The sequence below is a fragment of the Miniopterus natalensis genome, chromosome 12, assembly GCF_054644295.1.
Source record: "Miniopterus natalensis isolate mMinNat1 chromosome 12, mMinNat1.hap1, whole genome shotgun sequence".
Taxonomy (NCBI): Eukaryota; Metazoa; Chordata; class Mammalia; order Chiroptera; family Miniopteridae; genus Miniopterus; species Miniopterus natalensis.
The window spans coordinates 42,890,023-42,962,111 of record NC_142092.1 but is presented as its reverse complement, the minus strand read 5'-3'; positions in this window follow the sequence as shown (position 1 = coordinate 42,962,111).

The window sequence follows — 72,089 nt, the reverse complement described above, 5'->3', positions numbered from 1 at the left end:
GAAAATTTTTTTAAATAATACCTCTTTATAAATTCAAAAACTATTCAATAATATGTAATTTCATACTTTCCATTCTTTACATTAAGCTATCTCAGATCATTTAGACTTTTCTCAACGGGATGTTTTCCAACCCTTTAATCATTTGGGTAATCTCATCCAAGTGATGTCATCCCCCCAGAGAGTAATTTATTCTATCCTCAGTTTAAAAACATCCATCCTCTCCTTTGTTTTCATTCTTTCAATCCCTAATGGCCTACTTCTTTTCAAGAACTTCTATATCATCTTTATGGATCATTATCATCTTCTTAAGATCTTTTGGTGAGTAATAGCCAAAATCTGTTAAGTTATCCATTTGTAAAGTAATTGTACACAACTGGTGCACAAAATTATCACTGTGCTGCACCTCTGATGTTTTTGTGCTTTGTTATTTGGCTCTGACATAATCTAATTGTTTTCAAAGTAGTTCCTATGTTATCCACATATAAGACACATGAACTAAGCTAAATATAGGGACTTTTAAGAGAAAATAATGATATCCTATATTTACCTTTTTAAAAAAATCTTTTTTAAGTATAATATACAATATACTGCACATATATAAATACACAATTGAATGCATTTTTTTACCATAATAACCATTTTTAAATGGCAGTTGAATAATGTTAACTATATTCACATTGTTGTACATTTAGCTTTTTAAAACTCACAAAACTTAGCATCGTGTGAGCATTCAATAAGTAAAATGTGTATCAGGCACAATTAGATACAAATCATACAAATCCCTATTTTACCTCTTACTAGCTCTATGATTTTAGGCAAGTTAACATCTTGGAATAAATGTTTTCTTATTTTTAAAACAAAAAAAATAATAATACCTACTTTATAACTAGCTATTCATACAAATTAAATTAGATAACATACAGTATGTGTCTAGCAAAGATGGGGTATTCAGTAAACAATTATTTCACTCTTCTCTATGAAATAAAACAACATTTACACCATCATTACTACATGGAATAGCACTCCTCACACCGTAAGCATTCAATAAATGTGTTGGCTGAATGAATTGAAATCTAGCAACAATCAAGTTCACTGGCTGGCCAAAAAGAACAAAATCACTGGATTTGGTTAAATCCCACTTTTATTATATTGATAAAGTCCTATCAATTCCTCAGACTTAGCCTTCAAATGTTCCATTCCCAGGGTTAAACAATATAACAAAAATAACATATGAGGTTTAGATAAGACTAGTATCTATCTAGGTCATGAGAATATATTGGTATAAAAAGCTATAAAACTCTTAGAAGAAAACATAGGGAGTAAATTATCTCACTTCCGTCTAAGTAATATCTTTTTGGACAGGTCCCTACAAGCAAGAGAAACAAAAGAAAAAAATAAACAAATGGGACTACATCAAACTAAAAAGCTTCAGTACAGCAAAGGAAACCTTCAACAAAACAAAAAGGCAACTTACTGAATGGGAGACTATATTTGCAAATGATATATCCAATAAGGGGTTGATATCCAAAACGTATAAGAAACTCATATTACTCATTAACAAAAAAAATAAATAATCCGATTGAAAAATGGGCAGAGGACATTAAAAGACATTTCTCCAAAGAAGGCATATAGCTGGCCAATAGACATGAAAAGATGCTCAACATCCCAAAGTCAGTACCCTGACAATCCTCCTGTTTGGTGTGAAACTTTACCCCCAGCTGTGCCCGATGTGTCCCAGTGCAGGGAGCCTGTTTTGCTTCTCCAAAGAATACACCTCCAAGCCTCTGCTCACAATGGGGAACAGAGCCTTGGGGCTTACTTATCTTAAATATTCTTTCAACCAATCCTTCTTTTTTTTAAAACTGCACCTTTACCTTCCACATCCAGAGTTACTTAGCATCACACATTCCTAAGAATACAAAGAATTTTATAGTGTAAATCAGATTTTTCCCCTTTTCTCATTGACAGTTTAGGATTTTGTTTTCTCAGATTTGCTATATTATGCCATTTTATCTATCTGCATGTTATTTTTACAATTATGCTCCTGTTGTCTCTTCTCTTTTTGTTTTCTCCTTGTGGATTTACTGTTGGTTTAGCAGAGGAGTAGGAAGGAAGGAAAGTATGTGTTCAACCCACCTCTTTTAATTGAAAATCTCCATAACTGTTGGTAACTATATATTGAAATGGGATTTTAAAAAATCTCCTCCTGTTAAAGTTCTATAGTCCCGAAAAATCCACCTCCTGTTTGTTTTTCTTACATTTAACAAGACACCTTATAGTGTCATTGTCCTATGTGGAAAAAAGGACCAGTGCCAGAGGCGGCCATACTGTCCCACAACATCTCTACATTTTCCAAGCTTATTGACTTGCTGCTCAATAAATAGTTAACAAAGACCTGTTGAGATTTTGAGCGCTCTTAAACCTAGGCTTTCCAATAAAACCAATCACAGGGACACTCAGCTGGCTCCTCCCAAGTCACAGTGATTAGACTTTGTTGGTTTTTAGCTACCAAGAACTGTCCTGGTATGGAGCATCCTTTGCTTTATAAAGTCACAGTCCTAGGAAATCAGCACTATTCCAACGTCTTAGAAAAGATGAGACAAAACGTTACTTAGGAAGAAAAACACTTTGACAAATGCTTTCACTTTGCCTACTTGCCCTCTCTAAATGGCTCCCTTGGGCCCCTGCATTTCTGAGGGGCAAGTATAAGGAAATCCTATTTTCTCTTGAGCGTCACTGTTTATGACTTTCCTGTGGCATCAGGTCCTAGTATAACTTGCTGAAAGGTCCACAGGTAAACATAAAAAATCAAATCAAATATAGATTGACCTTCTGCTGGATTGCAATTCATGAGGCAACTTGAAGTCAGATGATTTCCAGGTTCATACTACAGGCTTTTTTAGTTTTATCTAATGCTCTGTTCTCCTCTCAATCTATACTCTACATATCTATCTTGTTTACCAACATCTCAAGTGTGGTTTCACAGATCTATCAAAATTTACAGTAAATTAGAAAGGTAATGTTTCCAAGAAGATTTAAAATTACTGGTAGTAAAACAGTGACCACAACTCAAATTGGACCCTCTGGAGAAGGCTGAGGTTTGCTGTTCCTGAAATGGTCAATTTTAGATTGCGACTGAGGCAGCTTCCTGAGTGATGAGTGAGTTCAGGAGAAAGAGTTTAACAAGCCCATATGTTTCAGGTTATGTAATTTTTTCCTGCTGCTATAGATCCATCATGTTTTCTGCAGTTATTTTTATGTCTTTTTTTTCCCCCTTAAGCACCATAAAATACAAAACAACACAAAACATTGTAGTGTTTGTTTTGTTGTTGTTGTTAATTACAATTAAACATTTGTTAAAATAAGTCTGCTGTCTTGTAAAGGCAATTTGAGAAAATGTTTTACATGACAAATTTTAGAGGTTTAACTATCTTAGTGTTGAATATATAAAGGCCTCTCTCAAGCCCTCTCCATTAAAAACAAAACAAAAACCCTACACTAAACTATTCCTCCATCTCCCGTCTATCACCAAAATAGGGTCACACATTGCTTTCAATTAAAAGAGGCAGAAAGCTTTAAGGGTACGTCAATTATTTGTTAATTTATAGTGAGGCAGAAGAAAGAAAACAAGGCTGAGGTAAGGGCTGCAGTCCAAGTTTGCCAGTTTCCCAGGTGAGCGCTCTATTTGAATTAAAATATTGGTTTTGCTAGCTCAGGTCAATAGAGACTGCGCTCCCCACAATTCCATACAGCATATAAAGTGCAAACCTCAAAGCAATTCAGTGGGCACATATTTGGTGGTTGACTTGCCCCTCTTTCTTGCAAGGCACATTAAAAGAAAAAAACAGAACTTACTGCATTCAGGCCCGGCTCCTTACCATCTGAATATAATATGACCGCAGTCAGGAGTACAGAAACTAGTTACAGGTGAGCCTCAGAGGCTTCACTGTTAGGCCAGTATGGGCTCATTCAACTCCTCCGCCTCCATGGTCTGTGACATCGAATTGACTCCTCAGTAAAGTAGGAGGCTAAGCACCAAATTAACGGGAAATGTTTCTTGTGCTCCATCCCACTCAGTTTTGAAGTTAAATCAGTAAAAGAGGAATCTAATCTTTAGAATTCTTTATAATAAAACTTATTTAAACTTTAAAGTGGGGAAAATATGTCTTGAATTTTTCCACCCCCCTCCTATAAATAATATTGCCCTATAACAAATGTTCTGTGCAAAATTATACATAAGGTTATTTTCTAAACATTTGATTAAAAAAATCGCCTTAGTGAGGATTCGAAATATTGATCAAAATTGCCCCTAGTCATTCTTAAAGGAGAATAAATTCCAGACATAACTTGTGAGCAGTATTTTAGCTTAATTAGATGCATATGTCCCGCTTTGTTCTCTGTCTAAATGCTAGGCGTATTTCCAGCTTTGGATTTACAGAATTATTACATTTACAAACACAAAATGCAAACTTAGGCTTGCTTTAATATTGGAATGGCATAAAACAGTCTGAGTAGACACAAAGATTTTTGGCCAGATGTTTCCAGACCACCAGTTTTCTCACATATGTCCAGTGGGTGGGAGGCAGGAATGAGACTCTGGTCCCTAGACCTGGTTCCCAGTTCCTCAGGACGAGCACACAGAAGACTGGTCCACACAGGAGGCTGCCCTCTGCACCTTCTGGTGTCTATCTCTGGAACAGTATGTAAATAACATACACTTTTTCTTTCCTGCAGTGGATATAGTCAGCTGAGACCAGCATCATAGGGAAAACTCACTCGGAGCCTTTAGACCCGCGAGAAGGAGAAATACCCGTGCAAAGGCTGCCCTCAACTCTTCGAGCAATGCTTTATGAGGCCAGTGATGTACAGCATTAACCTTCAAGGAACTCGAGGCAGAGCACATCAGAATGCTGAAAAGGTCAGGCCTTCACACCGTAATTACTACCAAAAATTCATAGGACACTTTCAGTGTTAAAATGTTCCAATTATTCACACTTAGAAGAATATCCAACAGCATTAAAGAGGGAAATGACTTCCTCTTCCAGGTTTTAGTTAATCGGGCAATGCCAGTTGTGCCTGTTAGCAAATAAGCAGGATACACTCTGCATTCTTTTTCTGCCATGAATTTTAAGTAAACAGTGGCAAGAGTGGTTTTATTTGGTCTATTATAAAAGCTTTTACATTTCTTTAGGGCATAAAAACAGAAGTCTAAGACAAAAGATTTGGAGACCACCTGGATTTTCTATCCAGATATATGTTCATCCCACAGTGTTTGCAACTATGTGGCTTGAAGTGGTTTTGTTTTAATGAACTTGTTCCTTCCCGTTTAGAAGACCTCCTGTTTTATAAGACTCCCTGACACCAGTTTGAATTCTCTCCCTCTTTTTTGTCCAATACTCTCAAGAAACTGGACCTGTTTCAGCAGAAGTAAAACTGTGCCCTGGTTTTCACATGAGATTGCATTTTCCATATACCCAGGACACAAACAGTAGGGATACAATTTATATCACCAATATCCAAGGAATGGCAGGAAGTAAATCTGTTTGACTTCTTGTGTCCTTGTGGACCATGCAGGAGAAGCTTAGACCAGGATTACATAGTTACTATGACCTACAAGGCAATTTGGGCTTTTTCACTGGTGGAAAGGGCAAGAAGGGTTCCAAAAAACAAAACAGAGCAGAACATGTACTTCTATTACAATTTAAAAAGCACCTAGGCTTCACCTGAAGATGGAGCTTACTATTCCAGTGTGTGTGTGTGTGTGTGTGTGTGTGTGTGTGTGTGTGGTACTTGCCTTCAAAGAAATTATAATCCATTAGAGAAGATAGATACTGATAATGCTCTATCATGCAAGACAAAAATACAAACCCACTGTGATCCATTTATAACAAAAACTATGAGGGAGGCTGGGGTGTGGGTAGAAAAATTTTATGTAGGGGATTCAGAGAGACTTCCAAGAGGAGGTGAAATTTTGGCTGAGTGGGATTTTGAAAGGTGGAAACAGGGGTGCAAGGAGTTAATTACCTGAAACCCTGCAACTCAGTATAAAAGCCACACTTGCGCACAGGAGAGTTCTGCTGTTCTGGTCGTCAAATACCCTCACAGTGGCCACCAACTTGGCCAGACTCATGAGTCTGCTACTGTTGTTGTTTCTGAAAAACGTTACTGCTCCTATCTACAAAGGTAAGAAAGCAAAATTACAGTCCTTGCTATTTATAAAATATAAGAGCAATTCTTATCAGATTGGAGCTACAAGAAGAAAAATTTAATATTTGTAATGTTTATATAGAGATTTATCTCCAAGACGCTCCTCTCATATACATTATTTCCTGGTATAATCTAATATTTGCTAGGGATCTTCCTCGTGTTCAATACTTTTTAGAACTGTAATAAATAATCCAATTCAATTTAAAAAATAATAATGTTTTCCTCCAAATTCTAATAACCCTGTGATACAATCTGTCCCCAGTTGTGGTTACATGTAGTAATTTCCCTTCCTTTTCAATTTCTTTGTCAACTTCTTTTCTTTGTCCCATTAATTTTTTTTTTATATATATGTGGTCTTTTGGTTCAAAGAGGTCACAGGAGGTTGGTCGGGTTCTTTAGAATTCATAGTTTCATGAGATCTTTTCAATTTATTTATTTAATGTTCCAGATATTCCTTTCCTGAAATATTACATAAAACAACTAATGGACATCATTGCTGACTGGGTCAGATGTTTCATTTGTACATTTAAACTTAGCTGTTATAAATCTTGTGTGAGCCTATCTTACTTTTCTTGGTGCTAGAGGGGTAGGCATGGGGGAGGCAATACTGCTCATACATATTAAAACTATCTGCAATACAAACCTCTTTTCTGAAGTGAATTTTCTTTTTAAGAAAATGGACCCTTCTTCTGAAATAAGTATTTAATCCACGAGCATTTGCATTTATGATTCAGGGAACCGATTTTAGCTGTGATCATATTCAGATTTTACTGTCAGTCTTTTGCAAATTCACATAGGCGATATTCACATATCTAATTTAATATGAGTTGTTTGTTTTTCTTGCCAATGAATGTACAAGTGCACCATTCCTCAACTTCCCCTAGTTGCCTTACAGGAAGTTGACCTTCCTCTGCTCCATGCATGGTCCTGGGGGTTAGATATCGGCCAGACCAACCTTCCGCTGTAGCCTCTCCCTCCTGACAAAGCTAGAAGATGAACGCATATCCTAAACATGGACAATGAGATGGAGACCTAGAACCCTGGGGCGTGATGCAAAGACACAGGAAAGATGGGTGGTCAGCACTGCCGGGCAGGGTGCTGATCTGGCGGTGAGAAGAGTGGCTCCAGTGACAACGCCTCACCAGACGCACCTGTGCTGAGAACTTAGCCATGGTCCTGGCTGGGCGACTGTCTTTGTTTCCCGTGTATTTTTACATTTTGGTTCTCCGGTCTTTTACTAATTCTGAGTCTTAATATAGTCCTTACACTCTTCTTTTAATTTTGATATTTTACTTAAGATAGCCAGAAATAGTTCGAGTGGTTTGTGTCTGAGAACCAGACAGATTGGAGGTATCATTATAAAAGCAAATTTACAGAAAAAAGGAATGATATCACATTGTATGCGGGAAACGTATGTACACGTTTTATGTTGACTGGTAGTAGAGCGCGCGATAAAAACTACCCGCAAACGATGTGATATCAAGTCCTGTTGAGAGGTTAGCAGCACAATATAAAGAACAATCTACTTTTAATAATTTGATTTGAAATTAAAAATCCTTAAAGCAACCATAGCATACATAATAATTGTGTATCTGGTATTTATAATTATGCTGTGGAATGTGAAAGAATTCCTTGCCTTTAGGAACTGTACACTGAAGTATTTAGGAATTAGGGGCATTGTGTCTATAACCTATTCAAATAATTCAGAAAAAAATATAGATCGAAAGAAAACAAATGTAGTAAAATATTAACATTTATAGATTTGGCATAACAAGTATTGGTATCTGAGATTTCTTTGTATTATTAAAACTTTTTGATAAATTTGAATATTATCAAAATAATAAAAATTTAAAGACCCTTAAAGTTATCCCCCCTCCCTTTCTTTCACCTTTGATGAAACATCCCTGAGCCATTAAGCAAGTTGCTCAAGTCACAGTGCTTAACAGTGGTAAAGTATCAGTAAAACAAATTAGCGTTAACAAATATTCATTCTGCAAGGAGATAAAAGGACTCAATGTTGAATGCTAAACTTTAAAAAATACTCGAATGCTTGCTTTGTAATTTGGGCAGTTTTCTTAGAAAACTATTTCATGTAAGCATTGCTCATCCTGGTGTCATTTACCTAGAATTAGTTCTTCCTTAGTGATTATGTAGACTTAAACATTAATTATGAGTCAGGAACTATCTATCCACACATCCTTAAAAAGATGTTATTTGGATTGCAACTGAAATAAAATATCTTTTGAAAGAGGATTCATCTTTGATATGTTGTGCGCATGCTATGTCTGTGGTTTTTGTGTGTGTTATATGTATTTTCTATGTGGTATATATTCTATAATTTGTGTGTGCTATGTTTGTGTAGTAACCATGTATTTTGCATGTGTGGTATGATCACTAAGTATATGTGTTGGGTATGTTTGTGTTACATGTATTTGTGTGTTGTGTGTATGAAGTGTTCTACGTGAGTTTTATTTGTATTTTGTGTGTGTAGTGTGTTGTGTATGTCGTAGTTATCTGTGTCAATCTGTGTGTACTAGGGGAGCTGGGTCAAATAGAGACTGCAGAGCCCAAGAAAAGGAAAAGAAGATGTTGACACTCTGGCCACATATCAAACATTTAAGTTGCATGTATATCCACGGAGATTGCAAACAGCATTAATAATAAGATTCAGCGTGAAGGACGGGATTTTAAATGCACCGTGTGATGTGTGGGAGAGCACACATGCGCGAGCTCCCATGCAGGCCAAATGTTCAGAACCTGAAAGCGGACTGAGCCGTTTTACAAGGATCATTAATCTCATGGGCTCCTCCGGGCTTCCTTTTGCGTGAATCTGGCTTCCTGAGCTGGCTAACAGTGTGGTAGGTGTGGATTTCTGGTAAGAAATTAATAGTCTCTGATCTCTGACCTATCTGTTGTCGATGAGGGAATTGGGAGTAACCGTTCTCTCCCATGCTTTCTCCATATTGTGATAAAAACTTACCGTTGAATGATGAACTATAGTTGGAAAGTAATTTCACGATCATTTATGTATTTTCCCTACAATCCTGGGAGGAAAGGTAGTCTTCCCCAAAAAACTTGAAAAGAAGATAATACAGTTAAAGTTATTCAAAAAAGAAAATGAGGCTCAGAAAGGTTAAAGAGTGTGCCTTTATTTTTATTATTATTTTTTTGGTAGCTGTGCATTTAACTTTTTTTTAAAGGAGTGTGCCTTTAAATGTGACTTAAAACATCTGACTCTCAGTGGCAAAGCTGAGATTAGAAACCACACTTTATGGTTCCTAACCAAGTGCAAAAAATACCGTAATACATTAACCATGTTTCTCATCCTGGGTGCATTTTTACTACCATTTTAGAATATCTGATAATAAGGAATGTCCTTTAAATTATCCTTGAAAGAGTTCAGTCACTTTGTATATTAATGCTTCCTTCTCTGGCAGACATAAGACCTGGCAGGAAAATATGCTGAGTAAAATGCTGTGCATACAATGCTCTCATCTTGGTTCAAACCCTTATAATTAGGGTTTGGATCACTACATACATACACTTCATGACTTGGTTTCCTTGCCTTTAGTCATGCTTTTTTTCTGCAGCATCATTCCAAACACTGTCAGGAGTATCTTTCAAAAATGCAAAGATTACCCATCTTCTTAGGTTAAAACCATTTCATTGTCCCCACTGCCCCAGCAAGAAATCTAATGCCATTAGCAGGCCTCTCTTAAGGAGCGTGGAGACAACCGATCTTTCCACCCTCATTACTTACTATGTGCCATTTCCATACTATGCCTCAGCCATACTAAATCCTTGTTTAGTATTAAAACTTAGCATTCATGCCTCTGGAACTTTTTCACAATTTCCTTTTCCCAAAGAGTTATGCCTCCTCTTGTATACCTGAAGAAATTGTTACTATGCTCCTAAATTAAAAATTATGCCCCTGCTTCTACAATTTACACATGTCATGCTACCCTAAATTTAAAATTTTTGATACCATTACTGGTTTTTTATTTGCTTACTTTATAAATTTAAGAGCGAGGTATGTTTAAGTCTTTTCCTCTAACTGTGGATTTGTCTCTTTCCCATTCTGTCATTTTTTGCTTTATATATTTTGACACTATGTTATTAGTTGCATATAAATTTAGAAATCCATCTTCCTGGCATATTACATTTATATCAACATTAAATGCCTCTCTCAATCTGTAGTAATGCTTTTTATCCTAAAATCTACCTTGTCACATATTTGTATAGTTACACTTCACTTTCTTTTCGTTATTGTTTTATGGCATAGATCTTTCCATTCTTTTACTTTCATCATACAGTGTCATTATTTTTAAGGTATGGCTCTTGTAAGCAACTTAATTTGCCAGTTTGAAAAATATCTGTATTACTTTTAATGCCATTACAAATATATTTGGGTTAATATCTAGCCTCTTATTATTTGTTTTCTATTTGTCTCATTTTATATTCTTTTATAAAGAATATATTTCTCCTGGATTAATCAATGTATTTATTATTCCATTTTCCCCAGCTATTAGCTAATTAATTACATAATATTTCACTATTCTTTTCATTATTACTACACACACCTTTCACTCATGTCAGTCTGATATAACTTAGTAATTTTACCAGTTGCCAGACAATGTTAGGACCTTAGAACACTTCAACTCCATCTGTCCCCACACCTCTTTAATGTTGTTACATATTTAAATTCTATGAGATTGAGACTCCCAAATGACAGGAGTGTTGTTCTGTTCAGATGATATTAATATATACCTGTCCATGTATTTTCACTTTCTGTTACTCTTTTTTCTTTCTTTTTTAAAAATTTATTTATTTTTAATTTTAAATTTTTATTTTTGTTTAAAATATTATAGATGTCCCTTTTTCTCCCCAATGACCTGTTCCACACCATCCCACCCCCCTCCCCAGTCCCTCTCCCCACCATTGTCCGTATCCTTGGGTTGTGCATATATGCATATAAATTCTTTAGTTACTCTCTCCCCCTCCACCCACCCACCCTCCTCCATCCCTCTGACATTCATCAGTCTCATCTATGCTTCCATGTCATTGAATCTATTCTGTTCATCAGTTTATTAAGTTCTTTAGATTCCATGTATAAGCAAGATCATGTGATGTTTGTCTTTCTCTGCCTGGCTTATTTCACTTAGCATAATATTCTCCAGGTCCATCCATACCGTCCCAAAGGGTACGAGATTCTTTTGTTACTCTTCATTCCTTTCAATTCTCTGTTTCAATTTGGAATTATCTTTTCTTCTTGAAGACCTCCTTTTGTAGTTCAATGAATGCAGATTTGATGAAGATAACATTTTTCAGTTTTGTTTGTCTTTCTATTGCCAGCACGATTAAAGGAAATGTTCAGTAAGTATAAGTTCTAGGTTAGCAGATTTTTTCTCTAGCACCTTCAAGATAATCATCACATTATTTTCTTATGGCCAAGATTTCAACCCCTCAGTTCTGAATGGCCTTGGCAGTGGCAGCATTCTATAGGATCATAATTCCTGTTCAGGCAGCCCCTCCTCCCCAACTCTGGAAGCATTACTCTTTCCGTTTGCCATTCAGGCTTAGGAGGGTAATGGCTTTTCATTGTCGCTGGTCTCAGGATGCAGCACCCTCTGTTGTTGGCTACTTTAATCATACCTGCACTTCTTAAATACTGTCTTCATTAAAATATTTTTAGTCAAACCCCTGGAGTAGGTTATCCTTCACCTTCCAGTATGTAACTCTCCAAAAAAGGCTGATGCTCTGAGGCATTAGTGCTTCAAAAAAATCAGTAACTTTATGCAAACTTTGTGCTTTAATTGGATGCTTTGAGGTATATTGAAGAGCTTTTGTTTGTTTTTTAATCAATTTGATTCTTAGAATTTACAAGTAAAGGGGCTACTTATATAAAACAAATAAAAATAAATTTTATACAAATTTTTCGTTTGAACTAATCTACAGAGTCTCAGCGTCGGCTTGAATAAGATATGTTCTTCCTCTCTGTTTCACTTCCTTTTTATAAATATATAGACCTGTTTATAGAGCCTTCTCACCAGCATCCTCATTAACCACCAGACATGGATGAAAAATTAGTGTTTATATATTGTTGAATATATTGTTTCATCAAGGGCGATGAAAAAGTCACTTTAAAATGTTGCATGAATGTCACACTCCAATCTCCCCAGATAGAAATCTTGATGTCAATCAAAACTCCCTGCAATGTGTTAACTACTCATGAAGTTACTTCCCCATTTGAAAACTTTTACACTTCTCTTGGGAGAAATTTCAGTGGTTCCTCCAACACACCATATTGCTTTTTAAACTAAGACATATGCCATAATTTATAAGAAGTAATGATCTAGAATACTAGACAATAATAACTAATCAAATTAGAATGTAATTAAGATTTAAATTATTAACTAGAGACTAAACAAAGAAAAGAGTCCAGGGAAGGCCAATTGAGTATAAAATAGGACTTGAATATTCATAAATGTTAATGGGAGTAATTTCTACCTTGTTGGAAGACAGTGTGAATATATATCTTGACCAAAGCCAGCTAGAAATTTCAGTGGCAAAGCTGGGGTTTAAAAAGAACTAATAATCATATGTCCAGCCATTGGACAAGTCCTTTTGAGCCCTCTCATTTGATCTAATACTTCACAGGACATTTTTTTCGAGAGAAATAAACTCTTACACATAGAATGCCTTAGGGTAGTTTCCTGCTATTAAATATTTGGAAGAGGGGTGAGCATGAAAGGGTTTCTAGGATTAGTAGAATAAAGATCTGAAGTTCTGTGTGGGTTGTTTTTTTTAATTCATCTTTATTGTTGAAAGTACTACAGATGTCCCCTTCGTTGTTTTTAGTCCTACTCTTCTGATACAGGTCTGTTTCTACTTCACTGAAGAGAGTTGTTGGTGAAAAGGAAAAGAAAGTGTGATGCAATGAGAGAAATGAGCTCACGGTGCTCAAATCCTCCATTTGGGCCTCAAGGTGAAAATGCTGTGCAAGGAGATTCTTCCCTGCTGCCAAAAATAGAGAAATTTCATAAGAAGTGAAGTCCTCTGGGGTTCAGAGGCCCCAAGCAGCATCAGCAGTCTCCCTTTGCCACCTCTATGGAATTTTGGAAAGTGCAGAAAACTACTTAGTTCTGGATGTGGATTTGAACATCACAGGACCCAGAAATATCTGAGCAATGGTGGCAGTAAGGACTTCTTGAGGAGAAATGGATCCCTGACTATGACACTAGTTGCTATCTTAGTATCAGGGTCGATTAGAGGAAACTGAAATGGAGCCACAAGTCCAATCTCTTCTCTTCTTTCCAGATGAAAAACTCCACCCCAATAAGGTGGGTGGGGCCACTTACCCCAAACCATACAATCCATCAGATTAGCGAACATTAATTAAACACTGTTGAGAAATTATACTCCCAGCCTCACTTCATTTTCGTACCAATCTCGTGTAGTAGATACTATTATAAACAATCACAGGGAGGCAGTATGCTGGCTCACAATGGTGGACCCACCACTTTTGGACTGTCTAACCATAGCAAGTTATTTAACCAATCTGTGACTGAGTTTCCTCTCTTTAAAATGACAAGGTCCATCACTGTTGTTGCAAATGGCAGTATTTCACCCTTTGTCATGACTGAGTAGTATTCCATTTGACCTTGAGAATATGATGCTAAGTGAAATAGGTCAGTCAGAAAAAATTAGAACCATAGGATTTCACTCATATGAGGGATATAAAACTGAAACTCGTGAACACAAACAGCAGTGTGGTGGTTGCCAGAGGGAAGGGGATAAGGAGTGAGGGGTGAAGGGGGGTCTTAATATATGGTGACTGGAGAAGATATGACTTTAGGTGGTGGATGCACAGAGCAATATACAGGTCCTGTAACATAGAAACCCACACCTGAAACCTGCATGTTCATATTAACCATTGTCACCCCAATAAATTTAATTTAAAAATAAAATAAAATAAAGTAAAATGGAGATAATATCAGCAACAAGAATAATATCAGCAAGCCACTTAACCCATGAATTCCACCCAACAGAGAGACATTTGTAAGTGTATAATCAGGTACATTATTTCATTCATGTGCATTTTTATTACTCCTTTCCCATGGAAATGGAATTAATGAGAAGAGGGAAAAGGAGGGTTCCTCTCAAACACTTGCCCCAGGGAGGAGAGGAAGGAGACAAAGCCTTTGCTGCCCTATTACAATGCCCAATGCCCTGTTACATTATCTTTGTCTAGACACCTCCAAGAAAAGATTCTTCTGTTTCTTTTGTTATTATCTCAGATGGAAGCTAGGCATAGGTTCTGGAAGCAATGAATTAAATAAGGCAGCCCAGTGTGGGCTCATAAATTCCCACTCACAGCCCTTCCCTCAGGCACCCCCTGACCCTTTGGCATCCCTTGGAGGACACGGAAATGTCAGCCAGCAGCCCAAGGTCATTATTCTTGACACAGATTTTCTTCCACTTCTTACTGAGGGTTCCAGCTTCCCTTCACGTGCATCCCGCACACGTCAGCACCACAACACGTATCTGGGTATAAGCCACAGCAAAGAGATGGTGACTAGGTCATATTTAAATTTCTCTTTCCATACTGACAAATGACAAGGGACTCCTATGGGTGTACATTTGACACCCTCATGAATACAAAATAAATCTATTATGATTAGTGCTTTCACCTAGAATACGACATTAATTCATAATGATTGATGGGCTACTGAAAGTAGTAACCTTTTCCTAAGGTGGCTGGGTGACCCCACAGCCACTTCATTAGTGATATTCCCTGAACTGTATTTATGTAAAATGGAAAAAATATTATAAGTCTACTTTATCTCTTACAAGCAGGTACAACTCTCAATATAACCACATCTTATATCAACCAAAATACAATTTATTTCATTCTAAAGTATTTGACAATGTTTTATTTCCACCCTTGAAAAATAAGTGCTCTTAAAACTGAACAAAATGCTCACAAGTTGTCATTAAAAATATTAAGGAGAGCTATTTACGCCCCTTTTGCTGTCAAACACTATTGTTTTAGTTCCATCTTGCATAAATCAATGGTGAGCCTTGCTCACATGATTAAAATAATGTTTTCATTGACACACGCATTATATATTTATGAAAAAATAAAACCTCAGGTCATTTAGTATGGATTCTTAATCATTCCTTTGGACTAAACTATATGAGCAAAGGGAATCTCTGCACCCTAGGTTCACACTGTTGATGGGTGTTTAGAAACTGCTGACTACGTAGGAGGAAGGGTTTAAATGTTTTTAACAAAATACACACAGAAAACCAGCTGGGAATCAGTGCACCATTGGTTTTGCAATGCTTTTCTACTGGTTCTTTTCAATGTGGCACTTCTCCTAGTGGGGCTATTTATCTACTCATACTGTTACAGACATGCACCCCTTTTCTAGTATGATTTTGATCTAATGAACAAAGTGAAGGTTAAATAAACAGGCCATGCATGACACATTGAAACAAGAACGTGATGGGTAAGATAAGAGCAAGGACAAAAAGAACTGACCTGCCTGAATTGTATTCCGCCTAAAAACATAGAGATTCATATCAGAAATAATGTAGACACTCTCTACTGTTTACCTGGCAGTGAACTGGTGTTTTAACGGAGCGGGAGAGGTGTGCACTGTGGAAATTAACCCAAGCCCATGTGCCCGTTAGTGTACACCAGCTCCGGGGAGAACACGTAGTTCTTTAGTGAAGCTGCATGGACTAGGAGCTGGAAATTTAGCCACTCCATCCACACCTTGCCTTTGGTGGGTGTGACCTTTAGAAAATCATTTAACATCACTGTGCCTCAGTTTCTTTTCACTTAAAATTATAATCCCCATCTGTTTCATTATCCAGAATTGTGTTAAGGAGCAAACAAGACATTGTATGTGGAAGCACTTTGTCAAAAACAAAGGATGAAACAAAATCCAACATTTTAAAATGCCATTTAACCTCTCATCATTGTCTAATGTAGGAATCTAACATATCAGAAACAATGGTGATTCATTCAAGCTAATATTTGTTGAGAGCTAGCCATGTGTATCGAGAGGGGATGCAAACAGAAAATTTGTCATGACTAGAAAGAAAAGGGAAGGCATACACATAAATAACTGTAATTTCTATAAGATAGGAGTGATAAGTGAAATAATCATCTATAATAATTCAAAGGAGAATCAGAAAGGCTTGTGGAAGCAAGTTCACTAAAGCTAGGTGTTAAAGGGCGGCAGGATTCAGGCCTAAGGAAGAGACAGGGAGGCAAGTCTTCTAAGCAGAGAAACAGCGGAGAACAGGCACCAACCTGGGAATCCCGGGAAGCTTCGAGGGGTTTTGGTGAGTCCTCCTGAGGACAAGTGAAGGAGGGGTTGGGGAAATATTCACTAGGAATATTTATTGAGTGCCTGTATGTGCCAAATACCATTCAACATACCAGGGAAAGAGAAGTGACCAAAGCAGACTGCATCACTGCCCTGGGGGGCCGACATTCTCGTGCTTGCAAATGTAGCCAAAATCTCCAGCCCATGGTCTCTTTCCACAGCATTCTCCACAATTACCTTCTTCCCAGGGCAGCCAAAGCACACACGCACGATGATTCGCTTAGTTTCTAAATTTTAGAGTATTGCCATCAGTCCTGTCCAAGATACACAACACTGGTTGTATTTGAGGAAACACAGCATTTCTCAAAACTTGGTAGGAAAAAAATAAGGGGATGGGTCCAAAAGTGGGTAAAGAGAAGGAATTTCCCCAGTGGTTTTCAACACTTGATGCATATTAGAGTCATCTGGGGAGCTTTAAAAATATACCCCATGTCTGGGCATTGACTCCAGAGCAATTAAACCAGACTCTCTGGAGGATGGATCCAGACATCATTATTTATTTTTAAAGTTCCTCAGGTAATTCAAATGTGCAGGCAGATTAAAAAAAGCACACACAAAACCACTGAAGCAATCAATACTCCAAAGGACTGTCTCACTTTTTTTTTCTGCTTCCCTTTACAGTTTAGATAAGTGGGTAGATCATTTACATTAACGCTTACATATTTTATTATAATCCAGTCAGCAGTCACAGAATTTTGGAGATCGAAAAGGCATCAGGTTTTTGCACATGTGAGAAAAAGCCTGAGAGAGTCAAGCTGACAGTCATAAGGAGAATTACTTGGAGGTGGCATAGAAGTTAAGTGGGGAGAAGTTGAAATGCTCATATGATGTCCTAGATTTGAGTCTTGGCTTCACAGCTGACTTTGTGTTTTTCTCATCTATGTGTACTTTGATTTTTCTCTTCAATAAAATTGAAAAAATATAATATAAAACCTCTTCCCCTTACCTTGCAGGGCTCTATTAAGAATCAGTGAAAGTGTATTGTAAACCAACATGCTCAACACAAGTTTGAGGGATTCCATCCTAACAGCTGAAGCAATGTTAGTAAAAAATAAAAAAATATATAAAATTAGTCCTGTGAAAATACCCAAGGCTGTGCCTTTTCTAGGCATTTAGACATGGCAAGAAAAACCAACCCTGTTACAGGTATGCTCACCAATTTAAGTCATTTTTTTTTCTATGCAACATAGTTATGTTACATTTACCAGCCAAATCCCTATACAGAAGCCCTACTGGAAATCCTTATTAATGATGGCAGAAAACAAAAACTAACTAATCAGCTGTTAATAATCCGAGTCAGATCATGCTAATTTAGTATGAAGCCAAATAAGGCGGGGGAGGAAAGAAAACATGAGGAGGAGAGAAAGCCTTAACAATTCATGAAGAAGGCAGTAAATATCACTGACAGAAGATAAACTTCTTGGGCACCAAGGCAATGAAAACGGTGTTGATCTATGTGTCCGCAGATGTGGCTCCAGGGTGTAATCTGTCCAGCTGCTCAATATCAGGACAGCCACATGGGCACCACCTCGGGGAAGATGAATAGGAACCTCTTAGTGAGGGAGATAAACACAATTGCTACTGCTAGTTCTTACATGGAAAGCCTGCTGACTGTCACTGTTGGACGAAGGAAGTGCTGATGAGGTATTCCGAGGCGCAGGGAGTAAAAGACCTGGTCACAAACCCAAGGGGTGACAGGGTGCAGGAAGACAAAGTTCTGTTGGTATCAGTTCTTTCTGGGTGAATCAGGATTTCCCATTGGATTTCATTAGGTAGTACATGGAATAAATTCAAAAGGTACAGAACAATTGGGAACTTTGTGTTATGCATGTAAAATATTATTATGTGTAATATATACAAGCTACTCCTTAAGGCCAAAGAAGATCAGAAATAGGAAAGTTTGGGAGAGAAAAAAATGGGTTGGTATCTTGGCCAATGGATCAATACCCCATTACATTAGGACCAATAAAAATAAACCCAAGCTTTATGCAAAAGGCCAGTTCTTATACCAGCAGTCAGGAGGGGAATAAAACTGTCTTATGAAGATGTGGAAGAAAACTTGCTTTAAAAATAAACACTTTGGGCCCTAGCCGGTTTGGCTCAGCGGTTGGAGTGTCCACCCAAGGACTCAAGGGTCCCAGGTTCAATTTGGGCCAAGGGGGCGTGCCTTGGTTGCTGGCTTGATCCTGGCCCCAGTCGGGACACACGTGGGAGGCAACCAATCGATGTGTCCCTCTGCCATCATTGTTTCTCTCTCTCTCCCCCTTCCACTCTCTGAAAAGCAACGGAGGAAATATCCTCCGGTAAAGATTAAAATAATAAATAAATAAATAAATAAATAAATAAATAAGCACTTTGGCCCTCTTAGAGTTTGCAGTCAAGCAATAAGCCAAATTCAAAAAACAACCTGGATGTCTCAGAGCAAGCCCATGTCTCCATCGTAATTATTAAGGCCAACACATTGTTATTTGCCATGTGCACATTTATTCAGCAATTACAACATGTAGGCACAATCCTAGCTGCCACGAGGAAGAAAGAGGAGACTCTGAATCAACTTGCTAAGAGCTTACAATGTACTAAGAGAGATGACACCACACACAAAGCAGCAACGCACAGCAGAAAGCGTATGCCCTCAACCAGAAGGTGCCATAGGCAGTGAAAAGAGGAAGGGGGAGTCCTTCTAAAGAGCTGGATCGAGAAAGGCTAAAGCTGCTTTAATTTTCCTGTCACTTTTATGACTTGACTTAAATTTGATTCCTCCTCATTAAAATCTCCTTGATTATTTCTAGGTAGAGTAAATAATCTTAGGTTAATTCTCAAGACACTTGAGCTTCTGCCTCTAGTTTCAGCAGGAGCCCAATTCCGACACTAAAGCTCTATAACGGTGTCCGGACTCGAGAACAGTTCTAGGTCGCTTCCGACCGCGTTTCTATCTAGAGGGGGGGTTTATCACCAAGGGTCCGTGCACGGGCTGCTCATGCTAACGGGCGCCTTGGCATCACAGGCAAAAACTGCTGTATGTAGGTGCCTTTGTGTGTGTGTGTTTCATACCTTTCATCAAATCTTTTCAAGCCAGGGACTGCTTTAAGGCTCTCCTCAGGCCTGGAGTGCAGGATCAGCTCACCTTGGGGAGGAGTGGAGCTAGGTGGGCTCCCCAGGACCTGCGCTGAAATGGGATCAGGTCCTGGGGGGCCAGGGTTTCTTTCAACAAAGATACATTTTTTTTCTTGGCTTAGTAATGGGAAAATTTCCTTGGTCAAGCTTATGCTTTCACTTTTTCCTTACAAGAATGTATGTGTTGAAATAGTAATATTGTTTTCAGGTCATATAATATATGTGTTGAAATGGTAATATTGTCCGCAGATCACATGACATTCAGATATACTACTGATTCTAAATCAAAATGGTGAAAGCCACTGAATTTGAGAACATAATCTCAGTCTTTATCTAGCAATGTTGGCAACTATTTGCCAGTGGATTTTTTAGTTTTATAAAGTGGGTGTTGAATGGTGCCCAAAGCGGACATGAATAATCTTTACTGGAACAGAATGAATGGAAAGGGAGAAAACTAAAAACTTTCTGTTTGGTATCATTGTGGCTTAATGTGCTTTGTTACATCCCTGGATTGACTTGTATGAGACACAAGCAGCCAGATGATTTCAGTGAACAAAAACAGAATACTCAAGCCAGCTATTATATTGTATGTGGATAATCACTGCTTGACTGACTGAAGTTTTCATGCCCTAACCAGCTGTTCTGGCATTTTGTAGACACAGCCTGAATAATTCCTTCTACATTCTATTAGTCCTAAATTAAAGTGACAATGTGTTTGTGTTTAGTAACATTTTCTGAAGTTGATAACTTTGTAAACAATTAGATGGTTGGCCCAGCTTCTTAAGACACAGACATTTCCCAAAACGATTGATTGCCCTGGGGAAAAAAAAAAAACTATAAAAACAACAACAACCCAGCAGTTTCCTCATTTTCAAAGGGCAGAAGTAACTGGCTACCTCTTCTTTTATTTGTTTCCAGGACCCGCTTTTCAATATATCACGTAAGTGGTACATAAATTTATTCTAAGTGGCTTACCTCCATTTAGGTGCCTATCAAGAGAAATGGAAATGTCTATTCCAAAGTTATCAAAAATTTCATGATAGCAATTTTTTTTATTTAATTAAAAAAGAGCGAGAGAGAAAGAAAGAATATCAAATCATGTCCCAGGCAGGTGGAAGGACACCGCAGGCAGGACTGTGTTTTCCAATGGCATCCAGCGAGATAATGAGTCCATGTCTATGGAAATTGATTCATTAATATTTCATCGAGGCGGCTTCTGAGCAATTCAAGAACCAGCTCCCAGGAATTCAATCAGTAAATGCAATGAATTGTTGAGCTTAAAATACCGGGGGGGCAAAAATATACATATATTTGGCATGTGTGCATATTTATACATACTGATGTGACACATATATGCACATGAATACAGGCATACATATTAAAACACAGCACACGGAAGAGACTGTCACTTCTAGGCTTAAACCCAGTCTCACCCGCCCGCACGTTCTTCCTTAGGCAGGCTTTCCAAATAGAACAGAAGCCACTCTGTGGAATATCATTCTCCTGCTCAGGACCTGACTTGGAAAACAAGTTAACAAAAACGTTAGCCACGACTTGTTCGCTGGTAATTCACAGATCTATCAATAGAGTCCCTTCAATCAATTAACAGCACGTAAAGATGGCTCCGCAGGCCCCACGCTGGGTCTGGAAGAAGAGGGGAGCACATGTTTTCTGGAGGAAGGGCTGCTGGTTTGGGGCAGAGCAGGCAAGTTGCCAGGTGATACACTCATCGACAAGGGCCAGTTGGGGAGATAGATTCAAATTATCAGGTTGGCTAAGTAATTGGTCTTTGGGTGTCCCTAAACACCAACCTATAAATAATTTTATTTTCATTTTGGATCAATGTCTTCTAGCCCTTGTCTAACTAACCTGTATTGATGTCTTTTTAATTAAACCGTGTGTGATACGCTCGCTCAGCAGTGGGGCATACTGCGTGTGCATGCTAGGAATTCCAGATAAGGTAATTATGCTATTTGTCACTGTCGTGATTAATGCGTGACAGCTGTTATGACAGCTGTGCCACTGTTTTGTCACAATACTATGTTCATCCATAACAAAATTAGCTGTCGCACTCCAAGGTGCACACTCGCTGCTATTCCTTTCTGAAGTCAACAATGAGAAAATCGAGAGGGAATATTACATGAACTCCGTGACAAACAAGAAAAACGACATCTTTATTTTTTTCCCTTTAAATGATGATATAACCTGCCTGCGCTGGAAATGCAGATAGCTCACCTCTAGCAAACAAGCTGTCACAAGGAGCCAATCCGCCACTAATCTAGCTAACAAGGTCTCAGTGTGTGAGGGGTTTGCTTCCTAATGTGAATCTGCCTTGTCAGGCAAGCCTTTAGATGTTGCCCAAATTAGCATTGGCTGGAACTGTTACTGCCTGTCAAGGGGAAGCTGCAAAGGCAGTGAGACTGGGAGTGGGAGACTGACGCACCCTCTCCTTTGGGGGTCAGGGAAGGCAGGCAAAACGGGCGGCTCTTCCTCCACCTCCCTCAAGACAGCACCCCTCCTCCTCTAAGCAGCACCCATACCTGGGGAGGACGCTCTCAGGAGCTGGCTCCAAACAGAGATGCGCATTGTCGGATGAAGGCACTCATTAATGTCAACCAATATTGTTTCTTACAAAGCCCTGAAACTGGACTATAAAGCCATAGAAGACACTGATGGGAAGAGATGGATGGCTATAATCATAGCATCTTTATTCTATAGTTTTGGGTAAAGTGGTTACTGCATATGTTCCATAATTTTTTTTTAAAAAAAAGCCCACGTAGATGTCTGTTTTTGATTAAAAAAAAAACCACTGTGACATCAGAGACCCTGAATGTCATAGAAAAAAAAAAAAAAAGTCATGTCAGACATGCATATCCAAGTGAACATGATATTTTCTCTCTTACAAATTGAAAGGAGAACAGCTATTATTATTTAGCAACAAATGATTTGTTTGATCTACTGACAATATATTTAAATATGCCGGTAATTAAACCAGCAAATATATTGTGCACTTTTAATAAGGATACTGTTTAATCAGGCCCATCTGCACTGTCTCTCCCAGCCCTCTTCTCCATAAACAATCCTGGAACAGAAAACTGAATTATTTCGAACAATTATAATGATTACAAAGGAACTGTTCCCACCTGCTGCCAACTCTTGGTAGCCATCAGTCAGTGAAGGATTTAATTAGAATATTTATCAACAATGACCGAAGCTCCTTTTGATTTGTCCCTGATATCTCCATGCAGGAAAAGTAAACTCTGCAAATTCAAACAATTAAGAGGTGCTGAAAAATCTGGGGCCTGCTGAAAAGATTTCAAATCAGGACAACTAGGCTTTATTCAATTGTTCTAATTGCTTTTCTCTGTGATAGGTATGTGAGCCCTTGATGATTTCTTTCACTTTGGATGAGTGTCTCCTTTCTACCTCAAAGGAGACCAAGACTGTTTGTTGCCATATATTATTACCAAGCATACAGTGCTTAACTACTAGATCACACGGGGTTTGGGATGAAGGCGTGATAGCTGTTTCCATGTGATGAATGCTCATGCATTTAGACAGAGTATCTTTGTTAACTGTTTCCATTCATCCTAAGAACTGCCTGTTGAAAAGTGCCCAGGTTCACGGTCCACCTCCAATGCTATCTCTTTCTTGAAGCCTTTGCTCAAATTTTGTCCCCATGTGTCCCTGCCCTTTCTTTTCTCTCAACTCCCACTGCACTTACTGCTTGTTTGTTTGTTTGTTTAATTTGGGATAATGGTTATATGTGTGCTTTTCTTATCCATGGGCTCCCACAAGAGTAAGAAACACTTTTTCTGAATCTTTTAATTAATTCCTCACTGTAATACTATCTTGCACACAGTAGGCTCCTTTGTTCACATTTATGAAGGAAATCAATTAATGCATAATTGAGCTTTGAAAGAGTGTTTGTATATTGTAGCACTTGTATTCAAGTAATACTTAGGAATTTAGGAGCTATTTAATGTGTGTAACTTTTTATAAGTGAACATGAAATATTTAAACAACAAAAACTCCCAAGTGATACCAATCAGACCACTTTTAGTATCAACTGCTACACCCAAGAAGGGTGCCAGATAGTGGGACACCTGTAATAACCATAGTAAAAAGAATCCTAATTAAAGGAGGTCTTCCAATCACAGAGAACTGATTCTTGTCTAAAGCCTGGAAGGTCTATAAAACATCTCTCTGTACAGCTAAAAAAGAACCCATGGACATTCACAGGTAGTAGCAAACAGAACACAATTTTTGCAGGCGTTTTGTGGGAGGCAATTTTTGCAGAAGGCAATTACACTGGAGGATAATTGCACTTCCAGAGTTCCACAGGTCTGTGAAATTAGCAATTAAGTGCAGAAATAACTGTAGCAATAGAAATGTAGTAGATGGGTTGTGTGGAGCAATGGCAAGCCGAAACTTAGAACTCTGCAATTAGGAGATAAGCTCTAGTACCAGGAACCTAAAACACCAGGATGAGATGGGCTTATAGAGGTACCAAAATGGTGCATAATTAGCAATAGATAGGAAGGAGGGGATCCAACTCCAATCTGTCGGACTCTACGCAGACTTTGCCCTGGTTAGGAAGAATCAATAAGTATCAGAACCCACTAGAGCTTTACTTCAATTTAGTTTTTCATTTTGTTTGCTTTCGGTTAGCTATTTAGTAACCTATGCATTTTGTCTCATTGTGCGGGCTTTTTTCTTCAGAGGAATAATTCAACCATTATTACTTAAATGTATAACTTAACTGACTATAATAGGGAAACACCAAATCAGCGACCTGAATTGATCATTTCTGGGACCTTGATAGGTTGATATCGTGTTAGCTGCTGAACCACGTGTTTTGTCTCACATATACCAACCCTTACACTTGTGGCCTGGAATTCATCTGGTGAGTTCCTCACTGATCCCAGGTCAGAGAGAATTTTTGAATGTATCTGTCTTCTTAGGTTCCATTTCTAATCTACGGACAATATGCATGATCAGCTCATCTAATTACATACTTGAAAACTTTGCTAACTCAAACAAAACTCACATGCCACTCATTTATTCTCAACAACATAAAAAGGATGGTTAACAAATCACTATCCAAGAGCCTTTCTATAAAGCTTTTTAAAACCAGATGGAGGCTCCGTGACCGCATAGAATCAGTTGAAGCTGTGAAACAAAGACTAAAACGGTTAAGAGGTTAAAAGGACTAAAATAATTGAGCAGGTGACCTTATTGCCTGGCTTGAGACGTGTTCCTATTCCATCCATCAAATAATAAAACAGTTCTCTAAAACCAAATGTAACAAACTGGACTTTTAAACACTTCTAATAAATCCTCTAGTTCTAGGGACCTTATTTCCACTGATAATGGGTGTTCTTACCTGAGCAATAGTATGTTCGGTCCACCACCTAGCCCAGTGGTTCTCAGACTTGCCTGCACATTGGAATCATCTAGGGAGCTTTAAAAATACTGCTGGCCCACCTCCAGACACAGGATACTTATTGAACTGGTCTGGGATAGAGCCTGGGCACTGGTGTTTCTAGAAGCTCCACGGGGGATCCTCACATACAGCTACAGTTAAAAACCACGGCTAAAGCTGAATGCCTCTTTACCGTTAATGCGCACACAAATCATTTAAGATTTTGTTAAACTGAAGATTTTGATTCAGTGAATCTGGATTGAGGCCTCAGACTCTGCATTTCCAACAAGCTTCTAGGAGATGCTGATGCTCCTGGCCCACAGGCCCGAGTTGAAGGGCAGGGACCTGCATGGTTTTCACTTCCACTCATCTATGTCTACTCTAGTGGCCATATCTGAGATGCATGGTGATGATGAAGTGAAAAGATTTATGTTTATGGTCACGGCCCAACATTCTTTTCAAATTATACCCCAACTAAATCTGAGTACCCACAGTTACAGACACAGTTAAATTAGGACAGTAAGGAGGAAGAAAATACCTTAAAATGAAGATTCATAGATATGTACTTCTACTCCCCTCATCAAAATGGTTTGCTTTCAGTATGTCTTTATTTCTTTTTTAGAATTCAGTTAGAAACACAAATCCTTTCCCCAGACATATGCAGGACATTTTGACACACGTAGTGTTATTTTATTTGATTCCAAGCATGTCAATGTTTTTAGTATTATGTGACAGTTTTGTTGTATTATAAAGCAGAAAACCCAATGATATATTGGTAGGGATTCTTGGGACAATCCCATCTGGGGAGGCTGGTTCTCACAAATAAATACTACCTTGAAAAACATATTTAAATAATACCTTGAAATAAGATATTCTTCCTTTGATCACCAGATTTCTCTAAAACATTTGAGCTCTGTATGCCTGAAATAGAAAGCCGGCAGTGCAATTCAACTTTCAAACATGCCCAAAGGTAAGTTTTGGCATGGCTCTGTTGAAATTTCAGAATTAAGTGAATTTTGAAGAGATGAGATTATAATCAATGTAAGGTTTCTGATTTTTTCTTTCCCTGTAGAAGAAGGATGGGGAAGCACATGAAAAATGTACTCATCTAGTCACCACTTCCTAGAAGAATTAAAAAAAGAAGTATCTTCCACATTTTCACACCACCCCATGCTAGAATTATCCTTCCTCTACAGCCCCACGGGCCAAATCTAGATCACTGTCTGCTTTTGTACAGCCCACAAGCTAAGAATGGCTTTTATATTTTTAAATGGTGGGAAACAATCGAAAGAACAATAACACTTCATAAAGTTGTATAAAATTCAAATTTCAGTGTCCATAAACTTTTATGGGAACATAGCCATGCTCATTTGTTTCTGTGTTATCCTAGTCTGTTTTGTGCTACAACAGCACAGTTGAGTATTTGAGACAGAGATTGTATGGCCCCCCAAAGTCTAAAATATTTGGTATTAGGCCCTTTACAGAACGAGTTTGCAGGCCTCTGGATGAGAGGTATATAGCACTCACTTTCCGTCATTCTTACTTGAAGTTGGAAACGCACTATTATTTTGCAGATTATATTGGGTTCTCAAGGTCTGACCCTCTACCCCTGCATGTGCGTATGTGTGCAAACACGTGCGTAAAAACACACATATACTTATTTTGCCTCCTTTCAGTCTGCCTTCTCACGTCTGCCCTGACAACCAGGAAATCTGAATAGCATCTGCTTCCGAACCAATTCTGTTCCATTTTCCTGGCCACAAGAGCAGAGTTCTTGAAGGAGGGAGCTGAAGCTTGAGAGCAGAGAGAATCGCCTTTGCCGAACGCATGCTGCCTGTTCTGGCCCGGCTCCTAGAAGCTGGGGTCTCTAACATATGCTACAACTTTTCTCCCAGGCTTTGTGTGTGGAGAGCATTCCAAAGGAACAGACCTTTCTCTTATTGCAGTTTTCGATGAAGAAACTTGTGGCCAGGAAACAGAAAACTTAAAGTCTCTGAGCACATATGAGAGGTAGCTGGGGTAAACTAAGCCTACACTATGCATTTTCTTTTCTTTTCTTTTTTCTAATTTAAGTAACAAGGAGTCAGAGTTTTAGCTTTGATGAAGAACAAGAATTTCTAGGTTTCTTTTCCCTAGGATATGGCATGGTAAAGAGAATTCTCTCTGGACACGTATAAAGGGGAAGGGGAGGGAAAGCAGAAATGAAAGAAATGCCTCAAGCTTTCATGTTATTTGTATGAGTTTGTAGATGGAGCTGTACTGATGACATAAATATGTTAATGGCTCTGAATTTCAGAAGGGACATTTATTTCTTTTGCCAAGATGTTCTAGAACTATGATTGAGTGACTCTGTAGACAAAGACGTACAGATTCCAACACTCTGGCACCTTCAGCAGCAGCATGAAGTAATTGGTAGAAAAAGAGAGCGAGAAAACCCAAACTCCAATCCTCAGTTACAAATTCTATTGCCATGGACATGACCCTCAAACTTCTTGAGTGTCAGTCCCTAAATTTTGAAAGAAAAAGAATGCTTTCCAACTTGCCCCAAGGGGCTACACTGGGATTTGAATTTGATAATATATGTTAAATGCATTTTGTTGATTGTAAAGAACTGATCCCTTTTAAGATAGGTACTCTTTTATCACCTCTTATCTTGTGTCTAGAGCCTTATCTCTCTACTAATTAATGTTTCCTTTTAATGCCTACAGGAACTGAACTTTTAAATCCAATCTCTATGTTGTAGCAGAAAATTTATTTCTAGGTGTCTACAAAAAATGTAAGTGAATGTAAAAGATAAACCCATACTCGACCTTCTTAGGCAGCTGCTTTTTCCTAATGGCCCCCCTTCCAAGGTGAAGTGGCTGGGCATGACTAAACAAATGACTGCTCAGGCCAACAGGTTTCCAGACACAACAGTGGCAAGTGCCTTCTGGAAACAAAACACAGCTTATGGTTCCACAAACTCTGAAGTTTTAAAAGTGGCCCCCATAGTCTCATTTTGCCACAGTTTCCAAATGAATCGACATTAGAGAGACATCAAACAAAAGTAATAATATGCATTCAGCAATACAAGCCTAACATAGTATCCTATCTGCCACAAAGTATTATTTATGGCCACAAGCTACAGTTATTATTTCCTTTGGTAACAGTGGAGTTTGTTTCATTTTTGTTGTTGCTGTTGTTTACATCCAGATGTAGATCACTATTAGGGAAAATAATATCCTGAAATAACGCAACATCACATGGGGAGGAACCATGTGGATCCATTTGTGTTATAATATTACGCTCTTTATCTAGGTAAGTACAGATGCCATCACCATCTGTCATACAAGAAAATAGTCTTCCAGAGGTTCAATGGCACTTTCAAAATTACATGGTGGGTTTGTGCAAATCTGATCCTTTAATTCTAGAACACTCACATAAGCTTGGAATCTGTTCCCTGAGTGATTAGTGGAAATATTCATTCAAATATTTACAAGACACATACCAATCACCTACTATGTGCTGGGCCCTGCTTGTTGCTGGGGACTCACTGGGGAGAGAGTCAAGGTCTCTTTCATCTAGTAAATGTGGACCTTCCACCAGCAGACAATACTATCTTGGACCCTCCTTCTGGTCAAAGGTACCCTGGAAAATCTGGACTCAAGCGTGTACTTCACTCGGGTCTCTGCACCTTCTCTCCTGATCATGCCCCACTCTTGGCAATGGTCCCTAGAGCCCCTTGAATAAAAGAAAAGAGGGAAACTAAATTCATCATGCTCTAAAGAATAATGGTTGTGTTCTAAATGACTTGTTTTACATTAAACCCGCATATTTTTAACACCTGGAAAATATATCCTAGCGCTAAAACAAATTCTAGATTCTGTCAGAAATGTTTAATGCAAAAGGCCTTAATGCCCAATAATGGAGAAATAAAAAATAAAACATGCTATATTCTCTAAGGAAACCGCCAGGCAGGCATTACAGTTTGTTTTTTTAAAGTTTGTAATAACATAAAAATGCTTGAGGAGTGGTAACTTGCTTCACCAGCCTAGAGGTATAAACAATAGCCATGTCCTTTTTATTATTCTAATTATCCCCTTACAAACCCATGTGCCTATATTGGCAGGCAGCTTTACATCCCATGTCACCCCTAATCACCATTATGGAGGCCAGAGGATTTCCATCCCTCTTCTCAACGAGAGGGACAGCAGGACCCGGAGGAAGCAGTGCTGGCTCTGTCACACGTGGGATGACTAAGCTGGGGGAGGGCTCCACCGCGGCAGTAAGGTCTGTGTGCATTCAGATGCCCAGTGCCAAGCTGGCCAAGCCTGGCACCCTATGAAGGCTCAGTACAGAATCCGCCAAAGCCAGACCTGTCTTAGGACCTTGTTTAAACCTTGTTGAAACTCAAATTTACTTTTTCTCACCATGAGTTCATTCTTGTCATGAAGCCTCAGCCAGGGGCACTGTTGTTTCCTCCAAATTTGTTTAATGACAAATCTTAAGGAGAAGGAGCTTGGGGCTGGTCTGTTCACTCTCATAAGACTCCTAGACTTTGGATGAAAAGCTGGTTCACAACGTTCACAAAAGTTGGAGGGACAAAGAGGGGGAGACTTTGCTAAAACCAGAACACTCTGGTCTGCATTTCAAGCAGGGACAAAAACGCCAGAACAGGCTGTACAAGCATTTATATAACGAAGGTAAGCCAGTTGATAATTTTTTTCTCATAATAAGATTTTTTCTTAAAGTGATTGACTGGCTCAGTCTCTAGAAAAAGAGTTTGTACTATATTTTAAAATTCTCTCCCACCAATCCCTTTGTTATATTGATAATTTAAAAAATATATTTCAAAATAATGGGTTAAAGAAAAACCTGAACACCCATTATAATGGGGAGAGTGGAATCTCGCAGGGGCCTACACAGAATTTGCCCTCCCCTTATAACCTTACTTCACAAATAGCTGTCCAGGAGAAAGTAAAAGAAAGAAGAGATAAATACATCCTGCTCACCGCGAGCAATGGTGAGGCACAGATGTGCTCGCAGTGTCAGGGATGAGAGAATCAGCCTGCCCATAGAAGCCGCGTCTGCAGACTGTGGCCATGTACCAAAGTGACAAAACTCAGACGTAAGATTGCTTTCGGGGCAGCATCCTGAGAGGCTTGGGGCAAAGGGTGGCGCAGGGGGCAGGAAACCAGAGTGGAAGGAGAGGCAGCCCAGCAGGGTCACAGAAGCCAAAAGGCAAGAGAGAGCCTGGTAGTTCTTAGCCATGGAACTCGCCTGCTGAATAAACCCCAGATATATGCCCAGATATATGTGTTATGGTGAAATACACATTACATAACACAATCAACACTGTAAAAATATATAAAGTAGGAAGGAAATACATCAAAATAGTATTGTTGTTCTCTTGTCTTGATGGTTCTCAATTCTCAATGGTTCCCAATTCCCATTTCCTCCTATTATTTTTATTGTTATTTTGCAAAATTTTAAAAATAATTATGCTTTGCTTTTTAACTTTTTAAAATTAATTTCTTTAGCTAAGTACTTGAATTTCTTAATGATCAGTTTTTCCTGAACTAGCTAACATAATAAACAATGCAATGTTCCTTTATTTTTTTTTTTATGATTATGCATTTCTTTTTCATTATTTTTGAGTCACACGAAAAAGCTATATATAATAAGGTTTGAATTTGCCTGTGGCTTAGTAGTTTGGTAAACTTATACTTGGCATAAGCATTAGTCAAACAGCACATGAATTGTTTGTATAATGGAAAAAGAAATATCCTTAACATTATTAATTGAAATGTCTCATGCAGTTTGCAACTTAGAGCTAGATCCCAGGATCTGGGACATGCAGCTCAAAAATACATTGCCCTGCTTGTTATTTGATATCCAAACGATGGCTAGGTCATCAGGTAGCTGCCAAAATGACAAGGAAGTTAAGATTGTTGAAAAGCTGAAATTAAAATATTAATCAAAGTTGAATAATAGAAGGTAGGCCATAACAATATGGCCAAAATATTTCTTTTAGCATTAATAAATAATTTTACATTGTAGAATTACACATAAAGAATCCATGTCAAGCCTTGGCCAGTGTTGATCAATGGTTAGAGCATTGATTCCTGGTCAAAGGCACGTACTTGGGTTGCAGGTTCAATCTCCAGTCACGGTCAGGGCTCATGCTAGGGGCAAACAATCAATGTGTGTCTTTCACATTGATGTCTTTCTCTCTCCCTTTTCCTTCCCTCCCTTTCACTCTCTCTAAAAAGGCAATGGAAAAAGTATCCTCAGGTGAGAATTAAAAAAAAAGAATCCATGTCAAGTGGTAAAAATTCTAAGAACAAAACAAAACTCCAATGAGATGACTGCTAATGATACAGTAAATGTAACCTTTGCAGAATCTTTTTATATACATTGCCTCACTTACTACACTATGATATATATAGTATCACATGATAAAGCTGATATCTTTTTTCAAATGCATTTATCCAGTTAGTCAGTAACTTGGGTCCTCTGTTTCTAAGTTCAGAACTTTTCCCACTTAAAAAATCTGTATATACAAATACAAAAGCATAAAGACCTACACTAGCCTATTAGAGATTCTAAAGAAAGTATATTATCTCTATGAAAGTTTTTATGCACACAGTTCATAACCATTTATATGCAAGTAGTTTGAGAGGCGATTCCAGGAAACCACAGTAGGGGAAGGAGAGCAAGAAAGGGAAGGAGGGAGGAGGAGGAGAGAAAAGAGAAGAGAAATGAAGGGAAGAGAAGAGAGATAAGTAAAAGATGTGTTATTAAGCCAGCTACCACTTGAGCATAATCTCCCCGGAAAGCTTTAGGAGACCACATAGAACGTACTTCAGAATTACCTCAACTGGAGGGCAAGAAAGCTGGCCATTAATCCAACAACATCCCTTCTGTCGTTGACTTGGGGCTTATTCCAGGAGCACTCAGAACTTCTGGCTGGTCTGTCAGACAGGACAACCTGTCACTAGAAAAAAGACCCTCTGGCTGGTGCTTCCCATAACAGTCTTCACCATGTAGAGAGAATGCCAAGGAGATATGACCCGAACATTGACATCACCTGCTACAGCACCCAGTTTGGGCAGATTTACTGGGTGAGCACCTATTCACCAGTTACCTCCAGTCATATTCCATATGAGTCTATGAATTATTACTACCCCAATTTTTCAGATGATAAAAGTTAGGCACAAAGAAGTTAAGTGACTTGTCCCAGATCATACAGCTGGGATTTGAACTCAAACACTCTGGTTCCAGAGTCCACACCCTTAGCTACCTTAATATGGCCATGGCAGGTCAGCCCATATGAAGAACAGTCAAGTTTTGGAAAAGCTTCCCGTTGGGGCTCTGAAAGAAGGGATGGTGGCTCCTTCCCCATTAAACCTCACCGACTCCAAAGAGAACAAGCCCTTGTCTGTTGACATTGTCACCAAAGGTCAACCAAAACACACAGTCAATATCAGAAAATGAAAACCTTCAGAAGAGTCTTTTCGCAACTGTCTACCCCGCAGACACTATTCACACAAACCTCTAGATTTCCTAGAATTCCTATTCAGAATCTAGATAACCCAGCAGTCATTTTGAGACACCATAATTTTCACTAACAGTTGCAATTCTCTGAGCCTGTAAGCCTGTCTCTCCGTAACGCTGTAATAGCCTAGGGACCGAATAAGTGACCAGGGACCACAGGCAAAGACACAATTTAGCTCTCTTTCAACTGTGTAACTGACATGGACACAGCACTAGGCAGGTGGTAAATTAGCTACTTGGAGAGGCCCTTTCATTCTTTCAAGCCACTGATGCATTCAAACCTCTACGAGCATCTTTCAGGCCATGTTGTAAATGCTTCCGAAACTCAACTTTAGCACAATTTTAGGCAAATTACTAAGTCTAGTTAACCTAATTAGAAGTATAGCATCCTAGGCTTCTTTAAAACTGTAAGCCTGAGCACTCATCTAAGTTTTCTAAACAAAATTTGGAATTGATTCTAATAGGTTTAGACACTAAGCACTCTCTGCCAATTCTTTCCAATTAAACAGGGGATAGGAACAGATGAGAAATCAATCAAAATAAAATGAAACACCTTTGATCACCTTGGGTGGGATTTGAGAATGGGCCCATTTCTTTGTTGCCTTGTATTATCCTGTGGCATCATCAAATTTTTCCTGAGACACACTAGAAAAGCAAAAGGGGCTCAGAACTCTTTAGTGAAATAGCAGGGAATGGGGGGCATTATTACATTGAATTCTTCTCCATTTCAAGAATGTTATGGACATAACTAAGTTCCCAACAATTGTAACCAATATATAAGTGTGGACATACAAAAAAACAAAAACAAACACCAAACCCTGGAAGACACATCAGATGTTTCCTTTCCGCTTCATTACATTTTGAATTCAGTAAATCTCTTTCTCTTGCACCTTTCTTAGAAATCCTGGAAACAACATGAGGCCAAGTTTGGAGGCTTCATGCATTCCTTCTTCAATATTTTTAGGTGTTACCGGGGCAATGTGTCTTCAATGCCTGGCACAGGGAAGGCTCTCAATACACATTTTTCCCCCAGGCATAGCGGGATACAGCCTAAAAGTATAAAACTCATGGTCGGGCATGCCTGACTATTCCAATTCCAACTCAGCTGCCACAGTTCCCCAGCCATCGCGACTATGGGTGAATGGCTTAACCATCTCTGAGAATAACACCTCACTCATCACGTTACTGTGAGGATTCAGTGGGTGCAATGCCAGCTCTTAGTGCTCCTGAGAAACAAAAGCGTGTTTCTTTAAAATTCTGTATGCGGTGACATTATGTTGATAGCTTGAAATCGGCCGTAGCGATGGACGAAAGCTACAAATCAGGGCCTCTTTTTCTTTTCCCCAGAACCTGATTTACTAGGCCATTACTGAAAATTAGATAACATGCAAAATGTTTGAGTGTCCAGCTCTTTTCCCTTTCCTGTCTTGCAGAGTTTGCAAAGGCAGCTTTGCTTACATATGTAGGAAACTCTAGTCCTGATTTCACTTCCAGTCAGTCATTGCTAAGGCTTTGCCCTTGCCATTGCTTTGGACAACCACGCAAGGCTCTTTGTTAGGATGACCTTGAGGAGGGCTTAAATACTAAGGGGGATTCTCTTTAGTATTTTGAGGAATGGTGCTGTGAACTCATCTTGGAAACATCGTGAAAGCAGAGTAATGTGTGCAGCATGCAAGTTTTTGAATTGCCGGGGTTCTGCTGAGGACCTGGCACCTTCAGTTTTGCCTAAAGTGACATCACCAAGAAAAGTTTTCCCTAAAGGAAAGGAACTCTCACTCAGGAAATCACTCGGACCTGCTGTGACAGTTGGGAAAAGCGATGTACTCCTAATAGACAAAAAATTGTTTGTCAGTGCAATTTAACATATCCCACTACACAAAATCTGAAATCTGTGACACAGAGCTACCATAGATTCCATAGAGTGGATTCCAGAAGGTGCTGCACTTGGAAGCCTGCAGAAGGCTATCTTTCTAATAACTTGCAGGAAATGTGGCAGGAATAGTGGATATAAAGGCTTCTGGAGCTCTCTCTCCTGGTGACTAAGGGGGGATTTCTTCATGAAACTCTATGGGATACCAGTCCCCCTCTGGGCACACAAGGTCATGAATGGAAACTAGAATCCTTCTATATATAAAATGTTGGCAATATTCTCATGATCGAGTTCTCTTATATACTCCAAAATGTACGAGAGTTAGCACACGGGTGAAATTGCATGACCGATGCACCTTGGGGTCTTTCTGGTAAGCAGGAACACAGGCTCCTGTATTAGGAGGAATAACAGTTGTCCAAAGACTGGGCCCCATGTGTTAATTCTGCCATTCACATGGGACCTTGGGATTGTTCCTTGATTTCTCTAAAAATCAGACTTTTCATCTTTACAGCAGGCATCCATACAGGATCAATATGAAGGCCAAACACTGAGACTCTGTAAAATGTCATTACTGCTCAGACATTCTTGGTCACATCCTCCCCAAAAGAAAAGCCATTTAATGCAAACCTCTAATGTGGCATTAATATGAAGCCAAACCACACATCTCAGAAATCATTCTGGAATTTCAAACCAGGGAGCAAAGAAAAAAAGCAAAATTCCTAGTAATTAAGAGCTGGGCTTTGGAACAGGCAAAACTGAATGCTATTCCAACTTCCAACATATGCTAGCTATGTGACCTTAGGCGATTTATTTACCTCTCTAAACCTCTTTTGTACTCTTTCCAATGATTATGAAAGGGCCAAGCTCATTATGTTGTTGTGTTAAATGAGAGAATGCATATAAAAGTGATTAGTCTGTAGTTATTTCTCAATAAATGTTACAGTGTTTGTACTGTTGATGTTGCTATTGTTATTTGCATTTTGAAACTACGTAGGCAGAAAATGTCTCTAATTCTGCGGATAGGAATCCCTAGAGTAAATTAAAAGACGAAGAGTCACAGATTCTTAAACTCCTGAAATTTAAATTAATGGCCTGAGGTGGTAGCTAGATTTGGACCCTAAAAGTAAAGCAAACCAGCCTCATTTTTCTCCAGGCTCTTCCTCTTAAATTTTCTTCCATTTAAACTGTAAGAAATGCTAGTAGGAAGACAACTGTATTTGTGTCCAAGTTCTTCTCCTGGAAAAGAGAGGCCCTGAAAGGTGAGATTCTACCCACTTTACTTCTCTGAGACTTAGTTTCACGGACTTTGAAATAGGGAGTTGGAAAGATAAGCAACCAAGGCTAAGGTTAGGAGTGGTTTTACCAACTACAGCCACAGAGCAGCGAAAAAAGAGAAAGGAAATTTTAAGTCCAGGCAAAGGTAGACCAGGGAAGAAAGGGACATTCTACAATGTTAGGTCCAGGAAAGAAGACAGGACCCTGGAAACAAAGTGGATGCCAAAGGTAAAGAGAGCTTACATGTTGCTGTGACAGGCAGGATAGGAGTTCAGGGAGTCAAGCCTGAAGCTATGATAACACTGTTATTAAAGATAACTATGCCTTAGTGAGAAAACTGTTAGAAATAGTTCTTTATCTTGTTTTGAGTTTGGCAATGAGGAATATTAGAGAATTGTGGGCTTAAATTTTCTTTTTCTTCCCCTAAGTGGGGAAAAATAGGTTATCATTTAAGAAAATAAAATATGTTTGTGTATGTAGGATTTTGCACTAGGCCAATTTCTGAAAGTTCCAGTATATTACTCATTGACATGGCATTCAAGCTTTTCTATGTCCAAGATTCTCCCAGGTAAAACTAAATAGAAGGTACATAAGTCATCCAGGACTCTAGAAAACAAGGAGACCACAGAGTAGAAAGGCAGTTGCCAAGGGCTGGGAGGTTGATAAAACGATACAAATTTTTAGCTATAAGAAGAATAGGTGTGAAGATTTAATGTAAAGCGTGGTGACTATAGTTGATAGCACTGCCTTGAATTATTGAAATTTGCTATGTAAATAGAGCTTAAATGTTCTCGTCAAAATAAAAATATAAAAATATGTGAGGTGATAGATGTGTTAATTAATGTAAAAACTAATAAGCAGAAACCTCATTTAAAATGAAGTTTGGAGGTCAGAAAAGGGAGCTCTCCTGCCCTGAGTTGAAAGTTGATCCATGGAGCCCAAGAGGAAGAACTCTGTAACAGCTCTCCCAACTCCCTCTTCTCTGAAAGCTTCCTCTCCTTTGTTTCTCAGCACTCGTGCCTGGTTTGCCATTAGACAACATGTTGCAAATGGAAATTTTTTGTTGCTCCCAAATAAACCCAATTTTGCTGGAGAAGTATCTGGCTGTCTATTTGTTTAAGGTCAACATTAACTAGAAGGGGGAGAATCCTTTCATAATATATATATGTATATCAAATAAAAAAAGAAGTCATCACAATTTTCAATGTACCAAAAAGCACTCCAAGGCCTGAAAGAATCAGTGTACTTTAGCACACAATGCCTAACAAACTGGAAGAGCTAGTTATTATTGTTTTTAATCTAAAAAAACCGCAAAACAAACCCCAAAACAAACAAACCAGAAAGCTTTAAAGCTGTTAACAAAACAAAACAAAATCATCTTAATCCAGACTTCTTTCTCCAAGACCAAAGTTCAAAACCAAAACCAAAACAAACCCCCACTTTGTTATCAGAAGAAAAATCAGCAAGTATTTCCAATGCATGGGGCAGGAAGGAAATATTCGTAAGAGTCTGAAACAACCTTGTCTTGTTCGTTGTAAAGCATAGTGCTTATTAAGAAAATGGGTCAAGAGCAACCTGCATCTGGAAGAGAGCACTCTGTGACTTAAGGCTAAAATGTGTGATAAGGTCATTTTTCTCTTGCAATTTTCCAATATTTCCTGGATTTACCCAGGCTCTCCATGATAAGGTTATAGCTTTCTTTGGGGTATTTCAATATTTCCATTCATGGTCTCATAAAATCAGCCATGCCTTAAAAGGCAAGGGCAGGACACATTAGAAACTATTACATAACCTTTTTAAAAATGTTAAGTATAATGATTTATTCTTAATTAAACAAAATTCCATCCATGTTTTGGTGAAATGTCAACTATTTTGCCAATTACAATTGTTTGTTGTATGAACAAATAATGAAATTTGTTCTATGGATTCCTTTTAACTATAATGTTGCTGAAATCTAGGTAGGAGGCTAAAAGGTAATTTAGACTAATAAAATATTTGAACTGTAAAAGAGATTTTAGAGCTCATCTTTCCAACTTTCTATTTCAAAGTGCATAAAATAGGTCTGAGAGAAGTAAAGTGAGTTACCCAAAGCCTCAGAACTGTTAAAATTAAAAACTAATGAGCAAAATAGAAGTGAACCACAGTTAAATGATAACTATTGTCACACACTAATATAGCAACTAATTTTATGAGGACTTACTATGGTCATATTATGTTTCTAAATTACAATTCAATTAAACTATTAAAAAATTGCAAAAAGATTAGGAAAAACACCAAATTTATATTTAGAAGTATACAAAATACTTATAAATAGCACATGTGCAAAAGAAAAAAAGTGAAAAGAAAATACTTTGAACTAAATGAAAATTTTTAAAAAGATGAAAATTTGGAAAGTGTAGCTAAAGCCTATGTTAGAAAAAAAGCTTAAAACCTAGTATCAAAATTACCTTACCAAGAAGTTATAAAAAGGATAATAGATTAAATAACCCCCCAAAAGTAGAAGAAAGACAAGAAGAAATGAATGAAGTAGAAAGTAAACATATAATAGAAAAGATCAAGAAACCAGCAGTTTCATTATTTGAGTAAAATAATAAAATTTATAAACATCTTCTAAAAAGTGAAAGTAAAGAAAGAAAGTAGAAAGGAACCAGTACCAGAAAGGAAAAATTGGGCACCCTTATAGTCCCTACAGAATTAAAAAGGTAATAAGAGGATATTATGAAAATCTAAAATTGAAAATTGATAATTATAACTGATACATGAAAAGAGAAAATATGAATAATTTCATATTTATGCAAGAGCTTGAATCAGTAATAAAAATTCCACCTAATACTTTTAAAGAAGTAATACCTATTTTATACCAATTTTCCAGAGACAAGAAAAAGAGGAAACACTTTCCAAGCCAGGATAAACTTAATTATCAAAATTTCATAAGCACAAGAGAAAAAAATAAAATTTCTGTCCACTCTCTCTCTGAACTATAGATACAAAATCCTAATCAAAGTATTATCAAATTGAGTATAGTCACATAAAGGTAGATAATATATTACAATGACTCAAGGTTGTTTAATATATATGAAAAGACAGAACAGATAATTTTTTAAATGGTTACTTAAAATCAGATCTTCAATATGCCCAGTAACTGGCAAGATTGTCTAAAATGGGGTGAAGAGAATAGACTAATAAGAGAAAATTTGTTTTAAAGCTGCTGAAAAAATTCTCTCCCCAATTCCATCATATCCCTATTCTATGCCATCCTACCTTGGCAGAAGATTGAGATTTATTTTTTGGAAAAGATAACATAGAGGGTCTCTGGACTGGGAAAGCCAGTGAAGGGCAGGTATGCTTTACTGAAAATGGAAATTTAATACATACATACTCTAGTCTGCTTCCTCCACTCAGCTTCCAAATGTTGGCTGCTGTGCCTTCACCGCTCCCCCAGGCAGGAGATCGCAAGAGTCTCTTCTAGAGAAACTTTTCAATCAACGAGAAAAGACAAAACAGGACTGAAATCAGGAGTTCTCCAGCATCAACTAAGCCAAATTACCCTATATTCCTACTACTGTCAATTAGTTCCACTCACATGCTCAGAACTTCCAATAAGCTTTATTCCCCTTCTCTTAAATATAAGCAGACATCCAGGACTATTGGATATCCTAGGGAAATAAACAGAAAAAAAAGCAAAGTGGAACAAACAGAGACGATGCAAGGAGAAAAAAATCTCAAAACAAATTATCTTTAATATCCTCAGAGTAATATGAGAGGATAATGCGACCTTGAAACAAGAGCAGGAGATCCCATACAGATCAGTGGCAACGCAAGTCCTTGGGATGGTGGCAAATGGGAATCTGAAAGCGACGGCTGTGCACTAAGTTCGGAGGGCAACCTGTACAGACTAAAGCAGGTCAGAATGTTCTGAGAGCTCACTGCGGAAGATGAACTGTTAGGACGACAGATGTAAACAAAGTATTGAGAAATTTGGGTAACTGGAAGAGTGTTCAGGGTTGGCCTCTTTAAAGTATATAGAAAAGTAAGCAAACGAAACAGGGGCCATCTCCTACCCAGGGGTGGGGGAATGAAGCAGGTTGCATGGTTTACTATGACTCGGGTCTGAATGATGTAATAATAATAATAATGTCAGTACTAAATTTACCAAACCCAACCGTAATTTTACCACAGTGGCACCCTAATATGGCAGAGTGGCAACAGGGCCAAACCATGGTTCCTTTCCATACTGGGAAGTCAACAAACGATGCCTGAAATGTAAATGCCGAAAGGACAAGGCAAAGGAGTGGAAAGTGACCACCTCTGGAGCAGGGGAGGGGAGGCTAGGGACTGTTATTGGCCTTGACATACCTGGTAAAAGTGGCTGACCTTTGAAACTAAGTACACGCATATTTGATAAAAATGAAAACTGCCTTTAAATAAGGAATGAGTGGGGAGTTAGCTGAGATGTTAAGGGAGGAAAAGCATTACCAAGAGAGGGGTGGCATGGGCCGAGGCTGCGAGGTAGCTATTGACAACATAGTGCAGTGGGGGCACTACAAGCAGAAGCATCGTGCCAAAACATCAAGTCTGACTCACTGCGAGGTCGCCAGATCTCTTCTATGTGACTTCCACTTCTTGATCCATCAGGGTGGTGCTGAAGGTGATGAAGTGCCAAGAACATTGATGATGTGGGATGCCAAGAGCGCGCATGGTGCTTCCCTTTCATAGCTTGAACCAAAACTGGACTATTCAACCTGGTAAGTTACAGCTTGTGTTTTGAATGAGGCAAAAGATTTATACGCTGCTTATCAGCAGAGTTTCAGAGAATCTGGGAGAACCTTGCTCAGAACTAAGCAAGCCCGAGTGAGCCCCAAGGTAGAAGAATCCTAATATGTGGCCATGCTGGTCTTGCTACAGCCTGGCAGGCAGCCAGCACACAGCATACTCAAGCTGGCAGAGATGGAGAAGGAAAGCTCCCCTAGGGCCTTGGAACTCTTGTACTTTTGCTGGCCACTTGGAAGGAGCCTCCCGGGGTCACAAGGGGACTGAAGTTAAGACAAAGCTGCAGAAGTTAAGAAAAAATAGGAGAGGTGTTTGGGTCCTTTCTTCTGGGTCTTGAACCCATATTGAGGAAGGTAAACAACAACAGTCATTAAAGTAAAAGGGGAAAATTGGTTTCTAAAGTGGGAATTGCAATCAAAAAGTAAAGGATGCAAATTAAATAGTAAGCCCTGGAAAAAACCCAGAACATTATAATAAAGAAAATTTTTAAATGTTTTGTAAGCACTATATGCATTTCAGAGGACAAACATCAAGGAAAAAATGTGTGCACTTACAATAATAGCAGGGGAATTAGAGACAATGGAAAAGGAAATAACGGAGACACTAAACAATTACTTGCAGCTGTCTTAACAAATATGAAAGACTAGAGATTTGTCCCATTTGGGGATTAGATTTCTTTCACTGAATGCATGAGAATTCGGAAGTGGGTAGATAATACTGGTATTGCTGATAAAAATAGAGTATCTTTCAACAAGAAGCATCGGAGGAAAATAAGAAATAAAGAACCAAGGTTTTTAAGAGATTCAGTTTTGAATTTGTGTCATTTTCATAAAAAGCAAGGGGTTTAGATATTGACTATAATACCTGCATGGAATTATCCTCTGCTTTGAGAAAAGTAACAACCCAATAGGCAATTTAATTTTGGTGAAAGAAGAACATTTAGAAAAGATGTAATCAAAAAGGAAATAACATATGCACTGTACCTTTTGATATATGAAATGAACTATTAGATTAGAATCTACTCCCAAGTTCCTCTCTGAAAATGGTAAAAACATACAGGCATAATTGCAAGCAAGCAAAGATAAAGAAGATGCTCCTGGCCCTCCTCCATAGTTCTAAAGGTTCAGTTTGATTTATTTGAAATTTCCTGATTTAATAATCTCTAAGGGATCATTTTACTCACAGTTGAATGCTGGACGTAAAACGAAGCCATTTTGAAAAGCTGCTTTGAACACGCTCTTCCCAGCCTCACCGTCGGCTGCGAGCTCTAAATTTCTTTTCTTTAACAACAGCAATAAAAAATGTAAGCCCAACAAGCATCCAGCCTTGCTTTCTTCATGAGGATGTGTGTAGGGAGCATGTGTCTCTTTGAAGCTTTGTTTCCAGTCCTTGCATTGATTCACTTTTTGGTTTTAGTCAGATTTCCCTTTTTCCCTTTTCCACCCATGTTTAAATGGGAATAGTAACACTGGTTCACCACACAGAAAACTTGGGAGGATAATGGTGTACATTGTATTGACTTCGCCATTTCTGATTTGCAAAGGGAAATATTTTTTTTATAGTGCATTCCTTTTCATTTTTACTTTAAGTTTTAGAATCATAGCAACCTGACAAAACTGCCTGTTGTGAGCTAAGTCTTGGAATGCATGGAAATAACCAGTTCTACTATTCTTTCTTTTTAACTACAATTGAGAAGTCCTCATAGCAATGAAATGACAATCTCCATTTTTTAAGAAAGGTCATCTGGTTTGAGATGATGACCCATTTTTACATTTAAAGGTATGATCAGGTTTGCTTGGTTCATCTCATCGCTGTGGGAAATTTGAAGAAGGGATGGAGAGAATTAGAAAACAGTTCCCCCTCTTAGAGCTGGCCAAGCCACTGGGATCAGTCCAAGATAAGGAGAACAGAAAAGAAATTAACATTTTTGGACACTTACTATTTTGTCCATAATACCTTTCTTACTGGTATCATAGTACCTCAGTTAAATAAATCTAGAAAATGACTAGACTACTAGCATATAAAAACTCTGAGAAGTGCTACAGTACAGAAAACTGTTTCATTTCACTTGACACTGTTTTCTACACTTATTTGATTATAGAGAGTACTTCTTTAGACATAACCCTTATTAACATTAGACAGAACACACTTGGGGAAATATTGGTCCATCTCCTTTAACATGCATTATCTCATTTGATCTTAATAACAATTCTAGAGGAAATATCTTATTCCCTTTATTTTAAAAGTGAGAAAATTAAGGTTTCAAATATTTAAGTAACCTTAACCAAGATCATGCTACTCATATGTGGGATCCACACCCACCTTAGTGTCCCCAGCTCCATAGTCCATACCCACAAAAATCCACCAGGCTCAAAAATTAGTCCATACTGGGTTCCCTTATCCCATTTTGATAATTTTAGGTGAAGCTGGAAAAATGAAAATAGGACCAAAACCCAGAATTTGAGACTCAGAAGGCCATAATATGGTCTATAAGACAATTGCATGAGCTCAACTATAACAAAATACAATATTGTAATTCTCTCTGGTTAAAATTATCCTTCTTACAAATCATCTAGAATTTTTGACCTTGGTAAACTTTTGAGGATTTGGCCATATCTAAGAAATTTGGATAAGCCATGTAATTCAGGTAATCCTTGACTCTGTTATCCCTACCCCTACCCCTAATGTGCTCTCAGGCCCCACCAAGAGCTATCTGATATCTCTGTAGTAGAATACAAAGCAAAAAAGGGGGCATAGAGGGAAGAAAATCTTACCATTAGTCTGAATTTCCTTGCCTGTGTGGGTTTTGGTCAGATAAAACTTCAATTATTTTTTTCTGCATTAATTTCTCTTCCGGTAAAGTGCTTAAAGAATATATTTCCAGTTAAAGCTTTTAGGGTGGACCATTGCTCAAGCCATTTTCAACTTTATTGGAGAAAGCATTTGAAAATATACCATGGGTAGAAATTCAGATATGGCTCCTGGGGAAAAGAAAGATGACTTAATAGGTCTCCCCACCAACCCACCTAACTTCTGTGATTGAATTAATACACAGGATAATGGGCGAGGAGGGGTGGAAATGTGAGTTGTAACCACAATTTGAGCTGTGTACCGTTACATCATGGCATCAGTTTTTCCACTCAAACTGGTAAATGGCTATACCCAGAGATACGTGAGCCCTTTCTGATGAGATATAAATCAATCCAAACAGTCATCCAATTCTCTGTTGCAATGAGTTTAAACCGTATCTTCCCCCTCCTTAAGCCTTGGGCTCTCATTTCATTTCTAGCTCACTGTGGACTAAGCTCAGTTTTTAAGGGATTTGATCCAGTTTCCTGGCTCTGAAACTTTAAAAAAAAAAAAAAAAAAATTAGAACTAAGTCCAAGCTGTCAAATCTTAAGAACTGGTTGAGTGGGGTTTGCAAAAGGATAAGTAGTGTAGGAATATTTCTCACCTAACTGGACCATAGGAGAAGTTAGCTATCACAACATGCCAAAACATGGCTATACTTAAGGGTCTAAAATTTGATGCATTTTTATTGCCCACAAGTATCCGAGAGGGCTGGCCTTTGGGCCTTCCTGTCAGGGTTGTTCTGCTGGTCTCAGCCAACAGAATATTGAACTGTTCATCAGTGCTCTCTGTCCTTAATTACACTTCCATTTCCCCTCACTTTCTCCTAAATTATGTTACTTCCACATATTTTTACTTCCATGGCTTCTTTTTTTCCATGTTGCTCTTTTTGCCTAGCATGCTCTTCTTTCTGATTCACTGTTCTAGCATCCCTCATGTTCCAATGTAATCATACAGCACTCCTCCCTCTGGGCTGCCAAGCTTTAAAAGACCATTTATCTTACTCCCTCATACATCTGTGGTCAGCTATGTGTTGGATAGGCACTCTGCTGATCTTGGTTGGGCTCCCTCGCATGCACAAGAGTTGGCGAGCTGTTAGCTAGTATAGGATGTCTCGGCAGGGATATTTCATCTGTGCTTCATGAAGTCTCATTCTCCTGCACAATAGCCCAGGCCAAGGCAAAGTCCAAGAGAAAACAGAGGCAGACAGGCCTGTTGAGGCCTAGGCTCAGAATTGGTACATCATTACTTTCGTCTACATTCTATTGGCCAGAGCAAGTCACAAGAACAGCCCAGAATCAAGAGATGGGAAAACAGACTTTGTCTCAAAAGACAAGCTTCAGAGAGTCTTGAAGGAGGTGAGGGGGACCTATAAATAACTGGGGATGTCTCTGCAATCAATTTATAGTTCTGGGCATATCCAGAGAGTCATCCCAGCATCCAGAGCAAGGGTAGACTGTGATTGTGCTTGTGTTCAACGTCAGTAGAGCAAAAGGCCAGTGACTTCTCCTCAAATTATGTAAGCTTCCTAAAGGCAGGTAAGATCTCTCTGTCTCTATCTTTCCCTCTCTCTCCTTCCCACCCTACTGTATTCCTGTATTTTCATCACATTATACGATGCCTGGCTCAGATCCTTAATAAATATTTGTGAATGAAAAAATGAATGAGTGAAAGAAGCATTATATAGGAGCCTCTATTAACAAAGTCAGATAGAGAAAGTGAACCACATTCCACAGAGACTGCGGAAAGCAGTAACGAAGTGATACAAAGCAGCTAAGGGAAATCTACCCTGGAGAAGAAACTTTGCAACTGACGTAAAATGACAGTGGTGACGATGTTTGTGAGGTTTCTGCTTCTGCTGGTTTGTTCATGCTGGGAATATTTAAACCAGCCTTAGCACACAGACAGGGAGGAATAATCCACTGCAGAGACCAAGAGAGCAGGAAACCAGATTAGGCAGCTCATGGTCCTGAAAAGCAGCTGATTCTAGGCAAGAGAGCATGAAGGGATAGGGTAACCCTCCCCGGGGCGAGGCCTGTCAGGAAACATCAGGGTCCCTGCCAGCACGTGGGATTTAGGGACAGACTTGTGACAAACAATCGCATCCAACTAGGAGGAAGGAAAAGCTAAAATGACAAGAGATGAGCCGTTGGAATCTGAAGACAGAAAAGAGAGAAGCTGACGGCATCTACCAAGGGAGGGCCACGGAGAAACCAGTGGTTAGCGCATCAGGGATTCCCTGGCTGCTCGAGGCCATGCACATATTTGACTCCCTTGTCCTTTGGCAAGCAGCGACGCGTTTTATCCCGTCAGTGAAATCGGCATTGCTGGATGACAGGGCTCACTTTCCGCAGGGTGCATAACAACTTTCCGACGTGTTGTCAGAATGTGTCAGGTCGAGTTACTGTGATTCTGTTTCATGAGGAGGTGACATGCGGCGCCATCGCCGGCGATTCAGACGTCTGCTGTCAATGCCTGCCACTCACCGGTAATCGAACCCACGTCACAGCCAGGCTCTTTGCGTGAGAGTCGGTTCCAAGTTTTACTTTTAATACCTGAGGTTTTGTGTTACTGATATTAAATAAAAACTCTTTGCAATGAATTTTAAATGAGGTGAAAGCTCTCACCAGAGATTTGTTAAAAGCAGATGAACAGCTGTTCTCTTTCCCCTCCTTTTTAGTAGAAGGGCTTTAAATTATATATTAACCAAAAAGGTAAACAGAATAAAATGGGCAATTAAATATTAATGGAAGATGTAGTGGAATTGTCCTGCGCAGCACTTAAAACAGCCTGAATGATTGAGCTGTGAATTGCTCTCCCCAAGGTATTAAAATATTCATCAGTGCTATTTAATAAATGTTCATATTCACAGGCACTCATGTTTACACTACAGCACTTGCAAGAGAGTGCTTACTAAAGAAAACATGCTAATGGAAGGTGAACCTTCCTGTGTAGTGAGTCACCTTATATTATACAGAGTGTGCCTCGAAGGAGACGGGAAAATCTCTCTGACAAACGAGGAGCTGGCATAAGAGGGGAGCATCTTTTGTTAAGAGAATGGCTGGGGAAGGCAATAGAGGCGATGTGGCACCAAGACTATTTTGAGGTTTTTAAAAATTTATCTGGTTTGCATTTTTAAAATGTTTAACCTTTCCTGCCTGAAGCGGAGCTTCATTCCAATGCTATTACTGTAAACTGCCTACCTTATGGGAAGGGATGCAAGAGAGCAAAAGAGGCCGCAGCGGGAAACCCTTGAACGACCGAAGTAAAAGCCTTCCAGGTGACAGTGGAAACCGACACAGACACACGGCATTTACCGGCAGAGACGGACACCGCCTCTTATCGCCTCCTCTCCTTGACGTTTACTTAGTCATTCTTTCCCAAGAGCTGCGGATGCTGTATCACCTCAAGTGGGACGCTTGATTGTCCCCATAAGTTAACCAGGACTGAGGCCAGTCAATGCCTCGGAATTGGCTGATCTCTAGGGAAGACATCAAGATTTACTAGAGCAGCGGAGGGAAGGGGTGTGGCTGCGGCTGCTGGGCTTCTGATGAGTGGGACGCTTAAAAGGAACATGCCCATCCAACTTAGACGCCTGTTTCCTGAAAACCACAGTCACCCAAACTCAGCAGCACCATGCACATGCACTGGGTTAGGCTTAAGCGCAAGCTTTCTTTGTGATGGCTCTTCATCATCATTCATGATTAACAACAACAAAAGCTTGACTAACGTTTACTCAGTGAGTAAAGAGGATCTTGGTTCCTAGAGTAACAAAATGGCCATACAGAATATTATAAATTGACATTTTTGGTCTCAACATTTCCCTTTCTTGTCATAGTATCATACTTCCATATCTTTGTCATAGCTTCACAGTGGGTAAAATATACTTCTCACCTCTTGACTAGAGGGTTGGCCATGTAACTTACTTTGGCTAATGAGATGAACATGCCACGAAAAAAAATGCTCAAAATGTTCATGCACAATGAGCTTGCTCTCTTGTGCCCCAGCCTTTTGCCATGAGAAGAAAATGCCCCTAGTAGCTGTTAATCCAAGGAAGATGAGAAACGCTGTGGCACCAAGCCCAACTGAATCTACCTAGATCAAGTGAACTCTAAGTAATCATCAGATGTGTCAACAGAATGCTAATTTTATACACCACTGAGTTTGGAGTTTGTTATACAGCATTATTATGGCATTGCCAGGGTCAGAGAGGATCATCTATAGACAATGGGCAACTACTGATTATTGCTTTTCTGTTTATTAATATATTTTAGACAGGAGGTATTATGTTACTAATACAACATGTAAGTTTAGACATGATACTGTGTTCCCTCATGGAAGGACGCGCCTTTCACCCACATTGAAACACTGGACCCTTCCTTGATTTACTTTCTTCTTTAACATAATGCCTTCAAGAAAGGTCACCAAGCCCCTTTGGTTCAAATATCTAAGTGCATATTCTTCTCTTCACTTGCATTGCAACTGTCTACTTCCAAGCTCTGTTATTCTTATTATTACAGTGGCTACTCAGTTGCCTTCCAATGTCTATAGTCCTATCAGAGTCACGTTCCTAACAGGCCACGGAAAACTTCCTATCTGATTATATCACTCCCCTCTCTAAATTGCTTTAATAAACAAATACCTATTAATGGTTATCCATTGGTTAAAAATACTTCAGAATAATCCTCCATGATCTCAAAAATCTGTCCTTAATTAAACTCCCATCTATAACTCTAGTCATTTCCCCCACTTTCCCCTAAATTATGGTACTTCCATATATTTTTATGTCCACAGCTTTTTTTTGTTTCTTTTTTAGTGTTGCTCTTTTTGCCTAGCATGTTCTTCTTTCTGATTCACTGTTCTAACATCCCTCAGGTTCCAATGTAATCATACATCACTCCTCCCTCTGGACTGCCAGGCTTTAAAAGACTATTTGTCTTAATCTTTATAAACATTTATTGCCCAATGCATGTCCCCATTATACTAAGTTATTTAAAACTAGGAGGGGGGGGGAAAGAATCTAGCACATAATAAGTGCTCAATGAATGACTACATTTAAATATTAAGGCAACACTTTTAAATGAATTCTTTTTGGGTATCATATGATTCCTATTACTGTGATGCCTTAGAATTGAGGAAAATTAGTAGCAATATAATATATGAGTAAGGAACTGCTTAGGGATAGAACAGAAATAAAGAGGTTCTTAGGGGGTTAAAATATACAAACAAGCAGTAACTTAGAGATTGATTCTTCTTTTATATTTGTATAAGTAACTTGGGAAAGAGTGATCATAGTAGAATCTTGAAGTTTACAGGTGTAACGTGGGTTTTCCTGGTTGTGGGATTTCAAGGTAATAGAGGAAAATAGGAGAAAATCCTTGAGGGTATCTGAGTAGGTATAAAAATGTCAGATGAAAAATGGAAACAACTCAAATGTCCATCAGCTGTTGGATGGGTATGAAAAATGGGGTATATCCACACAGTGGAATATTATCCAGCCATAAAAAGAATGAAATACTAATACATGCTACAACATGAATGAACTTTGAAAACATTATTCTAAGTGAAAGAAGTCAGTCACAAAGAGCAATATGTTATATGAGTCCATTTATATAAAATGTCCAAAATAGAGAAATAGAGAGTCAAAAAATAGATTAGTGGTTGCTTAGGGCTGGGGGAGATAGAAATATTGGAAGGTGATAGCAAAAAGATACAAGATTTCTTTTTGGAGGTGATAAAAATGCTCTAAAATTGATTGTGGCAATGGTTGCACAACTCTGTGAATATACTAAAAACCACTGAACTTTTTAAATTAGTGAGTTTATCTCAATAAAGCTGTAACCAAAAAATTATCTTTAAAAAATAATTCAAATTTTATTTTATTTTTCTTTATTGATTTCAGAGAGAGGAAGGGAGAGGGAGAGAGACATAGAAACATCAATGATGAGAGAGTCATTGAGCGGCTGCCTCCTGCAGGGCCCTGACTGGGGATCGAGCCCACAACCCAGGCATGTGCCCTGACTGGGAATCGAACTGTGATCCCTGGATCCTAGTCGATGCTCAACAGCTGAGCCACTTGAGCCGGGCAATAATTCAAATTTTATTCATAAGAGAATAGGCTCTGCATTCCATTAAAACCATAATAAAAAAATTCAGATGGCATAATCAGACATGGGTTGAACCTTAGATGGGTTCTGAAATAAGAAGAGTTGTGAATCTTAGTAAGACTACAGAATAGCAGCCTAGTTAAGACCCTGAAGCAAAATACAAACAGGAAAAGCTTTGACTTCATTAAGTGATTCAAAATAAATTGGAAACAACAGAGGAAACAGTACCTCTGCTAGGAGGAAACCCAGGCTATATTTAACAGTAATACTTTAGTGAGAAAAGTACTAAATTATATTTAAGCATTTGTTTAATACTTTCCTCTAAAATCCTTTGTAAATACATTTTTAGAACTAAAATTAGATTTAGCTGCTTAAAAAATTGTTTTATATAAAAGCAAAACAAAATTAAATTTAAAATGTGGATTATTTCTGTTGAGAATTTTCTAAGAATCTTAGCTTGTTAGGCCATGGTTCAACTGCTGCCAAATATATTACAGTTATCAAGAAAGAATATCATGAGTGTAAACTTATAAAGTAACAGCAAACATCAGAGTCATGTGTAAGAATTTTACCTTTGAAACTTGATCTAAAGAGCCCAAAGAGCAATCAACACAGAAGATTTGGTTCTTTCAATTTACTTTTATTTGCTAATTTCCTCCTGAAACATTTGTAGAACATATTGATATTGTGTAAGGAATGTTTTCAATGTTCTATAGATAAAGCAGGTATATGCTGAGTGTGGCAACTAACTGAATATCAACTTAAGTTCTGATAGTTAATGAGGCAAAACTCTCAGGGCCAGTCATTGTACTGGTTAAGTACCAAAATCAAGATGATTACATTCTACAGATGATTCATCAAACTGTAAGAAGGAGCTGAGTCTGTTTGAGTCTCTTTTTCCTGATGAAACAAAGTGGAAAGATAAGGCAAAGGACAAGAGAAAGGATAACAGAGAGAGAGGAGAAAGGCCTCGGGGCCTTCAACCCCTTCCTCCACAGTGTGACTGCCTCTCCCTGCAGGTGCTATTTGTGAGCTTGGAAATTCATCCAGCACGTAAAGCAGCTAGTCTGTCTTCCATATCTCACCCTGGACCTTTGAACCAACACAGAGATCTAAACAAAAATACCTGCTCCTAATAAAGTAGGTTCTACCAAGCCTAGTCCTACAGAAAAGAGGAATTTATAGCCTTGTTGAAGAGAGAGTGACCTTGTTAGCGCAAGTACAGTAATAAGAACACCATTGAGTGAAAGAATCAGCGTGAGTGCTGTAAAGCATCCAGGAGGAAATTAGCTGTTTTAAACCATGGGACTAACGTGAGTCATTGCTAATAGCTGCTTATTTATCACCAGCATAAAAAGATAATTTGGCTAAGCTAATGAAGTAATTCCAGCTTTTAGCAGAATGCTAGTTATTAATTGAATGCTACTGAAAGAAACCAAGGAGGAAAACGACACGAAGGAGTGAGTGCAACCAGTTTCCATCTTAGGATATTAATATTTTCTTGATGCTGCTGGATAATATTCTAGTGGCATAAATATGGGGATATTAAACTGTTTAAGAAGATTCCCATGGAGATAAAACCTAGATTTAGCACTTCATACGAACAATGTAAAATGGGTTGGGCAGAAACCCATTGTGTGTATGTGTGTGTATGCTTCCCTTCCATCTCATTACAGGTAAGAGAACATGCCCAGCAGTAAAGTGTTCATATTGGACCCAGACAGATATGGCATTTAATCCTGGCTAATACTTTCTATGGTGTTACCTTAAATGTACTGTTTAGCTTTCTACTCCTTAATTTCTACCTTCTCTAAAATAAGATAATAATATGTAGTTTAAAACTAAACTGATTTAGCCTGGCCGGGTGTGGCTCAGCGGTTGAGCGTCGACCTGGGATCCAGGAGATCGGGGTTCGATTCCCGGTCAGTTTGTCTGCCCCACTTACCCATCCACCGAACCCCCTGCACGTTCCTCCTTCGCAGTGTTTATCTCTCAGGAGCTGGGCACACTCTGGTGATCACAGAGCCTCTGACATCCTATGCTGCTCCAGGCTGTGATGATCAGAGCACAGCCCTCCTGCCACCGAACAACCTGTACTGAAGACGTAGCCTGAGCAAAAATAAACCTTTGTGCCGTTAACCCACTAAGGTTTGGGGATTGTTTGTTATGTAGCATAATCTAGACTATCTTGACTGATGCATATTGGTTGACACATTAAATAAAGCAGTTTCTTCATCCCTCACTTTCTAGCCCATCTTCAGATTGAATTTTCATTATAGTACTATACTGTCCTTTGAATTCATCTCATTCACAAATGTATGAGAGGAGGGAGTTTGTTTATGTTGACCTCACTGTATCCCCAGCACAATAATGGGGCTTAAAACTTATTCAAAACTTAATAAGTATTTGTTGAATTATTAAACTTCACAGCATATAAATCCTTTTATTTGAAGTTTTAATATGCACAAGCCAATTTTGTTCTAAACCTAAACCTGGTCTAAAAAAGTGAAATATTTTTTAAAAAAACATTGAAATGAGTTAATGCAGATAATAGAAATATAGAATGCAGACATCTGTAATAATAAACATTTCCCTCTTGTTTATAACTTAGTAATAGAGGCTGTTGGAATTTAAGGGTGATAATTGTTCACACTCATGTCCCATCTAAATTTCAAACCAACAGAGAAACCAACTGAGAAATAAGGACCTAGACTGATGGAAATTAAGATACAATCTTTGTTATTTATACATGTAACCAAATTCTGGCCTCCTAATAATTTTTCCTCACTCTCATCCCCAACCTGAAGTCTGAAATTTCAGAAATCCATTTAAAGAACATGGGTCTACAGTGTAAGACCAGTTTCATCAGAATTGCAGCCTTACATCCATTGATAATTGCATACTTTTAATTTGTATTCTACATGCATGTGTAATTACTTTGTGCCAAGACACTATTGAACTTTCCGCCATAACCAGGAACTCAAAACAATTATCTCCTAAATGTATATTTTGCAATTACCAAAATATATCTGCTCCAGAATTAATCAGAGATCATTAAAATGTTCGTCATTCTAAGAGGAAAAAAATAGAGAATTTAGTAAACTAGTAAGTAAATAAATATTTTTTGAAACAATCTGGAGGCTAAAAATATCAGAGTACACTGAACTTATGCTCAGTCTTCTACACAGATGGTACACTAGTGAGAAGTTATGAAAGTAACTAAGTTTTGGATGGGAAATCTATTGCCACTGCTGTTAGTTTCTGCTAATGTCTTATCACAGAGCTATTGGGTGCTAGTGAGATTTAGAAAATGTGTATATTTTTAAACAAAAGGCAAGTGCTCCTCTATTCCCAGAGTTGTCTTAGCAAGAGGATCTATCCTCAAATTATACAGCTTGTCTTAGATATGTAGTTATTGTGGAGATTTGTGTTTATTTCCAGTGGTCCAATTTAACAACCAACATTTTAAAGAGAAACCATTATTTTCAACATCCTGGTATTGATATTCTCTAAGTCATTACATGTTTTACCTGGTTATCTCTTTATATTTGTGCGATTCATACAAGAATCCTTACAAACATGGATTTAGGAAGGTATAGACTCAATCATGCTTAATTTAACAACAATTTATGAAAGCTCAATATGTGTCAGTCAGTTCAATACTTAGAGCTTCAACCTTAATAATCTCATCCAAACCACACAGCAACCCTGCCAGGGGAGGAGATTTTATAGAAACAGATATGGAATTGGCCAAAGACTGGATCACATGGTCAGTGGCAGAGCTGATGATATGTATGTCTATGACCTTGAAGTTACCTTTTCACAGCTCTTAAAGATTGGTCTCATAAAGATTTCAACTTTAAAACATAGCAGACTGGGCCCTCTGACCTAAAAACAACAAAAATACTGAAAAAATATGGAAACAAAAAAGGAAGGAAAAGAAGACATTTTAAATTATTGAGTTGGCAAGAAAAATAGGGAAACATCAAAGGTCAATAATGAAGTAAAATCAGAATCTGGAAAGACAAGAAATCAAAGCAGTTTTCATCCTGAGTACATATACTTGATCTTGGGACACTGAGTTTCTGCTTTGACGAATAAGTAGAGTACTAACAGGAGACAAAGTATAAGACCAGCTCAACACGGAAATTCTAATAAGACATATGTTACATAAAATAGTGATCTCAAAGAAATACACCCATGGCATAGCAATGGAGCAGAAATAAATAAGATGCTTAGAAAAAGATGAAAAGTTTTTATTCTCAATCTTGGCACTGGATGAAGTTACCATCTCCTTTGAGAAGTGATAGTCATGAGCCAGCCACATTTTCAGGATAATCCCAAAGACCTTAAACCAATATTTTTATTAAATTTGTTCTGGATTATTGGTAGCTCTTAGCTTCTGGCAGAAGCAAATCCTTTGGATGAACATACCTTCAAGAATATGTCATAGAATTAATACAGAGTTCCATGGAACAGGGGCTGAAAGTCAAAAATTACGTTTCCAAAGAAAGAAGGCACAAAAAGAGAAAGCCAAAACAAACAAGACTCCAGAAATGGCAACTGTCAGACTCATAATATAAAAATAAGTATGTCCAAACATTTAAAGAAATAAGAGCAGAATGACATATTAGTAAGAAAAATGTCTGTAAAATGACTAAGTTGGTTTGCTAAAGAAAGAAAGGACTTTTAGAAAAACTACAGAAATGCTACTGAAGAAGAAATAAATGGTGCAGGGACTGGCTCTACTCAGATATCAAGAAGTATAATAAAACTATAAAAATTAAACATATGTTGTTAGAGCAAGATTAATCAAGTAGACCAATGATAAGGAACAGTTATCCCAGGAAAAGAGCCAGTATTGTAAATAACTGGAAAAAGGAGAAACTAGCCATTAAATGTTGCTGAAACAATTGGCTCTCTATGGGGGAAAAAATTACTGGATCCATCCTTCAATAAAAAATAAAAATAAGTTCTAAGTGGAATGAATAATTAAATGTGAAAGATAAAGCTATGAACCTTTTCATAAGACTATGAAGTATATCTTTAGAAACTTAGAGTAATGATTTTCTTAAACAGAACACAGACTGATCAAACTATAAAGGAAAAGACATAAAATCGGCTACATTAAAATTAGTAACTGCTGCTTGTTCAGATAGTATAAAGAAAATGAATTTATGAGCCACAAACTGGAAAGAAATACTGTAACATAATCAGCTGCTTTACTGTGCTTCACAGTTGCCTTTGGTTCATGGATCCTTTGCTGATATTTAACTTCTAGGAAGAAGACTTCCTTCCCAATGAATATTCTTATTTTTACATTTTAATTGTTCCAACACATCCTGAGAGTCAGAGAAAAAGTTTTCTGACTTGGAAAATTTGTCCGTTCTGACTATTATAGCACTAAAAGACAAAACATGCTTGGCCATAGCATAAAGAGTGACAGCAAGATCTATAGGCAAGATACAAACATATGCATTTCACAAAAGGCATAGGGAAGTTGAAAATAAAAATATAGTGAAAGATACACCAGAAAGGAGGGAGGAAGCAAAGAAAGATGGAAGGGGGCAGTGGAAAGGGGGGAAGGAAGGAAGGACTAAGCTTAACTCTGGCAACAGGAGACAGAGCCTAGGATCAGCTCGGCGTGGGGAGTTCTGAGACGACCCCTCTGCACACCCCAGAGAGGCAGTTTCTTTTCCTGGCAGCCTGACCCTCACAGTGGCAGAAGCTAGATCATCTTTAGTGAAAAAGAGCGCATGCTATGGAACCCACGAAGAGCCTCCACTGCTGACGCCAAGTTTCCTCTATAGGCGATCGGACTGTGCAATAACAAGGTTGCGAAGGAGAGAGGGCCTGGTTGACGTGTCATTTAATTTGCCTGCTGCTGAGAAACTCCTCTTTAGGAATTGTTCTGCGGTGCCATGCACTTGACTCCCATGCCCATGCTTCATCTCGTTCCTAGTTGATCCCAGTAGCAGAAGCAGTTCACCTTGCAGTTTTTCCACGCAAGTAGAGCCAGACTTACCACATCCTTCCTGAGTTAATAGCACATCAGCTGGGGCCTCACACTCTAAAATAACTCATTGACTTCCCTCCCACAGAAATAACTAGGATCTTCATTTGGAAACTCTACCCAGTGTCTTTTTTTTTTTTTTTTTTAATGTTTCTTTATCTTTATTGTTGAGACCATTACAGATGTCCTCTTTATAACCCCACTGATCCCCTCCACCCCACATCCATCCCACCCCCAGACCCTCCCCACACCAATGTCCACATCCATGGGCCATGCCTATAAACATAAAAGTTCCCTGATTAATCTCTCCCCACCCTCACCAGCACTTTTAGTTCGTTGATTTGTTGATGGAGCCATTCTGACAGATGTGAGGTGATACCTCATTGTGGTTTTAATTTGCATCTCTCTGATGATTAGCTAAGTTGAGCATTTTTTCATATATCTCTTAGCCATTTGTATGTCCTCTTTGGAGAAGTGTCTATTTAGGCCCATTGCCCATTTTTTAATTGGATTGTTCTCCTTTTGTTAAGTTGTATAAGTTCCTTATATATTTTGGATATTAACCCTTTATTGGGTGTGTCATTGGCAAATATGTTCTCCCATACAGTGGACTCCCTTTTCGTTTTGTTGATGGTTTCCTTTGCTGTGCAGAAGCTTTTTATTTTGATGCAGTCTTATTTGTTTATTTTCTCTTTAGTTTCTCGTGCCCTAGGAGATGTATTAGCAAACATATTGCTATGAGAGATGTCTGAGATTTTACTACCTATGTTTTCCTCTAGGATTTTTATGGTTTCATGACTTACATTTAAGTCTTTTATCCATTTTGAATTTACTTTTGTAAATTCTAGGATCTTCATCTGGAAACTCTAAATACCCAGTGTCTTTAAAAAAAAAAAAAAAAAAAACTAACAAAATTTAGATATAAAAAAATATGATTAACATTAACCTTTATATTTAGGAAAATGAGTTTTAAATTTGGAAAAAAAAAAATCCAAGAGGAGAAATAAGAGTAATTTTCAAGTTGCATTGATAATCTAGAATTGAATTCTCAAGATGCCTGGGTTCCTCCGGTAAATTGTCAACCAATCAGTTCCTGACCTTTGATTGATCACTTCACCTTTCCCGGTCTATTTCTTCATATATTAATTGACCAAACTAGATGATCAGGAAAATTTTAGTTCTACAAAACAAAATGCTGCCTAATTTAAAATGTTGAAGATATTCACTTCTTTCTTGGCATCTGAAATTTGGAAATATCAAAGCTCAATCCTGTTTAGATATTATACTCGATTCCTCAAGAGTCAACTCTGATTTCAAAAAAGAAAGTAATTTTGACACTCAAAAATAAGGCCTTTGGTTGTATTTTGTCTTTGTGCATATGAAGAGTAAAGGATGAAATTAACTGTAATTTCAACTTTCTCCTCCAAGAGAAAAGAAAGATATTTTACTGGCAAAGATAAATTCTGAATGTTTAGAGCCTGCTTTGTGCACTAATAAAAAATCAAATGAAGAAAAGCAATTTGATTAAATTATGTGTGCCTTTTCGTATGCCAATGGAGCTTAACTAAGCAAACAGAAGCAGTGAAGTAAATCAATGTTGGTTTATTAAAGATCAGAATTCAATATCTCAATGGTTGAGGGCTTCATGCACCAGAGTGCTCAGTGTTTCACTTTCCTTCGCTAAGAAAGTAAACATGGCAGCACCAAGGAGAAGCCTGTTCAGAGAATGACACTGACAAGCTTTGTTTCCCAGCAAGGAGGTAACCTTGTAGCTCTATCTAGGCACACATTTTGTAAATAGAATATAAAATTTATCCTAATATTTCACATATTTCAACTTTTCTTCAAAAATATTTAACATTTTTTTATAACTTCTTAGATATCTGTATTTTTTTACCAGTGAAAGCCCTTCCAACTAAGAAATGAAAGCTGAAATGCCTTCACCTGTTCTCCTATGACTCACCAAATATTTGGTGAAGCAATCAATAATTAATTTCTAATTTTGGTCCATCCTACAATGAAGTCATAAATAATAGCAAATTTGTAACATCACATTAATTTCCATGGCAACAGGCTTATTGCGCAAACAGAGGATTATGACTTCACAAGAGAATCAAACAGAGAAAGAGAGAGTGGGTTGCAAGGGAGAGAGTTCATTTTCAAACTCTCATAATCTAGGCAATTGTACTGGGAATAATACAGACGAAGCCTAGCAAAGAAAATTGCTTTTTATAAAAATATTTTAGGGTTTTTTCAAGTTTTTTTCAAGTTTGCTCCACAATGGAAAAATCTTTCTCTAAATTGCATGGAGTGGGTGACATAAGGCAATTTTAATACATAGCCAATGTGAGACAAGCAATCTGGGGTATAAAGGTTTGAACTAGGACTGACAGCATCAGGAAAGAAACACTCTCCATCCAAAACAACACTGTGTATGGCTGAAGAAGGACAAAGTACAGAATAGCTTTTGATGTGTTTACTATCCAAGCATCTAACATTTATAAAGGAATTGGCCTCTTCAGCTCTCCTTTCCCATTTTTTTCAAACGCAATCTATAAAAATTATACTTCCCTTTATGGATTCACTTCAGTTTTGGAAAAGCTGCAATACTCTTATATCTAAATAACATCCTTGGGGATTATTCATATGCAAACTATTTTCAAAGACTTCTCCAACTATTCTTTTTCTCCAGTTGGTATTCTTTCTTGTAACCTCCTTTTCTTTGTAAGAGAAAAACCCTGCTCACAGCAAGCCTAGGGCTTTAACAGAACTCTATACCTATGCAATGGTGCTGAGGATGTTTTCTGAGATAAAAAAAAATTAATAGGCCACACCTCAACACACTAGGCCACACCTCAACACACTATTTTGTTGTTGCTGTTGTTAAATTGTTGTGCTTTGTACCATTTTGTTCAGTTTTTCTTTCCAGTAAAGCGGGGATACCTTGAAGAAAACAGCAAGAAAAACAAACAAATGAACTAAAATTATCTCTCAGTGGTAATCAGGAAGAGGAAGGGTTAAAATAATAATTTAACCATAGGTCAAAAGATTACAAGCTCTCCCAAGTCTTCTGATATTTACAGTGACATAGGGCCTGAGTGAAGTGTTCTGAAAGGCAGCCTGTTATGAAAGAGTCCAGACTTTATTGCGGGCCAGTATTTTTATGGACTGTCCCACTAAACTCCCATCTTCTTGTGCAGAAGGCCAAAGATGACATATAACTTATGATTAGGGATAACTCAGTGTGAAAACTACTTGTGAGTTGTCAAGAATCAGACCTCATTATCCACAACTAGTTCAATTAAATATTTGAGGCAAGAAAATGATCTGACCAAATCCTGATTAAACATTATACCAGGTTGAATGGCTTGAGCCTTTTACATGTTTGAAGTCAAGTAGAATACCAGGTTCCTGAAGTGCGTATAATTAGATGGACATTGACTAGTAATGCCAGGATGTGTACTGTATTTTCTTTCCAGAGTCTTGGTGATATTACACTTTGAAAAGAGATGTATGTCATCAAATCTTTCCCCTTCTACCTTCTCACCTGCCTGCAAGATGAACCCAAGTGGACCAATATTGTTGACTTGATAAATTAGGTGCCAATTTCATGACATTCTCTTGAGTCAAGATCAAAGTAGAAATATGATTTTTGTGGTATTTTAATAAACATCAGAACAAGTGAGACTACAATTCTTTCCAGACCCTCTTTAGGCAACCTCTGGAAAGTCTCCCTTTTTTTTTTTTTTTTTGGTTAATCTTCCTGGCCTTTCCCATATGCTACTCAGGGACTAAAACGATTACATTCTGATGGTCTAGCTCCTTTCTTATCCATGTTCACTTTGCTTATCTTTAGGATTGTGGATTAGAATAACATTTTAGGAGAAAATTCTAACTAGGACCCAGATTAGAAATATATTTATAAATAAACAGCGCTTACACTGCATGCATAGTTTCAAGAAACTTGAGTAAAATAAGCAAATACTTAAAGCATAGTAAAGTCAATCCCTTCTACTCAACACTTTGCATGATAAATTCAACTTAACACTATTATCAGTGGACGTAACCATAATAGAAAACATAACTCTAACAACTAACCTTTTTAAGCACTTGTCTATCATGACCAGTTTCTGTGTTATATATTTTCAATGCATTTTCTCATATAAACTTCAACCTTAAAAATTTGGTATTATGAGTTCTATTTCATAGATGAAGAAATTCCTTCTCAAGAGATTAATAATATCCTCAAGTTCACAGAGTTGGAAAGTAATGATATAGGGATTATTAACTATTCTGTCTGTCATACTTTCTTTGCTTTTCAGTGACATCTGCTTATAGAGTTTCTGCAACACGGTGGTAAACCAGACAATTAAATCTGAAAAAGACAGCCATTCTGTTAGATGGGGTCTAAAAAGATCTGAGACTCTGAGGCTGAGATGTGTGTGTGCGTGTGTACACATAAACATATAGAATAAGATATTCTATGTATGTATGTATACACAGGGATGGGAAAAAGTGGGCTTACAGTTGTAATACAAATAAATAATACAATAATTAACAATAATACAAGAATAAACTGTGTTTTGCATACTCACAACTATAAACCTACTTTTGCCCATCCCTATATGTATGTATATATGTATGTATGTATGTATGTGTGTGTGTATTTATATATCAGCCTCATAGTTTCATATATCTGGATAGGTAAGCACATCCATACATACATTAGCCAGTCAATACTTCCCACCTCAAAGGCAAGGAGGTATGGCTGCCTTTCCCCACCCCCATCTTCCCTCTTGCTTCAGGGGCCTTTTTCTAACTTCTCTTCTTACTCTATTCTGCCCTTATAGTTGCTGAGAGAAGAGAGAAAGAACATACACAGAAAGGCAAGATTTAAGAGTCTGCTGCTCTTCAAACTCTCAGAATGAAAATCCTTGGAGAGCCCTTGAAATATTTAGATACCTCAATGGCTCTTTAAAAAAAAAAAAATCAACATCTCAAATTTGAGAGCAACTTTAAGGTCAATGAAATGATTCCAAATGCTTTTACTTGCTAGAGCAAAAAATTATTTATTTTAAAATGATCGGACTTCCTTTGATAGCTTTTTAAATTAGTTTGATCTTTTAAATAATGCCTCCAAATGAATTTATATTTAAAGTTGTGACTTAACTGTTAACATTTGTCATAGCAAGCATATTATGTTTGAGCTAAGCCAAATTTATGACATAGTTTGTTATTTTATGTGCTATATGTACACTTTATAGTTCATAAAAGTCCCTTGAATAATCAATGTATAAGGTATATTAATGCTCCTTTTATGGGACTTGAAACGTTTTACCGCTTGAAATTACTACTTAGATTTATAATGAGACTATCTTCATTTATAACATTTTGCTGATGACACTACTGAGTAATTAAATGTGGTGACCTTGGGAAGGAATATAACCCGAGTTATGATGCTACTCTGTGCTCCTTAGCTAGTTCATTGGTAATAAAGGGTTCATTTTAAGACAATGCACTATTTAACCCATTTGCTCAGAATTTTTTTTTCTATTCAAATACCAGAAACACCCTGGGTTGCAAAGAGCAATAACTTTAAGTGAGGGTTAAACAAAAAAGATCAAGCCCATATCTGCTTTGTCCACGAACAAAGCCTTTATTGTTAATTTAAAAAAATGCTGGTGGGGACTGGGAGCAGTGGGAAGTAGGACAAATAAATACCAGTCTACTGGGAAAGCTCCAACAAATGCTGGAGCACTCAGTTTTCAGGTTGTTAGTGATTTTTCTTCTTTTGATCAGTATCATATTGGACAGAGAAAATACTGGAATGGAAAGGGCTGCTGTTTCCAAGATGTATGAAAGGGGGTAGGCAAATAAAAGCTATGGAAGATCTGTTTTAAGACTCCTTTTCCATCTGGCTTAGGCCCTCTGGTTGTGTTCCTCATCACAGACAGCATCAGCATATCTCTTGCCATCTACGATTTCACCAGAACATAATCATGCCACCATTAGCACTCAACTCGGTAAGGGACACTATGCTAAGTCTGCAATAAATATGTTTTCATTTTCATTTCCGCCAAAATTTTATAATTGGGTATGATTATACCCATTTTACAGATGACCAAATGGAGGCTGAGAGGCAATAAATAATTAGCTTGCAAAGGTCTAGACAGGCAGGTTGTCCTCTACACTGTCCTGCTTCCACAGCATCCCCCAGCCCTTGAATGGCACAGGCTGCTTCTTACACCTTCACTATGGGCCACTGTGGGTAGGAGAGGCTGGAGCCCAGGGAGGCTGGTTATATAAGATTGAGAACAATATACATGACTGGGCTGAAAACGGTTAAATCACCAAATCCCAAATTGGTACCTTCAAATTTTTGTGATTAAAAAGTTAGCAATAGCTGTGCAGAGGGGAACCTCTTGGCTAAAACCCAACAGGCAGTTTTACTCGTTTCAGATGAGTCCCGGGAGATGTTCATATCCCTCCCAGCACGTGATGGTGAGGGTGAGAGGGCGAGAGCAGCGCAGAGAGCACAGCCGTGCCAGGGCACCTAGGAACCAGAGCATATTTTGCAGTCTGTACATTAGAGAATGGCAAGCCTCTTTGTTTGCAGTTTTTCCCAAGGCTTTGCAGTAACGTAGAGGTGCAGGAATAGCAGCCACTATAGAGATAATGATCCGAAATACTGGAAGCATACTAACGTCTCAGCAGGATGGATTTATTATTCCAAATTGTTGCATATTCATACAAATAAACATAATGCAACTCTTACCAGTAATATTGTTAAAGAAGAGTTTTGAGAAGTAAAAATGCTAAGTAAAAAAACTAGCAAGCTACAAAATAGTATGATTTCAATTTTTAATCCCCACTCACAAACACCTGCACATACACAGAAAACGAGTGACATACGACATTGTGTTAAATGGGCTTTCTCTGGGGCAGAAGGATTATTATTATTTTTTTGTTTGATCAGCTGTATCTTCTTTGTTGTCTAGTGTTTCAACACTTAACATTTAAGTTATTAAATAGAATATTCACCTAAAGACATAGGTAGATTATAATGATTCTGTGCTTAGTATCTAAACTTGAGTAATGACAAACAGATGCGGGATATGGACCGGCAAGGAAAAAAACAACACCACAAATAACTTAAGAAAAGAATAAAGAAAGAAGAAAAGTTCCAATAGATCAAAGGGAGAGAGATTTCTCTTAGCATAATCTAGGTATTTTATCAATTCCTTTGAGAGTAGGGATGAATTAAATACCCAGACCACTTTGTAGGTCATTTGTAGCTTCTTATATGTGTATATTTGCTAAAATCAAATGTTCCATGAACTGTATATAATTCACTCCTGTGTATGTTCAGTCATTCTCAATTAATGATTTCTACTGCAAGTGAAAAAGCACTTTTGGTATCATTAACCTGATCAGAGGATGCAAAGGACAATCAGCATCTAGAGCACAGCACCTCAGGCGGGCGGACCTGGTGGGTAGCAGCCCTCCTGAAAGGATGGAGCCTGCCTAAGGCCTGCTTCTCTACCGTGAGTTATACAGCACCGTACACAGTTGTGCCCAGACATCTGAGACGTGAACAAGCCACTATTATTTCTTAGCATGTGATGGCCATTGTGTTAAGTGTTAATGAGAGTACTGTAAGAGTTCATAAGGCTGTTTCAAGCACTTTTTCAACATACACACAAGATACACCTTAAAATTATGGGAGGTGTTTTTGGGCTGCTTTTTTTTTTTTTGCCATTTGTAATGCACGAGATAACACATCCACCTTGGCTTCGTTGGATTATTGTAACCTTGTAAGCATTTGTAGTATTTAATTAGTTCCAAATAACAAAATGTTAACAAGGATTGCAATAGCGCCGCACACTGCCAGTCCCTACCTGCTGCCTGAAGTTCAAGCAATAGCTGACTTCACCACTCCTCCCGCTTGCTGACAACTGGGGGAGAAATGGCCTCACGGGCTCAGAGTGAGTCATAAGGAAATGCCCGGGGACCATTCCGAGCAGCGAGCTTCAGGTTTCACACAGATGTTATAAAACTAAAACAAAAGTGGTCAGAGTCACCTAGGTCAGGGACTACAGACGCGCTTGTCCTCCAGCAGAGCATCCACCTCTTCTTTCCCTTCACTGGCACCCAGTCTTCATGCTATTGCTATTCCAATGAATTTCGGGAAGCAGCTTGTTTCTTCACGTTCTGTGTGTCATTCATTCTGTCTCTACAGTCATATCAGGGCATCCCGCTAATGGCATCAAACCCCTTAACCTAAATTATTGTAATATCTTAATGTATAGTCTTTAAATGACTATTCCTGCCCCCATTGAAAACTGATGAATACATATAGTTATAATGAGAAAAGTATCTACTACCGATTTTACCAAAAATTGTGACAAAGAGGATAGAGGAGGGAAAGAATGTGTGTTGGGGGCAATGGGCGTACAAGAGTTAAATATTCATCTTTCATAGTAGAAAGCCAACCTATAAAATCCAAAACTGAAGAATCAAGAACCACAAGTACAATTGTGTTACTTAGAAACATGGTGGCAGATCCAGGAGAAACATCTAAAAAGAGTGGCAAGTGGTTGTCTCTGGAAGCAGGACTTAAGGTAGAGAAGTAGTCAAGGGCAGGGCCTGCTGTTTTTCATTATAAGTCTTACAGCAGTATTAATCTTTACAAATATATCATATACATTGGCTTATTTTCATTAAAAAAATAAAAATTTAATTTAAAAAATTGCTAAGCCTTTCACCTACTCAAGGGCTAAACAGTCACAGTTAGTTTTACCTTGCCTAAAACACCTATTAAATAAAAACTTACTATAGATATAGTTTTCTGGCTTTGTCTTGTGCTAAAACTAGTTCTTTCTAACAGCATGAAACCTTGAAACTGTCATGCATACTCTAATATTACCCTTGGTTAACCATGTCTGTAATGCCAATAGCACACCCAATCAAACATCTAAAGTTACCAGCTGGCTCCAGAGTTGGTGCCCTGGTTACAAAACACTGGCCAGCTGCAGGAAACATAGAGGGGGAAAAAGTTATGCTTTGGCTACTGAGTACAATCCATGTTCAGTGTTAACGATGCTATGTCAGTCCATAAATTATAATGGCTAATGCTAAAACATTAACACCACCCAAAAGCACACTCGTAAGCGAGCCAGCATGGCAAAATGAGGTCATGGAGAAGCTTAAAGCTATTTTAGGATGTGTCTTGAACACCAGGATAGCTCCTTTGACACCACCTGCTCTCATTTGGAGAACTGTATGTTTAGGTCCCCCAACAGCAACTGGGCTCGATCCCAGTGCTGACTCTACAGTCCAGTTCAGGATAAACGCTGCCCTGTTGTTAGGTGTTGACCTTTAGACGAGACATTTAAATCCCCCTGCCAGCATTCCCCACCTTCTGCTTAATTGGCACAGTGTAAAAGATGCGGCTGAGAGAGTGTTCAACAGTGGTCATAGTTGCTTGCATATTATCGTAGTAATAGAAGCATGTGATTTACTTCTTTGAAAACAAAGAGTTGGACAACATAATCCCACATAATAAATCACTCTTGCCATGAGGATCATGGTGGCATCAAAAAAGCAACTTACACTCACATTAGGAATTTACTTATTCCTTCCATAGACATATTCTTACCCCACAATCAAATCAACAACACTTATCTTAGTGTCTGGAATAAATACCTGCTCTATAGGACATTTGCCAGTACCCTCCACAAAACAGGAATTTTTATACAAATTCCTTTCAAAGCCATAATTCCCAAATGTGGGGAGGTTGGTGAAACTTAGCTTTCAAAGCCATCAAAGTAGACCTTAACAATTAACTTGAAAGTCATTTCAAATAATATGTAATTCAAAATATAAATTACTGATATTATCCTTTGGAGTGGAGAGAAATTGGTTGGCAAAAGTCAGAAATTAAAGGCTTTTAACACAATGATTTTCAATAATTCCTTTTTTTCTGTATTTCATGAACGCTTCTGCACTCTAGAAAATGAGTATGTGTTTTATAGAGTTGTAAAGCCTTTATAATGTGTTTATCATGTACTCAGAACTAAACCACTGACTAAGAAATCTTTCTATTTTCTCCCAGTACCTAATACTGCTTCCCCTCTCCTGTAGTTCACAGCAAATATTGCCTACAAAAAATTTTGAATACAAACTACAAACATGTAAATATGAAGCTAGAGTCCTCCTTACCACTGATGACATGGACAGCTCCTATGACTATTGAGAAATAGCAGTTCTTTAAATTAAACCAGTATTAATTGTGTACTTTCCTTTTTTTAGGCAATAAGCTAAGCAACAGACACAAAAAGGGCAAATAAGATGTGATCCCTAGGTTTTCATGCTCTATCTTCACTGCTCTTTCTTGTTTCTAAAACTATTATTTACAGCCAAGAGAAGCTCAGTAACACACTCAAGTTGCAATCACATATCCTGTTTTCTTTTTGCAGCCCTGAACAGGTTGGCTGGTGAGTGCCAATAATCAATGCATGACAAACATGAAATTAGTAGGTTACCCTAAGGTTACAATCACATATCTGTGAGGTTGGGGGGAATATAACTGTTCTGAAAATGAGGTCATATCATCTACACATCAAGGATACATTGATTTTAAAAGATTTTTTAAAATAAAATGTTTCAAGAAATTTATGTAATCACAGAAATTATCTTTACAAACACCACTGAATTGAATCATTCTATAGAACTTCTTTCAATAGGTCAGCTAGTGAATCCATGCTTGAACATTGCTAGTGAGAAGGAATTTCCTTCAGGCATATTCCACTCCTCTTATTGATGCCATTTAGAGACACATCAATCAACTTCTTTCATAATATTTTTAAAAGACTTGTTTTAAGTTTACAAAAGATTTCTATATCTTTGATTCAGATAAATTTTAATTTATAGCCTAATTTCCTTACATTTAAGTATATAAACCACATAAAATGTAAATCTTATTTCATCATGTAATGTAAGGTATGCTTTGATATCTTTGTTTTACTTACTAGTTAGCCAAAATTTCCAGCATCATTTTTCATGTAATCTCCACTTACTATGCAGTTTTTAACATACATTTGGGTCCACTTCTAGATTTTTATTTTGATCCATTGATCTATTTTTGACACACTGTTTTAATTGTTGTAGCTTTATCAGTCATTTTTTATATTTGCTAGTACAGATGTTGCACATATTATTCTTTCTAGATTAACGTTTCCTCCTTTGTTATAGCTGCTTATATTTCATAATTTCAAAATAATTTTATCAGATACAGCCAAAACCTCATTGCACTATATAATTTATGATTAATCTGGGGTACTATGACAACTTCAAATTCTTGATCCTTCCTGTCTGGGGACAGGGTAGGTCTTGATAATTGTTTAATTCTTCTTTTCAATCTCTCAGTAAGTATTTTATTGAATTTTTTAAAAGTAGATATCCCAGATTTTCTTTTAAGCCTGAATTTATGTTGCCATTCTGAATGGCATTTTCCCCTTTATATTTCCTAAATGGTTATTGCTGATCTATAAAAACCATGCAAATTCATGTATATGATTTTCTGAGAAGTCTCCCTTATTGAGCTCTGTTTCTATTATTAGTCCTCAGGGTCTTACAGTAAATTCTTTTAAATTTTCTAGATAACTAGTACTTCTACTTAAATATAATTATATTTTCAATACTTTTACAATTTCTTTTCCTATATTATTTCATTGGATAGAAATTCCAAGGCAAAACTAAAAAGTAATATTGATAATGCTTACTTGTATTATCAATATATAGGCACATAATATTTTTCACAGGGCTGTGAAGTCTCCATCATCCCCAGACCAACATGTCCTGGCCCAGACTCAAATCTAAAAATCTAAGAATGGAAACTATTCCATTCGATACACTGTTAGGTACCCAGCGGTGCTCTTAGGGTTTATCAGTATCCTGGAGTGGATCAGAGAAGCATCTTCCCTGGGAGACTGAATCAATTGGAGCATGAGATTTTAAAGCATCAAAATGGCACAAAATTACTCAAACCATAACTAAATGACTATCAGGAAAGGCACAGGTGACATGATTTTGATTCTCACAAAGTCTGGCTAGATGAGGTCCTCTTGAGACACATGCCATGTATGACCTGGCCAGGTGAGCCAGAGAGATTCAGTTCTTTGGAATGACTCAGAGTAACCCTCATGATAATTCTTTTCTTCTGGTCTACTGGCATCAGCTTTTCCAAGGCATGGATTTACTATGAGGTCATTCAGTGTTGAGGCTTTTGAATGTGAACCTCTAGATCCAAGGGCCCTCTTCCTAAGCTTTGCTTTCCTGGGCTCTCATAATCCAAAATCTAACATCACACCCCTCTGAGCTGTTACCTCAGTCTTTCCCTTGTAAGTGACCTTAAGCTTCTATATATTCATTATTCAAAATTATTTTTTAAAATTTATCTTTATTGTTGAAAGCATTACAGATGTCTTCTTTTTTCTCACATTGACCCTTTCTAACCCGTCCCTGCCCCCACTCCCCACCCAAGGCCTTCACCACACTATTGTCTGTGTCTTTGGGTCTTGTATACATGCATATAAGTTCTTTGGTTAATCTCTTCCCACCCACCCACCCATCCTCTAACCTCTGAGAATTGTCAGTCTGTTCCATGCATCTATGTCTCTGGATCTATCTATTTTGTTTATCAGTTAATTTTGTTCTTTAGATTCCACGTGAGTGAGATCATGTGAACTTGTTTTTTTCTGACTGGCTTATTTCAACTACCCTCAATATTTTAATGATGAAGAGTGGAAACAAACACAAATTTAATTTTTATTACTATATCCTAGGTACTGTGTAAAGCTATTTACATACCTTATATGATATAATCTTTACCATAATCCCACAAATTCAATTATTTATCTCCATTTTACAGATATGGAAATTGAGACTTATAGAGGTAAAAAAGTGCTTTCAAATACTACTCTATACCTCCTTTGGATTTTTACATTTAGTTCAAATATGGGCTCTGGGTTTAAAAGAGTTTTTATCATATTATATATATATATATATATATATATATATATATATATATATATATATATATATATATAAAACCTCCTTTTATTCCTACTTTACAAAAAAAGTTTTCTTCATACATTGAAGTTAAATTTCTCAAATGCCTTTTTAGCATCAACTGAGATGATCACATAACTTTTCCACTTTCTTTGATCTCATGATATGATGAATTGTTTTAATAAATTTTCTACTTTTAAAATTTCTTTGCATGTCTGCGATAAAGCCAGCATGCTCCTAGCGCATTAGTATTTTAATATAATGCTGCATTGGGTTGCCATTCTTTATTTTGGGGTTTTGAATCTTGATTCTTAAGTGAGCTAACCATTTTTACAATTCATGGAATGAGTTGGGGATCAATCCATCTTTTTCTAAACTTAATAAAATGTTCATAGCATATCATTATTTTAATACAGTCTGTATTCGAGTTGCTATTATTTATTTGGGGGTTTTGAATCTTTATTCTTACAAGAACTGGCTATATTTTGCAATTCACAAAATGAATTGGGGATCAATTCATCTTTTCTAAGCACAATAGCATTTTAAATAATATAAGAATTACTTTTATCCTGAAGGTTTAGAGAAAATCACCCTTTAAAATATTATTAGCCTGGTATCCTCTTCAGAGTTAGGTCTTTAACAATATTATAAATTATTCCATTACTATTCAGATTTTCTATTCCCTCTTGAATCATGTTTAGAAATTCACATTTCCCTAGGAAATTGTCCATTTTATTGTTTTTCAAGTTAATTAGAATAAAAAGTTGTTCATGACATTCATTCATAGTATTCTATCTGCTCCATATCTGATCTTAGAATCATTTTCCCTGTGAATTGTCCCATTGTTGACCTTATGCTCTGTGCCTGACACTGCTCAGATCACTAGGTAATTACTGATAAGCAAACATATATGGTTTCAGGGCCCTTTAGGATCTCACAGTCCGGTAGGGAAGAACAATGGTAAACAAGTAAGCAAACAAATAAGTACTTACAAATTGTAATAATTGGTATGAAGGTATTAAAACACAGTAACAGAAAATAATAGGTGTAGGGCTACAGGACTAAGCAGAGTTCAGAGTTAGTGACATCTGGGAACACCTCACTGTGAGATGACACTTAAATCCAGACCTGGAAGGTTAGGAAGAACCAGCTCTGTGAGAAAATGGAAGAAACAGATCCCAGAATACTCCAAGACAGGACAGAACCTGCTGTGCTTGAGGTACTGAAGGAAGGCTGGGAGGGAGGTGGACAGGGCCTTGGGAAGGTTTTGGAGAGTTGCGCAGGTAGTGAAATATGTGGGTCTTTCATTTGTTGCTGGGAAGTTCCTATAAAGGAGATCAGGTACTGGCAATCCAATCGAAGGAGGAAATTGTGACTAGGTTTGAGAAGTTCTTTATGTACAATGAAAATAATTCGGTCATCCATATCTAAGAACGGGATAACTTGTAACAGGCATTTTGTGGATCACAGCAAAGAGTTTAGGTAATTTTTTGATTTAAACTTCTACTTTTTAGTTTTGGTTTACCCCAAAATTGAGCAGAAAGTACAGAAAACTCCCATATAACACCTTTCCTTCCCATCTTCATTCCCTCCCCACTTCACCATCCCACACCACCCCCATCCTGTTTCCCTATTACTAGCATCTTACATTAATGGCTACATTTGCAACGATTGATGAAAGCTAGGGCAATTATGAATAAATTAGGATACGTTGTTATTTACATCCACAGTTTACATTACTGTTCACTCTTGGTATTGTACATTCTATAGTTTTTGAAAAGCATATAATGTCATGTATCAACCATTTCAGTATCATGCAGAATGATTTCACAACCCTAAAAACCCCCTGTGCTCCACCTATCCGTTCCTCCTTCCCTCCTTCCATTTAAGCCCCTGGCAACCACTGATCTTTTTACTGCCTCCAAAGTTTTGCCTTTTCCAGAATGCCATATAGTTGGAATCATACAATATGTAGCCTTTTCTTTGACTTAGCAATAAGCATTTACATTTCCTCCATGTCTTTCCACGGCTTGTAGCTCTTTTCCTTTTATCGCTGAAATAGATTCCAGTGTCTGAATGTACCTCTTCATGGACATCTTGGTTGCTTCCAAGCTTGGGCAACTATGAAAAAAACTGCTATAAACATTCATGTGCAGATTTTTGTGTGGACTAGATAGTATTTTACCTGTGCTGGCAATCCATCAAATAATTTTGAATATGTGTTTATTAAAAAGATGGCCTTCTGTGTGGAGATCAAATAGTGTAGAGGAGGCTCATGTGGAAATGAGAGGCTGGTAAGGAGGCTGCTGCAGTGACCCAGGCAAGAGAGACACAGCTTGGACTGCGGTGGGTTTAGGAGACGAGAGAAGAGAATGCACTGGGTTACATAATATGGAAGGAGAACAATAGTACTGGCTTAAGAGAGGGAAATAAAAAGGCAAAACAATGGGGACAAATTCCTGGCCTGGGAAACCAAGAGATAGCTTGTCAATTATTGAGACAGGGATGGAGAGCTGAGAAACATGTTGAGGGAAAAAGCACAATCAAGAGTTCAGTTTTCAGATATTAAAGGTGAAATATGAGTCAGATCTCCAAGAAGAACACAAAATAGAAAGAAGGATATACAAATGTCAAAGGCAGATTTGGTCAGAGTGTAAGGTTGGAAATCATAGACAAGTGAATGCCACTCAAAGCCATAGGAGAAGAAAGCTAGGGATCGACTGTGGGGAGCCCCAATGTTTGGAGGTCACAAAGGAAAAGGAAACTGCAAAGAAAACACAGGGCTACGTAGGGGGCTAGAAGGAAATCCAGTGTCCGGGCACCGCGAAGAATTTGAGGAAGAAAGATTCAGGCATCAGTTGCAAATTGTGTATATTTAAGTGTTTTTCCCTAGGTTTATATTTATCATGCCAGTTAAAGGCTATCAATATTTTTTTCCTTAAGAATCAGCTCTTGAACTTATTTCCACTGTTTTCTTTGTTTGTTTTTTTTATAGCCATTAATTCTCAAATTTATACTCAGTAATTCCTTCTGTTACTGTGTGTTTTTCTCTCCATGTATTAAATGTTTTAATCTGTGGACTTAATTTTTTCAATAATTAAATAATTTAAACAAATAATTTACTTCCGGATTATAATTTTTGCCATTTTCCAGAAAACGTTATGTGAATTGCTCTCACCATTATTTTCTAATTAGTGTGTAATTTCATTTTTTACTTACTTGCTAACTGTAACATACTTAAGAGAGTCTCTTAAATGCCTAAATTTCCTTTTGTGTGTTTTATTTATATCCTTTATTGTTGATATTGTTACTATTTACACTTCATTTTTACCAGGGCAGAGTCTTTAAAAATTTATGATTTGGAGAGTTTATTGAAATGTTGCATAACACACAATCAACTTCGTAAAAACATTTAGGCCAAAGAAAATACATTTTATTTATGTTAGTTGT